Raw genomic sequence first — 72089 nt, forward strand, 5'->3', positions numbered from 1 at the left:
GTCCAGTTTGGACTAGAAAGGAGAGGCTTGGGTGCTGAGTTTCATGTTTATCTGTAAAAGAAGATCAGTGCTGCCCATGGAGACGCCAGTTATGACAGCGGAGGCATATGGAGTTGTGCAGTGGTGTTGAGTGCAGCGAAAAGTGTTTTGTCGGACGCACTGTCCGAGGCGATTCAGAAAGACAAGGGGAGCTGCGTGGACTCAAATGTTCGGAGAACATTCTTCTGGAGGGTGAGCGAGTGTGACATTCCTTGTGTGTGCTACGAGGTACATTCCTTGTGTGTGCTACGAGGTACATTCCTTGTGTGTGCTACGAGGTTCCGCGTTCGACGGCGCGGCGTAGACGGAGACACAGATGACAGCGGCATCATCAATTACCCAGCCATGCTCTTTGAGTGACGACCAGAACGAAGGGACCCGCCGCCGTCGCCGTGGGGAAACGGGCTTATCCTCCCCAATTGGCGTGGCGGTTCCAGGGGCGGCCCTCCCGAGCACATTCCAGGACAAGGGAACTGTCAGCGGGCCAGAGCGCGCCTTACCTTGAGGAGCGAGTGTCAGTTGATGGATGGAGAATGGAGGCCGGTGACCCGCGGGAACTGTCAGCGGGCCAGAGCGCGCCTTACCACAGCCGACGCTATGCGCTACCTCGAAGACAACCTTCTTTCCCTCGGACTCAACACGTGAGGGGGGCGAGACAATAAGTGCGGTGGTATGTTTGTGCGCCCAAGGGAAAGCCCTAGCCCTCCCCCTCCTTCCCTTCCGGCGTGGGCGTCCTCACCCTAGGGAGTGTGGAGAAGAGGATATAAAAATCGAGAAGCAGTACGGAAGAAGGACGCTCAGGACGACATCGTTCGCCAAGAGGGCCTTCAGCGCCGAAGCCCGACGGCGTGCAGCTTCTGCCAGCAACCGCTCGAGCCCAACTCAGGAGCCACTCCATCGCCCCCATGAAGTCGTCGGCACGTAAGCTCGGATGCCCCAGCCTCTGATGTATAATCTTAATCATGTGTAATTATTGAATATACCTGTTTGTTTAAACTGAGCCATACGGTGTCTCTTTGCCTCTCCGTCCCGTGTGGACCTGCGCATTATGGGGGTCGTCACAATATAAAACTGTGCTTTGTCCCGAGTCATATGGGAACAAAAAGCGATGAAAGAGCAGATTTGTGCACTGCTCAAGCTCATGGCAAGAAGACAATGAAAGTTAATGTACCCTTCATGGATTCCATAATTTCAGTACAACAGACGTTAAGAAAAAAATGGCAGACGACTTGGAGCAGTGAATTAAACAAGAAACTGCACCTGGTAAAGCCAGTCCTAGGTGAATGGAAGTCATGTTTGCACCAAAAGCATTTCATTGAAGTTATTTTATATTTCGTTTGAAACAGGTCAGCGCTAAAAAAGATAAACACGGCGAGAGATCGACGACACAAGGGATGAGCTCATCCCTTGTGTCGTCGTTCTCTCGCCGTGTTTGTCTTTTTTAGCGCTGACCTGTTTCAAACGAAATGCTTAACCAACTAGCCCAGCACCAAGTTTTGCTAAATTTTTTTATAAGGTCTCAGTATAGGCCGGACGCACATCAAACACAATTTTCTATTGACAAAAGAAAAGAAAACAAACCGGTTTGTGTAAAATCCGGAGCGGACCTAACGATTAATATTTTATTATCATGCACAAAACTTGATAAACTTAGGAAAAAACATTTTACTCCGTTTTATAATAAACAAATTCTTTTACGCCCAGTATTGCATTTGAGTTAAGAGGCAACTGTTGAAACAACTTGTGTTTCTAGCATTTTAAGAAAAGCAGGCTTTCTCAGCAAACTCTAAACCTTTACCCACTGATTCGCTTCATTTTTTGACACACCTCAGCCATCTTCGCATTCTTTAGAGGAGGGCTGAGGTATTCTTTTGCTGGTTGAGAGGCTCAACTTGCCTGCCCATCCAAGGATCCCTGCTGTGACTACCCGACCGTCTTTAGAGGTCTTATATTAACCATTCATAAAATTTATTTATTCATAAATTTATTTAACAATAGGTAATGCGAAAAATAAATTACGCCGTCTTCATCATCGATAATTTCCCTTGCCTTGAGTTTGGCGCACGATGGCCCGAGCTGCCTATGTGGCATAAAACACAACACAACCACTACGAATCATAAGTGGCTGTAGATTTGCAGGCCGCTTTCCTGGGATTCCCCACCAATCCTGGGTAGAAAAAAATGAATTCTGTCAATATAGAGAGGCTAATAGAGTAGAGTTCAACGTAAACAAGCACACTACCCTATTGAAAAGTCTGTACAGGTTTCAAGAGAAGAGAAATAGCATTATGGCACATTTCGTTTAACATTATAGGACGAAGCTTCCAAAGCGATTCAGCCTTTGAGTGACTCCTTAGTGGAGGGCTCCGTATAACTTCCATTACACGTAGTTAATTACCGTGCACTTACATCACACAGTGAATGCAAGTCGTGGGTTCGAACCCGCCCACTACGGTAGCACTTCGATGGAGCAAAAATGAGAAAATTCCGTGTACTGTGCATTGTTAGTGCCCGTTAAGAACCCCAGGTGGTCGAAATTATCTGGAGCCCTCCACTACGGCGTCCCTCATAGATTGAGCCGCTTTGGGACGTCCATCCTATAAAGCCAAACCAAATGTGCCATAATCCTATTTGCTGACTCGTTCAAACCTATATACATTTTTCAGCAGGGTAAATTTTACTCAAAGCGTTTCACTTGAAGTGGCTTCTGTACAAACTACGCGCCGCACTGTACTTGAATGAAAGCAACAATACTTCATGAGAGGATTCTTCACAGGATAAGGCAATGATGGACGGCAGTGAATAATGAATGAGAAGCTGCCGAAAAACAACCTCGACTTGCTCAGATGCCGCTTCAAAGAGAAAAAGAAGCCTGGAAGAAGATGAAATAAAAGAGTGAAAAAATATTCTTTCATACCAGGAGAGAGCCAGAAGCTTGAATGCAAGCTTAGAGATGACGACGTGCGGTCCAATAGCGGTCTGTCATGACATGCAATATCTGAAACCACAAGCTTTCCTTAATCCTGCGGAGCAGGGAAAGAATAAAATCTGAGCCTCCTTGTCACAGGCACATCTGTCGCAGGCAGGCAGGCATAGAAGCATCGCAGTGGAAAATGGTATTTTCATCTTGTAAGGATGCGGCTTGGAGTTTTCGAGAAACACCTTTCAGACAGGCCCTTGTATCAGCCGCTACAGTGTCCAGAATATGCATTACCTGGGAAACTCATAATTTTGCTCGGCTCATACAGGCATCGAAAGAGCGAGTTAACGAGACGAAATGCCACTTGCGTTCCAGAGAAAGTGGTCTGCAACACGAGTTATCCTGGACGCAACGCAAAGGAGATGCCAGGCAGCAAGCTCGCTAGCACTACAATCTGCAGCCTTTTCGCAATACAAGTGAGCACCTTCAAGAGACTGATTGGAATATCACCCGACGCTACAAGCACTTTTGTGTCTAATTTGTTTCACAGTTTTATTTCCTACTGGCAATGTCTTAAGCAGAATGGTTTTCCCGACGCTTTCTTTCAATGATGGAGGTGTCGTGGTTGACCAAGGTTTCAATATGGAAATAAAGGTACGTTGCACAACTAAGTTTTCTTGCAAGGGGTCACCGCTGCAAAGATGATATCAAAGAAACAGAAGAGATAGGATCGCTGCGGATACATGTTCAGTGGCGCATACAGCGCATAACTTCAAAAATGTTGTTATAATTGATAGGCTCATACTGCTTTTCTGGGGCTGATCATAAATGAGATGTGGACTGTATGTGCTACAATAACAAACTTCCAGTCCCCACTGGTGCGTCAACCTGATGACTATCTGGATGTTGTGACAAGACCATGCATGTTGATGCAAGAAAACGCAAATAATTACCATTCAACTTTACATTTGCGTTGACAAAATGTTGTATATTACTTTCATAGGCTTCTATTCCTGCAGGCTAGCACTGGTGTTTGTAAACAACCTATTACCTACAGGCTTGCAATTTGTGCTCGTCACAAACATGGCATCTGAAGCACCGGGCCTAGCCTTTCATCACGTTTACCTCATCATTTCTATTAGCTATTTGCTGATGGTCTCAGAGGTTTTAAATATTTTGAGCTGCTTGCTATCTCTTTGTTAATCGGCTAGGTGAAACAAAAACTTGCATCCACTGCCATGTCGCATGTGCCTTAAAGACTACAGCAAAACAAACTATTCTTGCAGTCACTCACACGGTAACAAGCCGCAGATGTGTTTATTAGAACTTTCACAGTGAAATTAGCCGGCATGTTAATCTACGCATCTTCACGGCAGCTTTTATGTCATGCATATACAGAAAAAGAAACAAAGTTTCTGTTCGGCAGCCCCACAATCTGAAGCAGAAAACTTGGTGAGGTCAATCACAAATGACTCTAAACAAACAACATAATCTCTCCAAGACAGGCCAGGCAACTCATTAGTTCAAGGGCCTGGAATTAGTAATCATGCGTGTAGCCCAGTAAAAATTCCGGCCAGTCACAGTACTAAATATACATGTATGTTCGGTAATATCTTTAGACACAATTTAGTACAGATATTAGGTATCGCTTGCAAAATATGAAAGTATCGGAGTATTGGTATCGAAATCACATATATTGTTTATCATGTACTTATTTGACCGTCAATGCTAAAAAAAAATCAACAGCAGCTGTTGAGGCTGCTCGGAGCCAGATGGCACCGTATGCTCAGGCGGAGCTCATTGAGAAAAGGGATGGAGTGGAGTTAGGAATAGACGATATCATAGCCGATGGCCTGGCCTGTCTTCTCTCTTTCTACGTTCATGTCCTGGAAGATAGACAATGTATATGCAGATCTTTTTGCTTTCGAGTTAAGCGCTATATTACCCGAGCACGTTTCTTAAAAATCAGGGTTAAACCCCATTTCTTTCAAAAAATGTCCCTTTTAGAGAAGAGACGAGGACAAGGAAATGAAGGGCTCATTAAGATATACTTATAAATGAAAGGGCACAGAGAACGTAACGTTATCCTGAACAAAGCTGGAGTGACTAGAAGAAGCTTAGCGGATGTTTCAGAGGAGCGCTTATTTGAGAGGATATTTGAGAAGCTTGCTTCAAGGCAGAGGAGTGCTTTGCTTTTTTTAGAGGAGTGTTTGTTCAATAAGTTATCTTAAACATATTTTATCACTTGTTGTTCTATGACGTTGCTTAATTGTAGGGTTTTTGCTATAGTCGCTGTCCACGCTAATGACATCCTGCTCCAGGGCTCATGCTCGTTTAAAATGGTTTGATTTGTGGTTTATGGGGGTTTAACGTCCCAAAACGACGTAGGCTATGAGGGACGCCGTAGTGAAGGGCTCCGGCAATATCGACCACCTGGGGTTCTTTAACGTGCACTGACATCGCACAGTACACGAGCCTCTAGAATTTCGCCTGCATCGAAATTCCACCGCCACGGCCGGGAGCAAACCCGCGTATTTCGGGTCAGCAGCCGAGAGCCATGCCCACTGAGCCACCGCGCCGGCAAAAAACCAGCATTATGAACATTTCTGCTGGATAACCCGATCTGTTCAACAAAGGCACAAACAGCGCTAAATTTGACACAAACCACACAGACCACACAAACCACCCAGCAAGATGTACTGCTAACCCGATTTGTACCCAAATTTTAACAATATATATCACCCGGTGTTTATCCCGCAAATTCTAGAAAAAATAAAACCCGAAAACGAAGGACCCTACGTGAGTCATTAGGCGAGAAAATGAACTAAGAGAAAGGCTCACCACTGTGGTAGTACAGTGACAAACTCGTTTATACACCTGACGGTGATACAAAGGCAGCACAATTCGTGCAATCATGCATACTACATAATACGCTCAGCTACAAAAGCTTTTTTTACCAAGACGGTGTTCACGCAGACACCTGTGCGGGGCTAGCCATTGCTGGGAGTGAACCGACTTGTAAAACTGTTGGAGTTAGTTGCAGAGGAATTTACCTCTAGGTTCGACCATTTTTTAGACAGAACCTTGTGCAAAGGAAGCAACGGTTTCTGCTATTGATAACCTTTATTTCAAAGTGTGGGGGTTACTTTTGGAAATGGAAGGATACCACCATCATGCTGAGAAGTTTACAGAACAAGCTATTGTTGACTTTAGCAGCACGGCAAAGGTTATGCATTCTTCTGCAAAAGGGTCAATGGGGTCATCGGTGCCAGCAGCGCCAAATGCATCAGCTGACGCATTCTTTTTGTTTGGAGAGGGAATAAACGCCTGAAGAAGGCGCAGTTCTCAAGACGCGCTAAAGAAATTTCATTTTAATAACTGCCCCCAGGAAATGTAAGTCGACGTGGCTATGCTTCACATGTACTCGTTGATAAAAGAGGCGCGTGACTGCTGTATAGAAAAGGTTATATTACTTACTCCTGTTGCACCACGGCCGCATCGCGGTGCTCTTTCCGATTGGCGGTTCAAACAAATTCTTTTATTTAAGATATTTTTGTAAAAACAACGTATAAATAACAGAGACTACAATGTTATGTTTTGCCTAATAAAACTTTCAGGCGCTTTCTTTTCGTTGTTTTTCTTCTAGTTTTCAACGCAGAATGTTCAACGTCGAGCGTCTTTCCGACACAACCTGTTCGGATTTCCAAAGCGCAAGGAGCATACACCACTTAGCATAAGGTAAAGGCAGAGGCAACTCGGTAAACACTGTAGTAGCAAAATAAAAGGATCTAACAAGCTTCAAGTTGATTCGTATGTAGTCAAGTGCCCACAGAGTGTTTCGCATGAAGAACATTAGATTAAGAAAAAGATTTTGCGATGCTGGTTCTGGAAGTGGTTGCTTAAACGTCACCACGGCTTTAGCTGCACCTACAGTGGAGCTTAAAGAAATCTGGGCGGCTGGATTCGTTTACGCCCTTTCAGAATCTTTGCACTATATCGAATGCACTAAAAAAACAGAAGTCATGGACAAAATCCTTAACATAGCTGATCATAGTACCACCTCATTAATACTGGTGAGTTCATTGGTGTATCGAAGTATCTACGATACTGATTCGAGTATCTGTATCGGAGATCAATTTCCGTCCTTTGTCATGTGTCGGTATCGGATATTTTTTAATTGAGGGTTTCAGGTACGGGTATCGAACATACATTTATGAAGTATCGTGCCCTGTTCTGCTAAGTACCCCTGGGTGTCCCTCTTCGAGCAGTGGCCCACTCCTATTTTGTTCATTTTGGCCTTTAAGCTGTATAGGCAATTCATGTCCAGAAGGCTATGCAAATAGCATTCACATGGGACCCAAATATTAGCCGATCCGGTGACTCACCCAACCATAGACGCGACAATGAATAAACAGTCCACTTAGAAATATCTCGAAATCACGGCCGGTGACTTTCATAACAGTCATCTACCTTTGGATGGCTGGCTGTTTATTTATTATGACATGCCTGCAATAAGAAACACTGAAAAAGGAGCAGCAGAGAAGACAAGCTAGCCAACACTTCTTACACGTGAATAGAAACTTATACGAGTGCTGAACTCGGCATACTTTTTCTGTTTTGAGCGCAGTCGAGAGCAAAAATGAAATGACTTGCATGGGTGTACTGTATTTTGGGACACTGGGCTAATGAAGAAGACAGTGCAGTGAGCGTACTGTGGGTTTGTAACATACGTATTCCCTAATTTTGTATAGCCAACTGTCCACACTGGTTGAACGGCCCTAAAACCTGACAGATCCTTGTCCGAAGTAAGACTTTGGGGGCCTGTTTCCGTCCAGGTAGACCGCTTCAGCACTACAGATGACGAGGCATTCAAACGAAGGAGCCGAGCCTTATACCACGCCTCGTCAGCCGCTGTTGTCTTCTTTTCTTTTTTTGTAATTCCGTGGTTTCTTCTCGCATATTTCAAAACCTGGATTTAATAAAACATATTCTTTAGATAATCATTGATCGGTTCACCTACCTATCACTTAAGGCTTATTGCACTATACAATGCAGTGTGCTGTGCCTCTATATATTAGCAAAGCCCTAAAAATAGGTTCTGAAAGAAAGAAACCACCAAGAAACTTTAAGGCACCTAATGCACACCGAAATACATTCCAGAAAACACTCTTTGAATGTTCCTTCTTAATCACCACATTGATAATTGGCTTTGTAAGCAGCTAGAAATGCGATTCGTCGCGTGGGTGACATAATGATGGATGCTGTTAAGGCTAGTGTTCTGCACTGAAGATAATGAAATGATTTTGTTTTCCCGGGCACTTGCTAAACACCATTTGCTAGTTTCACTGGTTATTTACGGTTTCTCGGCCTTCCTCTGTCAGTTCGGCGTTCTCAAGCTGCCTTGAAAATCGTTGGTTTGGTTTGGTTCATGGGGGCTTAGCGACTCAGGATACCATAGACGCCGTAGTGAAGGGCTCCGAGAATTTCGACCACCTGGGGTTCTTTAACGTGCACTGAAATCGCACAGTACTTGAAAAAAAGGTCGTCTTCACTCATATGACAGCTCGCCACATGATATTTCTGGTGTGGGTTTCTTGTAGCCACCTTTCTTCAGTAGCACCATCCACTTTGTGCGACTGTGGTGCGGCTGCAGACAGCAGTTGCATCAGTTCGACAACGATATATAGCAGATACCACTGACCGATAGCTTTTGAAACTAAACTTTATGAAGCTTGCGCGTGTGTTTTTGACTTTGAAAGCATATGAACATCACCTTAGCACGCACGTCACCAAGCCTGCAACAAAGGCAACAATACAACAAGTCAGCCATTTAGAGCACTGTTCAGCGACTACAAACTCATAATACAGGGATTTGTTAGCCTTTTCTTATCAAAATGAGAAAATTATGACAGTGCTGCGGACAACCCACCCGATCAAATCTGCAAAGGCGAGTTGGAAAAGAAAAGGAACAATAACGTCTAGCTTGAAATTGTATTATCGATGATCTGTGGAGCTCCAAAAATGCTATTGTAAGCCTTTCAATGCCAACCGTTCTATGATGCAGCCCAATTATATGCTTGTTTCCGGAACAGAAGCGCCATCTTCCACCATGCAAGGAAAAAACTTAAGAGGACAAAATTTGACCGCGTTTCCTGAGGTTATCTCAATGTACTAATGTTAAATTAGAACCGGGCGTAATATGCGGCCTGCATTGAGACGGTACTGCATGTACGCAATATTTGTGTTCTGCAATATTTCCTTCGCAGCCACTTTTGTTGCTCGTGCAGAACGATGCACTACACGCGATTTCAAAGTATTAGGCACGAGCGCATGTGATGCTTGATATTTGCAGAAAACATCTACCGTGGTGCGTGTTTGCCGTACGCGCGCAAACACGTTTCAACCGCGTTCTCACCGGAGCCACCGAGGAACACGAGATTTCATAGTGCTCAAGAGAAGCAAAATTGTACTCAGGAGTACCCTGCTAGTAGGATGACTGTGCAACGGGCACTGCCAACGGGTCGCAATAAGATTCCGAAAGAAGCTGGTAACTGCGTCGAGAACTGGATGCACACAGTGGGCGTCATAGTAAACATGCAGGCGTCTTTGCGAAAACCCGCATGTGAGGATTGCCAAACCCCTGGGCTAATGTAATGCACATTACAATTTGCCACAGCTTTCATCAAGCAGAAAACATATTACCGAGACAGCGGTAGATATGGCGCTTAAGCGTCGTCGCTGCGGGACCACTGTGCACCGCCAACGCTGCTTCAACGAGAGTCTTGTCCATAGCATGGCACACGAGACAGTCGAGAGTCGCTGATGATCCTTTCCAGATCACCAGAGTTAATATTCTAGAGGGTGTATTAATCGCGCCTTATGCTCTTCATTTATTTCTAAGCATTGAATGGAAGGTATAGAATGATTGTAAGGCCGCTATGGTATAATTCTTTTCTTCCGATATATTTAGATCCTTCCGATATGTTTGACGGGTTTGACGGAGGAGAAATAAAATTGCCCAAACATTTGAAATTTTCAATATTCGTGATTATTTTGCATAATTTGCACATATTATTCAGTAGGCCAGCAGTGAATTGGTTTTGTCCAAATGCTAATATTTCACGACAAAAAAATTGTTGATGTCATCGTGGCAGAGGCAGCGCTTTCACGAACAGCTCAATTTCGCACATGTGCAATGACGTAAGGATCCAGATATGCAAGCCATGAAAGATATAATTTGTGTACGAAAAAGTACAGATGAGAAAGAATATATCAGGCTTATTTCCGCCATTGTAAGCAAGCTGTCGCTTACTAGAAAAAAATTCGAATACGACACAAGTCTAAAATGAGGCTGTTTTCAAGAATATTTTCCTTCTAAGCAAGACATAAAACTCGTCTTCTTCAAATCTGCAAAACAGATGACTATCTACGTGCTAAAGAAGCGAAACCCACTTTCATTGTCATATTTGTCATTTACGCAAGCGCAAGTAACATTGCTCTCAAACCGGCATTTTTCAATATAGTAGTGTTAATCAAAAATGTTCTTAAAATTTCGTAAAGGAATATCTAGATGGGGGCGAAAAACAGTACGAAAGAGCATGTTGCATTATTTTGTTTCTAACAATGTTATCGAAGCTGAAACCTGTATGTTCTTAAGCATCAGCAGGAGCGCCTAAATGAGGGCCAGAAGCAGCAAACAAACCCTCCGATATTCTAAATTCTCCTCAAATGCCAAGACTGAGACCTTTTCCGTCAGAACCGTACATACGTAATTACACGTTTTTTGGACAAACACCCATCTGAGACGTAAGCAGGATCCAGTGGTATCTCTATCGGCAGATGCGGTTAACAGCTGGGGAAGCGGCCCTTACGAATGCATGTAAAGTTTTTAATTAATTTTCTTGCTGTACATTGCATTTACGAAGCCGTGCGTATACTTAGGCCATCGCTTTTTCGTCCCGCTGCAGGCATACTTCGCTTTTTGAATACATGTGGCGTGCACGATAGGCTGTGAGTTTACTGAACGCTGACTTTACATAGTTACTTTAATTTCCTGCAACTGTCTTTTCTCCATCATCTTTTTCTCCCCTCACTCCTTTCCCCCGTGTAGGGTAGCAAACCGGCTATTCGTCTGGTTAACCTCTCTGCCTTTCCTCCTCCTCCTCCTCCAGGCATACTATGGCTAAATTTTTTTTCTAATTCGCGTTTGACCTTAAATTACATTTTGGTTTCTTTTCTAGCCGCTGATTTATTTTCACTGGTTATGCTGGCTCTATGCTGGATTGGTTTGGTTCGGATTATGGGGGTTTAACGTCCCAAAGCGACTCAGGCTATGAGAGACGCCGTAGTGAAGGGCTCTGAAAATTTCGACCACCTGGGGTTCTTACCGTGCACTGACATCGCACAGCACACGGGCCTCTAGAATTTCGCCTCCATCGAAATTCGACCACCGCGGCTGGTATCGAACCCGCGTCTTCCGGGCCAGCAGCCGAGCGCCATAACCACTCAGCCACCCCGGCGGCCTATGCTGGATTGGTTATAGCAATGTTAGAGTAGGCATTCCTCCAACTTATGTAGAACTGTTTTAAGCTTTTCACTATCACAGAGACTCCAAAATGACCAAATCAGGTCTTCCTTCATTTAAGAAAGACGACAAAAGCCTAGAGTACAGATTGTGGATTTTTGAAACGCCCCTGGCATGCTCATATTGTGATGTTTTGTAAATACATTGCCTTTGAAATCACTTTGGATGCTTCCACGTTCCTTTCTAGGATGTATTCGGCTTTTTTTTAATGAAAGACAACCTCATAGGAGCACTGTCAAAAATTTATATTTAGCGCTTTTGTTTACATTAATTCCTACGGGCCGCACGCACAGCAGTTACACGCACTTGGCGATAGCGGCGCCGTCGAATCCTGCTGACGTCCCTGATCAATATTTGTCATTAAAAAGTGATTAGGAATGTTCTCTCTTAACGGAAAAGGTATGAATCTTTAACATTGTGGAAAATTCACAGCAACGGAGGGCGTGTTCGTTACTTCTGCCTTTTCATTTAGGCGCTCCTGCAGGTGCTCAAGAAGCTAGAAGTTTGAGCTCGGATAACATTGTTGGAAACAATACAATGAAACATGTTCTTTCGTATCCCTTTTGGGCTAATTCTAGACAATTGTATAAAAAATTTTAATAACAATTGGAGATGTTTTTTTCTTTTCAATTTTTGATAACATTCCTATATTCAAAAACTCCAGATTGATGGAAATGTTTCTTGCGAATTTCTAAGTTATATAACAATGAAAGTCTGTAGGCCTTTTAAACAGCTAAATGCTTACCTGTTCTGCAAATTTGAAGACGTGCTCTACATTTGAGGAAGAAAAAGTCTTGAAAACAGTCTCATTAGACTTGTGCCTCTCTCAAAATTTTTCTCTAGTCACAACTTCCTCGCAACGGCAGCAATAAGCCTGCCATATTCTTTTTGACCTATACTTCGACCACGCATCATGCCCTAAATATTTCATATTGCCCTAAATATCTCGATTTTAATGTTACTCCAAAGTAGGGAAACTGAGCTGTGCGAGAACACGCTGCCTCTGCAACGACGTCGATTATAGTTTTCTCCTCAAATCTTGCCATTTTCAAAACAAGAAATAAACTATTGGGCTACTGAATAACGTCTGCATAATATATAGTATAGTGGATAAAATTTAAATTTCAAATATTTATGCAGTTTGATGTCTCGTGGAGTCACCCTCTCCGAATCCAGCGAGAGCGAGGGCATGAGACAATCGGAGCTCAAAAATAATCGAAAGCAAAAGGAAATTAAGGGGCTCTGAGACACCTTCCGAGGAGCGCACATCAAATCGCTCAATCACAGCATTGTACTGTCATGAACACTTGAGCGAAATAATTCACTTCTGCAAGCAGCATAGAACCCAGAATGACGAGCGAAAGTTGGCAAGCCATTTCCGGCGACTGTTTCATGCTAACACCTTCCTCCGTCACTCGCACCTGCGTATACAAGTTCAGAGGTGGCGATTAGATTCTTTGAGACAACAGGCGGCCACCATGGTCGTGGCCAATAAGCCGCCGACCTTCCAGACTGCTGAAAGGGACAAGAGAGAGAAAAGCGCGAAGACGCTGAAATTCAACTTTTGACTACAGGGAACTCAACTTCTACAAAGCGCATCGAAGAAATTACTGCTGGAATATGCTGGTGAAGTGGCGTCCTTTAACATCACAGGCATACCGAAAACTTTATTAGAGCCCCTTTAAAAGCCTCCTTAAATTAAATCATTTTATGCCCCGTCTCTCTTCCCCATAGATATACGCTTCTAAAGGACGGGCACATACTGTGCTATCGCGGATAAGCGGATATACGGGAACTCGGTGTGCAATTCCTCATTAATCAGGATACAGCTGGCCACATATAGGATTTCTATAGTATTAGCGAAAGAGTGGCAGCTATCGTAATTAGGCTTAGTAAGAGGTCAAAGCTGATGGTGCTGCAGGCCCACGCGCCTACATCCAGTCATGATGACAAGACTGTCGAAAGCTTCTATGAAGACGTGGAATCAGCAATCAACCAAGTAAAATCACCGTACAATTTACTGATGGGCGACTTCAATGAGAAGGTGGGCAAAAAGCAGGCTGGCGACCAGGCGGTAGGCGACTATGGGATAGGTTATAGGACTAGCAGGAGAGAGCTATTAGTAGACTTCGCAGATAGAAATAACTTACGTATCTTGAATACCTTCTTCCGCATACGAGAGAACAGGAAGTGACCTAGAAAAGCGCCAATGGTGAGACTAAAAATGAAATCGATTTCATACTATTCACTCAAACTGGCATCGTTCAGGATGTGAACGTCCTCGGAAAGGTGCATTTTAGCGAGCACAGAATGGTAAGGTCTCGAATTAGCTTAGACTTGAAGAGGTAACGGAAGAAGCTAGTCAAAAGGAAGTCTATTAACGATCTAGCGGTAAGAGGCAAAATAGAGGAATTCAGGATATCGCTGCAGAACAAATATACAGCTTTAATTGTGAAACACGATCTTAATGTTCGTACAATGAACGATAAATAACAGCTAATATTACGGAGTGCGCAATGGAAGGAGGCGACAGGACGGTTCGACAGAATACCGGCAATTTATCTCATGAGACGAAAGATCTGATTAAGAAACATCAAAGCATAAGGGCATCTAACCTTACAGACAGAATATAACCAGCCGAACTATCAAAGTTAATAAATAAGCGCAAGGTAGCCGACATGAAAAGGCTTAATAAGCAAATAATCGAGCATGCTTTAAAGAACAGAGGTAGCCAAAAAACGGTGAAGAGGAAACTAGGCATAGGGAAAAACCAGATGTATGCGTTAAGAGACAAGGAGGATAATTTCATTAGCAATATAGAAAAGGTAGAGCAGCAGAGGAGTTCTAAAGAAATCGATACTGTAGCCCATGTAATAAAAAGTTAGTGATATATGTAGTAGCGCACAGAAATGCGTCATCCTGCCAGTAACGAAAGAGGAAGTGAAGAAAGCCTTAGGAGCAATGCAAAGATGAAAAGCAGCTGGTGATTATCAGGTAACAGCAGATCTGTTGAAGGACGGAGGGGAGATCGTGCTAGAAAAACTACCCGCCCTCTACACGCCATCTCTTATGACCTGGACCGTACCAGAAGCTTAAGAACGCAAGCATTATCTTACTTCATAAGAAAGGTGACGCCAAGGACTTGAAAAATTACAGACCGATCAGCTTACTGTCCGTTGCCTTCAAGGTATTTACTAACGTAATCTCTAACGGAATAACGACAACCTTAGACTTCAATCAACCAAAAGATCAGGCAGGCTTTCGTAAAGAATATTCACACGATCAGTCACGTGATAGAGAAATGCGCATAATTTAAACAACCCCTGCATATCGCCTTCATTGATTACGAGAAAGCATTTGACTCAGTGTCAAATGCCTGAGCAGTCATAAAGACATTGCGGAATCGGGGTGTGCATGAGCATTATGTCAAAATAACGAAAGATATATACATACAACCTTTTTCCGTAAAATTCTGAGACTGAGTCTATTAAAAAAAATTCGGTTAACATTGAATTTATTTGTTCAGTACCCATTCGAAATAGTCTCCTTTCCAGTTTATACACAGCTTCCAACGCTTCTTGAGGTCTTGCAAAAAGTTGGAAAGCGCATCTTTTAGCAGGGCTGTCAGCTCCTTTGTGGTACGTCTTTAGGGCTCTCTTTTAGGGCTCTCTTCACATGAAGAAGGAAAAAATTGCATGGGTAGAGGACAGGCGGGTATGGTGAATGGGCGAGTACTGTAATGCTGTGCTTGGCGAGAAATTCTGTCACGTTGAGACCCGTGTGCGGCCTTGCGTTATCGTGGGTAAGGCTCGATTGCCCGGATGCCCATAAGTAAGGACGACGGCCTCGCAGTGCATCACGCATGTGTTGGAGCATGCGGATATAAATCTCTTGATTCACCGTCTGCCCTTGTGGGACGAACTCGTGGTGTATGACACCTCTGGCATCGAAAAAAAACTATCAGCATCGTCTTTGTTTTGGTGCTCTGTCGCGGCACCTTTCTCGACGCCGGAGAGCTTGTGGACCGCCATTCGGCACTCTGCCTCTCTGTTTGAGCATTGTATTGAAAACACCATGTTTCGTCTTCAGCAATAATTATGCTGTCGAGGAATGAAGCATCCTTCCCTGCCTCGCAGAGCAAATCAGCGCTCATTGATGCCCGCGTGTCCTTCTCGTCTCTTGTGAGAGAGCGCGGCACAAGTCTGGCATTCAGCATTCGTTTCTCCAAGTTCTCGCGCAAAATTTGGTGGCATGTTGTCTTACTAATGTCGAAAGCATCTGATAGCATCCGCATTGTAATGATGCGGTCCCGCTGTACAATTTCCTTTATCCGAGCTACGTTGTTTTCATTCCGTCAGGTTGAAGGGCACCCCTGCCTTGTGTCGTCTTCCACCGACGTTCTGTCCGAAACGCACCTCTTGTGCCTCTCGAAAACTCACACCCGCGATAATGTCTCGTAGCCGTGAGCTTCACGAAGGGGCTCAGACACCTGTGTGGCTGTCTTGTCAAACTTCAAGCAGAATTTTACGTTTACATGCTGTTCATGGTGGACATCCATCTCTCCCCATTCACTCACAGTAGAATTCGCAGACGACTAGTGAGATTGTATTATTCTACACGTAGTGCCCATCTTGCGGCTGCCAAAGCAATCAACATAAATAGCTCAGGTTGGCCCGAAAAGTTGGCGCTACACATACACGCCAACATTTGGTTTGGGGAATCATTTCTAGAGAAAAAAAATCAGTCTCGAAACTTTACAGACAATGCTTGTAGGATCTGCACAGCTACCATAAGCCTCCATACAGTCAGAAATAAAATTGCAATAAGCAAGGGTGTCAGGCAAGGAGACACGATCTCGCCAATGCTATTCACCGCCTGTTTACAGGAGGTATTTCGAGGCCTGATTTGGGAACAGTTAGGGATAAGAGTTAATGGGGAATACCTATATAATCTGCGATTCGCTGATGATGGCTTGCTGAATCACTCAGGTGATGACATGCAAATCATGATAAATGAGTTAGATAGGGCAGAATGGTGAGTCTAAAAATAACATGCAGAAAACCAAAGTAATGTTCAAGAGTCTAGCAAATGAACAGCAGTTCGCCATCGGCAGCGAGGTGCTGGTAGTGGTAAAGGAATACGTCTGCTTTGCTTAGAGCAGGTAGTGACAACTGATCCGGATCATGAAAGGAAATAACTAGGAGGATGAAAATGAGGTAGAGCGGATATGGCACGTTCTCTCAGATCATGGCAGGTTACCAATATCCCTCAAGAGAAATGTGTGGATTCCAAGAGAAGGCAAGCATAGCAGGAGGCGGCACAAGGTTAGGTGGTCGGATGAGATTAGGAAGTTTGCAGGCATAGGGTTGGCGCAGCTGGCAAAGAACAGGGTTAATTGGAGTGAATTGGGCGAGGCCTTTGCCCTGCAGTTGGTATAGGCAGGCTGATAATGATGATGTCATTATACACACATTCCATAATAAGGTCTGCAAGTAGAGACACAATGAAGACGAAACTTGTCGCGCTTGAAATGTTCAGTTGGTCATGTGTGCTCAGCGGTGTTTCATGGTACTTACGCAGCCCTTCCTAGTCCAGGCACATCATCTCTTTAGGAATACTGGAGGAGTGCATAATAATAACGGCGCTGTCATGGTCCTGCAAACGTTCCACTACAGAAAAGAAACTTGCTGTTCCAATGCTCTGTTTGTATTGTTGGAACAGAAAAATGCCACATTGACAGCGGCGCTTTCATTTCATTTCATTTTTTTATTTGTTCTGAGTTTTTTTACTACAGAAAGGTAAAAGATCAGGGGCAAAAGGTACTGTGTACCTGACTAGGTCCCTAAGCCCTTACATTGTTCAGAATTAGTGCATTTTTTCAGAACAAAAAACACAAACATTGAACCTAGGGAACTCAAATGCAGCGCATGCAAATACAGCACTAAAACAACATTACATACAGAGTGAATAAACGAGCATTACAGCAAACAATATTTCACCGAAAAGAGTACTAGAACTAATCAACAATGCAGACATAATTAGCCATGTAAAACAACACAACAGGTTTTTCACGAAAATGGTCACGTAATAATGAATTGAAAAGTGTCATCGGAAAGAGGTCACCATTAATAAAACACAAATTCATCAGAACATATCAAAACAACAGAACGTTGCTCAAATAAATATTTAATTAGGTCTCTCTTAAGCACTTTAGTTGAAGAAGTTTCTATTGGAAAGCTAATTTCTCTATTTTGATTTAGAAGAGAGGGTATGAAGTATTTATAACTTTTCTGGCCATAGTTGGTCCTAAGTCATGGCATTCTGTATTTAATTACGCTGTAAAGAAAGGTTCATTTTTTTCAGATAGAATTGTTCAAAAAAGCGCGATTATTCCCCCCTCTCTAGATAAATGTACATAGCAAGTTTATATGTACATAACTGATGGATATACAACACAGTGCACCTTTCGGAAAAATCTCTGGTTGTCCTAGCATTTAACCTTCTATTGCTCTAATGGCTTTGTTTTGAAGAGTTGTTAAAGCTTTATTGTTATAAGAAGTTGTTGCCCAGATTAAAAGGCGGTAACTTAAATGAGACTGTGTCAAGCTACAATAAAGGGTTGATCTAAAATTCTCAGTAATTTGATTTCGAAGCTTCCACAATGCGCTAATTCTCTTTGTTAGCTTTAATTTAGGTTGTCTACATACTCATTCCAAGATCAAATTCATTAAAGTATACATCAAAAATTCAATGCAAGATGTTAATTGTATGGATTTGATGCAATAATATAAGGTGAAGTTACCATCTAGCACGACATTTCTTGACCCAAAAACAACATATTTGGTTTTGGGTATATTTAATTCTTACTTATTGCAGAATAACCATCAAAAAGTTCTCGCAATCAATAATTCACCGTTTCATTTGTGTCCATCAAGTAAGATCCACTAAAAAAGACATTAGTATCATCAGCATATAGTATTACCTCATCTGTATTATGTATACTGCATATATCAATAATGTAAAGTAAAAAAAATCGGGCCTAAAATTGAACCTGGCGGGACTCATATGGGTACATTGCCATCGCAAGACGAGCAATCTTCTATCATCACATATTGTTTTCGATTTGAAAGGGAATCTTTAATAAGGGTTAATTCAATGGCTCTTATGCCATAACAACCTATTTTGTTTAACAATATATCATGATTTAGAGAATGAAAGGCCTTTCTAATATCAAGAAAAATTCCTTCTCTATACTGTTTCTTCCCAATATTTTCGACTATTCTTTCTTTTATGGCAATTAGTGTTAATTCAGTAGTTTAGTTCTTTTGAAAGCCGAACTGATTCGGAGAGATAATCTTGGGGTGTCTAGAAATGTCGAAAACGTCCTGCAGATCAAATGTTGGACAACATTCGAAAAAACACCTATTGTAGATATTGGCCTATAGTTGTTTAGGTCGTCCTTTTCTCCTCCTTTATGCATCACCGTCCCTCGTGCAACGTTTAGTTCTTCAGAGAAACAGCCGTCACTACGAATACAATTACAAATATGCGACAACGGTGCTGCAAGAACGTCAGCTTCTACTTTTATTGGCAAGGCATTAATAACATCAAAGCCAGCGGCACCTGAGCTTTTTAATGGTTTAATAATCTACTTATTTCAGCCTCATGAGATGGTGCTAAAAATATTCAATGTGCGACATGTCTGTTTATGTATTTTGTTTATTCAGGTAACGATCCAGCATTTGTTTGCCCATATTCACCTTGCGAGAAAATGTGCATTAAACTTTTCACAGAGCTCGAGCCTCGATGTTATTTCGTCACTTAAGTTTATGTCAGAGGGAGCAGTATCCATTCTTCGAGCATTTTGAAGTTCGTTAAAAACCTTCCAGAACCTATGTGGCTGGTGAATATTTTCAAATTTACTGCTCTGATAGGCATGCTTAGCTTTGATCTGAGCATTAGATTTATTGAAGAAATATTAAATTCTAAAAAAGTCTTAATAGAAATAGTCTTAAGATAGTCTTAAGGTAACCCTCAAACAGCTTGTTTCTTTTATTTTATGACGTATCCGCATTCATCCCCGTCTTTCGTGCTTTTAATATTTCCTCCAAAAGCATTTTGAAAAGCTTTATCACATAGGTCCCTAATTTTACCATAAAAGGTCGAAAAGCTTCTCCGTGCGTCACTTTCACAAAACACGCCAGACGAATCTGTCTCGTGTAAGGGTTCTAAAAGTGGATAATTGCTTTGAATAATTTTCCTGGCTGTATACTCTTGTGCAGTCAGCTGTCTTCTTGCACGACCTTCTAATACACAGAACAAAGGCAGATGGTCACCGATTCCAAACACAACGCACTGGAGGTGCTGTTACCTCTCTCGTAATTTGCAAAGCAAATATCAATCATATTTTCAGAAGTGTCTGTTATCCGCGTGGAACAAGCAATGATATTTATGAAGCCATGACAAATGATCTTCAATAAAAGGTCACTCTGAACATTGCTAGACGCTTGTAAATCAATATTAATGTCTCGAACAACAATATCCATTTCATCAGTTTGAAACAAGTCCATTAGAATTGTGTCAAATATTCAATGAAACAGGGTCTTTCCCTGTTGTATGTCTATAGACAAGTACCACAACTGCATAATTACAACGTAAAATGAATATTTCATAATAACTATTAAGTGTAGAATATTCCTGTAGCACAGTACATTTCAGCCCGTTCCTAGCATACATAGAAACACCACCACCTTTCTTATCATATCTAAACAAACCAAAATGGATATAACAGTAAAAGGTATGTACATCAAATTCATTAGCAAGCCATGTCTCCGTAAAACAAAAAAATATCAAATTTGAAGGCAATATAATCGAAAAAAGCTTCGAGCTGTTCGCCCTTATTCTTTACGGTGCGACAATTCAGTGCAAATATCGAAAACGATTTACGCGTCCATTTGTTGTCTCAGATATACTGATTAAAGTATTCATAGTCACACTTAGTCCTATTCATAGTCCGTAGCATAAGGAGCTCTTTAGAAGCACAAAAAATAACTAGGTGATAAGGCCACACGTGAAGCTATTTCTTTCTAGCTTTCTGGCCCGTCTCTGTTTCCGCTGGACAACCGAGGCTTTGGCGTCATGCGATCGATATCGCTTAGATTTGCGATACGCAAGATAGGCGTTGGCTCGCCTGGGCAAGATAGGCGTTGGCTCGCCTGGACGTGCAAGAATCTTTCCATTGCTGGTCCAAATATCTAGCCTACTTCTTTTCTTTTGCAAGATAGCGGCGCCTAACAGTTGCTTATTCTTCCGAGTCAGGTGCTCGTTCACGAACATCGTCTGGGTGTTGCCTAGCTGGTGGGCAAAGGCCTTAGGCAATTTTTCCTTGTCTTAGCCAAAACAGGATAGCGTTTGAAGCGGCGTGTGAAACGAACAATTACATTCTTGTTGCTGCATTTTGGCACATCAACTTTGTGACATACATCGATGTCAGCATTTTCAATCTCCTTTCCGAGTGTTTAGCCTATTTCTTTCACAGCTGCCACTTCATCGCAGTCATTTGGTAGTCCACTTAATTCCAAATTATTGAGTATCTCATACTGTTAAAGTTCATCTACTCTCTCTTGCTGCCTTTCATTTATTATTCCAAGTTCCTGGTTTTTTTTGTAGCAGTTTCTTCATATCAATCTTTAATTCTTTCATGACCTGTTGGATTTCAGTGACACTGTCGCAGGTATCCGAGCAGTATTTGGCGCTATCTTTAAGAGAACAAATTTCAAGGCGTAGTTCTCTTCAAAACTCCTCCAGCTGCTCTGCTGAGTTATTTTCCATCGTTTGCAGGCGGAAAAAAAAGACGTGAAGCTTGACACTAGACAAGAGCACCACTCGTGTGCTGTGTTCGGAAGTTGTGCACAAGAAACAGCAATTTAGGTGCCAAATTGCTCACCTGCAAAAAGTAAGCGCGAAGTTTAGCGTCCTTCGTCCGAAGCACCGCTGCCGAACTGAGCCCAACGCTGCGAAGCAGTCTTCTTTTACATCTGTCACCGGCCACAATCTTCGCAGACGCCGAGACGATAGCCGGGCACACTATCCGTGAGCTGGCAACGTCCCTCCCGATGTGAAGCTTCCGTCGACGACAATAAGTCCACTGTTGAGCAATCTGCAAAAGTTAAGCACGGAGATTAGCGTCCTTCCTTCCTTCCGAAGCACCGCTACCGAACTGAGCCCAACACTGCGAAGCAGTCCTCTTTTTCATCCGTCACCGGCCACAATCTGCGCAGGCGCCGAGCCGATAGCCGGGCACACTATCCGTGAGCTGACAACGTCCCTCCCGATGTGAAGCTTCCGTCGACGACAATCAGTCCACTGTTGAGCAATCTGCAAAAGTTAATCACGCAGTTTAGCGTCTTTCCTTCCTTCCGTAGCACGACTGCCGAACTGAGCTAGCTTGAAGACATCCATGTAACAGCGTTGGTAGGATATAATTCTACAGCAGAAGTCGCCAGTAGCAAAAACGCCAGAATGTGCCAGCAAAACCCTCAGGCAATGAAGCAGAACATATTGTTCAGCGCGCGCCGATCCTTCTTGGACTACTTTGCGTCGACGCCGAATAATGGCGTCGATTTGACAAAAACCGCCGATAGCAGAGACCACCTCGAGGAGACCACATTACCTCGACTCCAAAGCGTTGCACTCGGCTGACTAGGCGACAAGGTGCTCATTTACAAAGAAAGCTTGGCATTGCCATCAAGCATTCCAAACACCGCTCTCCGAGAGCTTCCACAACCTGAAGATTAGAAGCGTTGGTGTATGGCTGCACAAATGCAGCCTTCTGAGCTTTATCAGCGTCCAGCGAGCATAAATACTTCCTTTTTCTGGCTGCATTTGGCCCACGCCTCATAACTCTTGTAATCGTCTTTAAGTAAAGTAATTCCGACCTTGGTGCCCAATCCTAAAGTCCTCGTCGCTATACACCGAAGTTATCTTTTGACGTGCAATAATCGGCTAAAGCATTGGTACCGTCTTTCTTCAGCTGCATTGCTCAAAAAAAAATTCTGTTCCCGTGCTATTAACGTTCATGATGTTTCCAAGAAATAACGCGTTTCTTCATCTCCAACTAGCGTCCCTTCATAACCAAGCAATTGCGGAATCGAAGGCATTTCGGAATGAGTGCTGCTGAAGCATAAAATCTAATTTAGCAAAAATTACGAGTACTCACGAGTACAAATACGTGTCTGCAGCTCAGAGCAACGAAAAAGATGGCTTATATAGGCTATTCAAAATTAACAGCTAATACAGGGCTGCAATAATCGCCAGAAATGATGCTCAAAGCCTGTGCTGACTGCAAAGGCTGATGATGGTTTGGTTTGGTTTATAGGGGTTTAACGTCCCAAAGCGACTATGGCTATGAGAGACGCCGTAGTGAAGGGCTCCGGAAATTTCGACCGCCTGGAGTTCTTTAACGTGCATTGACATCGCACAGTACACGGGCCTCTAGAATTTCGCCTCCATCGAAATTCGACCGCCGCGGCCGGGATCAAAGCAAAGGCTTATGAGACGTAATTTCTGCCCTGATGCAAGGCCATTATACCTAATCGCACAGTTCGCTTTAAAGAAAAGCAGTCCAATAGAGTCAGAAACGACATAGAGTCAGAAACAACTGGCACTGCAGAAAGAAATTAAATCAGGGCATATCCCTCTACGCCCATCAAGGCAAGATATGCGAAAAACTTCTGAAGTAATGAGTGATAGTAAAAGTGAACAAAGAATTATCATAGAATGTAGTAACACAGGCGAAGAGAACACTTGCACTGATTGGGGCGGACGGGCTGTTAACATTGCTTGAAATGTAATGTTCAAGAAGCTCTGAAATACATGGCAGAGTTATTGACACATGCCACAGTAAGTTTCAGTGCGAATACTCTGGCCCCAAACTAAACCGAGACAAAGGAACGTGTAGGTGCATGAGGCTCTATCCACTAAAGAGAACTGGCGCCCCGAAAGTGCGCAATTGCTGGCTAGCCTTCTCTTAACCGTGCATTGACAGCGCAGCCACAAATCTGCAAGCACGTGGGCAATAATAGCCTCCAAAAATGAGTTTAGTTTGTTCATCGGCCCAAATGTATGGCTCAAAGGAAATGATGTCTTCATCTGCTATTTACTAGGAAAGAACCACAGGCCTAGAGAAGCCATCGAACACAGAAAAAAAAGGTCAAGGATGCAGTCCTTTTTTTAACTGTTAGGAATGAGTCAGACACTCGCCAGGTGTCAATCATTGCGGTTTGCTTGAAATGAGAAGCACCGTTCCACGGGATTCAAGGGCGATTCAGGGGGGCAGGCAAAGGCGTTCGCAAAATAGGGACAGCTCTTGAACAGTGCGTTACAGTTGATCATGCCTGCGTTCTGCAAGGTGCGTGCTCGGCACATCATTCGGCAGATAGTCAGGAAAAAGACGTTCTCCTCGCTGTGCTCCCTGCTTATCGGGCGGCGCCGCTCCTGGGCTTCGTTAGCCTCGTCCTCGACGAAAGCTGAGTGGGCGATGTTTAGCGCGGCAAAATAGGTGGCGCGCGTATCGTTCTCCTGTACGGTGAAGCAGCGCGGTTCCTTGATGATCCCGGTGGTCGAGTTGCTGAGCGGAGTGCTCGCGTTTGAAAGGACGGCGAGAGAAGCCCGGTCCAGCGCCTTCAGTGCCTCCGCCACGATCAGGAAGCCCAGTCCGCCGTAGAACATGGCCGGCGTGCCGTGAGGGTAGTATAGGGGATGCGCCAGCGCACTAGCGGCGACTGCAAGTACGTTCGTAATAGGATCGTAGGTGACGGGCGACGACGACAGCAGCCGGTGCATGCCGGTGGACTCGCGGTGAAAAGCAGTGCCCACTCTGCGCTGCAGGCACCGGTGAGACTCGATCCAGTACTGCACGAATGAATCTCGTTTGGTCGGGTAGCAGCTGTAGGCCTTTTCTGTTTCTTCATCGTTGAAGTATTTTCCGGGCGGCCAAATCTGTATATGCATAGACTGGTACCTGGCCATAGCAGCACGCTTTGGCCCGGACTCGAGTTGCGACGAGTTGACCGTCGACACCAGCTTTTCCATGAGCCCTCCAAGGGCGAAGTTGAGCCGTGTGGTGTCGCCGGGTGCGATAGCCATCTTGACGTGCAGAGCCGAAAGTAGTGGCCGGAAGACTTCCTCTACGAACCAAGTGCAGTAGACGGGTACATAGGCAGAAGAGTAAGTCTTTCCCCAGTGGACAATCTGCAGTGGCGTCCTCTCCAAGGTCAAAAAGTACAACTGAATGAACTGCCAGGACAAGTGATATACGAGCTGCTCATCGCTGTACTTGTTGAAGAGCAGACCAATAGCCTCGAGCAGAGTGCTGTCACCGAGTACTTGGTCGCCGGAGGGAGGGAACTGCTCTTGAGGAAGATGCGTCTTTAGTTGCTCTAGCCAGTCGAACAACGTGACCCGTCCGTTGAAGTTCGCGGTGTTCCCAACAGGAACGACAGTGACCAAGCTGCGCTTTTTCTTCCGAACGTCAGTAAGCACCCTAAGTATGTCAGTCTGCTCTCTGGCACTTGTTTTTATCTGTGACGCCGGTGGAACTGACTTATTTCCGTAAAGGGTTGTGTAATGACTCATCCAATATTCCACGTAGCTGCCCCTCTGCATCACATACCGATGGTTCATAGCAAACAGCAGCAGCACGTCGGGGTCACCGGCCACGATAAAAAACTTCATGTGTTTTTGAGAAACCATCCTGAACCGGAAGCTCAACCAGAATGTCATTTGCCATTTGAAAGCCACATTGATCAGCAGTCCTAGCGCATTTGTGCCCGATCTCTCTGGCCACACAAGGTTTACCTCTTTCAGGAAGGCAGCGAAGTGGGCAGCATCGGCAGCCGTGGCGTCTTCGCGTTCTTGCACGCAGGCCTCGTACACCTCTAACGGTTTTTCGGCGATTTTGATCGGATCTGCTGCGCGACGCAGCAGAGGCAAGAAGTTATCCACCCAGTTGACAGCCACCTGGCCGAGCGCTGTAGCGCCCATTTGGGTGTATGTCTGCGATGGCGTCCAGGTGGAGCAGATGTGGCCGTCAAAGTCCGCGCATGGGCTGAAGGTGTTATTAATGTTGTAGTCAAGGAAGAGTGCATGGAGCCGGCAGTCATCCGTGATGCATATCAACTGTCTCGACCTATGGCTGGGCGGCGCACGGAACAGGTAGAAGAAGGCCACAACAGTCACTGCCATGGCTATGGCTACGCACGTAGCCAGGCAGGCCTGCTTCACCCTCCATGTCGTGATGTCCTCTTGGTCCGTGCCCCGAGGCATAGCTTCCTTGTCCTGCATGACCGTCAAACCGAGTTTTGAGCTCAATATCGTAGCGCCTCTGTTCTTCGCGTTTGTGGCCGTGAGATCACGACTTCACGCCTCGTCGAAAGCAGTGTGTACCCGGGAAGGCTTTTTACAGAGAGGATAATCCGCATGCACAGATGATCATAGTCATAAATTTTGAATAGAAGGGACGGGAAGTAGACTAAATAAATCTCCCCATTTATTCCAGCTCTGAACATTTTAGTTTTCGATACTGACACTCTGCAGCTTGGTTTTGTTTTGACCTTGATGCAAATAACTGTTGATTCCGTGCCCTTCCATGCCCTTGTATTTCGCACCGGGTACATCGACGAATGCAGCATTACGCTCGCTGTGTACCCACATATACACATGCTGCGCTCTGGCATCAGCTGTGAAGTTGTGCCGGCGAAGATGTTTAAAATAAATGTTTTTTTTTCGAAATGAAGAAAATCTAGAAACCCAAAGTGAGTAACTTTATGTTGTAACGGAAAGCTATTCCACAGATGTTAAATTTGCAAAAGCTTTGAAAACTAAATGTGCCCAGATACGCACAGAAAACATGTGCATATATTTTATGCCAAAAAAATGATGTAAATAAACTCGTGAGAGCTGCCTTTTTCAACTTGAACCTCAAAGGTGGGACTGTTTCGAGCGTTGTTTCAATTATTCCTTCCGCAACGCCGCTTCATCATCGACTGCTATGGATATCAAGAGATTAGCGGCAGGTCTGAACCCCGAAGACGACGATAATGAGGTCATTAGCCATTTCGCTCATGAAGCAATGACGCGCTACTGCTACAGTGAACGTTAAAGGGTTTGGTTGGGCTATTTAGCTGTGGCTTGCTAAATTCAATACTACAAGCGAAATAGCAGAGGCAAACTGGAAACGCTAATACTAGCTGCTGCCCTGTCGCTTTTGCGACCTGCACTGGTCTACCGGCAGACGTGTACAGGACGCAAAAGGGTATGACCATAATGGTAGTACTCATGAATTTAGAATGCTGAAGTGAAGTAAAGTATATTCTAGATCCATACAGTCTAGATAGTTTACTTTTCCGGCGAAAGCTGGGTACCAAACGAAGAGCCCCCTTGTCACTTGGTAGCTGGTCTACAGCTGAGCTTGCCACGCTGAGTCGAGGTCATCTTTTTTGTGACCGAGACCGCTACCCTCACATGATTTAATGGTGTCTAGGAGCGCACGCAAAAGTGGGCGAATTGGTGACATATCCTGGCGTCCGCGACAAGACGTTTGTTGCTTTGTAAGCGCAGAGGATGGAGAACGTGTCGGAAGGAGTTTACGAAGAGGTCGTAAACGAGTGTTTAGCAGCAGAGCGATATATTGAGGTGCCGCAGTGAAGCGGTCGAAGAGGTTCACCGAGTGTAGGCATTCGTTGCCTTGAATATTGAGCTCGTTCTTCAAACATGAGCTTAAAGGTGCTAGTTGAGATTGGCATCCAGATGGGGATGTCCGGAGCCGAACTGCGAAAATGGGTGAACCAGGAGAGAGAGAAAGCTGAAAAAGAAACACAGAAGGCTCGAGAAGTTGAGAACGAAAGAGAGAGAGAATGGCAGAGGAGACGAGAAGAAGCGGCGAAGCTCGCCTTGGAACGAGAAAGAGAGTTTGAAAAAAGGTATGCAATCCTTGCGAGGAAGCTTGCAGAGGTTCGGCGTTTGAACAACGTCAGGGAGCCAGTGGAGCTTACCCCCGGAGCGGCCGGGTGGAACACAAACGGGTTTGATTTGTCGGCAACCACGAAAGAGGCCGTAACTAGCTCCACTAGTGAGAGTGTTGTTGTGGAACAGCCGGTTCCAACAGCTGAGATTGAAGAGAGTGAGGACCAGACCGGAGTATCGCTTCCTCCGGAAAGTGAAAGGGCAGCTGCCACCGAGGCAGTAGGCACTTAGGACCTGACCAACCTGGCACTTCAGTCAGAGGGCACATTAAGAAAGGCGCCTGAAGTTAAGGAAGAAAGCAGAAGCTTCACCGAAAAGCCAGAGCGCTGCATACCTGATTGTTGCAGTAGCGACCGTGAGAAAGAATGGTCAAATGTGAAAGAGTGCGAAAGCTCCGGCGCACATCCCGCTGAGGAGAGCACCCTTAGTGAAAAACTGGAATCTGTTTCGAATGAACCCTCGAGCAGCGAGGAGGCATTTCACGATGAGGAAGGTCATGAAAATTTTGCCTGTACGAAAGGTGAAAGTGCAGTGCAAGGAGTAAAGCACGAGTGCGCTGAAAGCGACGAGCTCAAGAGAGGAACTCAGGAGGAAAGTTCAGTGCTCAAAGAACTAAAAGGAACTGCACCAGTGGCTTCATCGTGAGAACCCATCTCGGATGATGCAAGTTAATATGAACAGGGCATGCCCCGTAAAAGAATGCGGAAGAAAGTAAAAAGAAAAGGAAGCCAGTCGGACACCACCAAAGCGGATGAACTCGAACAGCAGAAGCCCTGGACAAAATTCAGGAAAAAACTTGGAAGAAAGATAACTAAGCGGAGGACAGCTGAGTAGGGTGCAAGAGAGCTGCACGAACATGGCAGCAAAGTAAAAAAGATGTTCGGACGAACGAGCCATGCGTTTAGCAAGGACTCGCTCTGGAGGCGCAAGCGCAAACACAAGAGCGCACTCCGAGAAGGAAGCAACGAGAAGTCAAGCCGTCATGAGCGAACTGGCTGAAAATCTGTTCGCCACAGACGGGCTAGCCGCAGGAAAAGAGGAAGGACTCGAAGTCCAAACAGAAACACACAGAGGAGTACGAGTAGGAAGCAGAGCAAAAATTGCGTAAGGAAGAGAAGCCTCAGTAAAAGGCGAAAGAAGAGCAGAGCTCGCGATAGTAGAAAAGGCCAGAGGCGTGTGCGAAAGAGAAACAAAAATTCTACATAAAGCTTGAGGGAAACGGTCTTGCTCACAGCCGATGTACGCCGAACGCGGAAGTATCGGCGAAAGAATGCATCATACTTGTGTGCTTCCTGTCTAATGTTGTGTTAGAGTTTTGCCGAGTTGCGGCATGTATTTCATTTTAACATTGTCGAGTGTTATATGTGGGGACATCATTGTAATCATGTGTGTATTTTGGCATTCGTCATTCAGTTTGTGAGGGCAAGCATGTGCGCACAAATTTTGTGTTCTGTGAATATTCTTGCACAATATTCTTAAAGGAAGGGACAGTGTCACAAAATTCGTCGCATGTTAGAAAGAAAGGCCACAGCGTGGAAACAATCGCGCCCGCGCCTGAAAATTAAATAAAAACAGAGAAGAACGAACCCCGAAGAGCGCGCAACTTTGCGTGTGTTGCTGACCTTTCCATTCAGTTCGCCTGCGCAGCTCCGAAGGAAACATGGCCGCGCGCGCCGTCGATTGGTCCAGAAAGTCCGAGTGGTTTCTACTCATTCTCGACGGAGAGGGCGTAGCCTGGACCATGCGAAGTGGTGCCCTCGCCCTTTTTCCTCTCGCGTCGCCGACGGCGCATGACGCAAAGCCCTCGATGCTTCTAGAACCCGGTCTCCAAGCTTGACCAATGGGGTCGCGCGCCCCGTGCGAAGAGGAGAAGGAGCTTGTGCAGTTGATGGTGCGTGTATGTGGACGCCTGCCTTGGGGCAAAGGACGAACAGACGCGGACCGCGCCTATAAACGAGGGCTTTAACCGCTATCTGTCAGCCCGAGCCGCTGTTTAAGCTTCTGAGAAGCGCGTCCGCTCGAATCCCGGAAGAACACCACTCGACCAGCCAAGGACCAGTGAGGCAACGTGCGCCAGCCTGCGGATCGGCCCCGTCGCGCTCCTCAGGTCGTCGGACTGCCGCAGTGCCCGGTGAACAATTTGTAAATCACTCTGTATGTGCTCGTACAAGTGATTGTAAAATCCTCAGTAGCGTCTCTTCGCTGGATAAATTTTGGTTTGTTTTCTGACCCTTTGGCTCCGACCCATTCTCTGGCTTGCGACCGCTGAAAGCTGGGCACCAAACGACCAACCCCTTGTCACTTGATAGCTGGTCTCCGGCTGAGCTTGCCACGCTGAGTCGAGGGCATCTCTTTTATGACCGACACCGCTACCCTCACATGCTCGAAGGGTGTGTGGGAGCGCACGCAAAAGTGCGTGAAGTGGTGAAAGTTGCGTTGGGAAAACGAAACCCCTCAGTTCATTATCGCTCTCCTGTGTGAGAAACATGTGAATGAAGTTCGTCGCTACGATAACTGAGACTGACGCATATTTGCTTGCTTTTTCCTTTCTCTCAGAGTTACGTTAATATTAGGCAGTCAAATGTTTGCTTACAATCTGGTATGCGGAGGGTGCTCTTTTATCTTTTTTGTGCATGCGTTCAGAACGGCCCTCGTAATGTGCATATCCGCAAAAATGACATAATGGAGCAACGAGAACACTGTTCGTTGTTAAGAAATTAATGCTTCCAGTGAAACAGGGCTGATAGTTCCAATGTAGTTTCTGAAGAGCGCGTCTATGTGGTTTTTAAGGACACTTTTACCAACCATGTATCTTGTTAGTTGCATAGTCTTTAGTATATATTTTTTTAACAGGTGTCTTCTTTCTGAATGTTTATGACATGCGGAATTTCTATCAATTATGTTGTGTGTCGGTGTGTTGTGTTTTAAAGAGAAAGAGGAATGTTTTTACTTTCGCACGTGTTTTTCGTATACATTTCTGTTGGCGCTGCAGTTAAGTCTATTAGAAAATGAAAGGGGCGATATGCGCGAACTGGACCGCACGAGACCGGAATGTCGCAAACTACGCCCTCCTGGCGTCGTACACAAGGAGTCTCATGTTTCTTGAGGCAGCCGTCATCTTGTGATATGAACTGTTAACTTGTTTGCATAATCTAGCGAGTTTGTTCTGCATGGTGTTGCTGCAGTGTGTCTGGTTGCGAGATTACGACATTAAATGGGTAGCCATCCTTGTGTGCCTTCACTTCAAAAACTTATAAGGAAAGGTCACGGCTGTTCTTCACGGCTGAAGACGGTTTTGTCAGACCTTTATGATCGCACAACTTGATGGCATCCTTTATGTTCGCTGGTCGCACACTCCTTATGATCCGAAAATTGTCAGAAATTGCTTGTTGCGAATTGAGATTGCTCTTCTGCCGAGATGACTGCAACCTCTGGTCCAACTGCGTTTGGTTCCGATGTCTGATATCACAACCTATGTTTAGGTATGTGCTTTCAATGCTTTCTTTTTATTGCTTCGCTTGCAATAGACCTCTCCTTGTTAGCATAGCTCGTGTTGTCTATTTTCTCGTCCCGTTTTGGGCAGCTACTGCGTTGAAAACAGCTTCAACATCAGCGTGCAGGGAATACAGAACGCTAGAAACCACGAGGGAAATCCGCCTACACGCTGCGCACTTTCTCCACCTTCATCTTTCGTGGCAAAATACCATGCAAAATAAATTTTTAGTTTACTAGTGGCATGTTTCGCTTGTCCGTGCCAGAGCTCATTTACCATCATTTTCACTATCCTCGGCAGCAGAACCGTTGCTCTCCAAGGTCTCCCAACGCACCGCTCGAATAAATGAAGCCGCACCGCCCGAGTGCGTTAGAAAGAACATGGCGGACGACTCGAGCCCCGCAAGAAAGCAGGCTTGAGGAGGAGGAAGTTAGTCCTAGAACTCTGTCTGGAGCGGTACCGAGGGTATTGGACGCAAGGAAATACCGTGACGCCATCTCTCGGCAGCGCCCTCGTGACGCTGTCAATGGCATTACCTGTGTCGCTCTCGTCCCCTGCATTGCTTCTCTGGTCGTGTAGGTTTCGAGTGTTTGGACTTTTGGCCCTTTTAGAGCAACTCAAACCTCAAATCGTTTTTTTCGCAAACAAAGCACTTTACTTTCTGAACTAGCTGCCGCAGAATAATGCAGTTTTATGCGCCGCCAAAACAGTGCAGTGACCGAAATGCTCCAGCCTTCAATCAGCACACGTGTTGTCACTGTTATGGACAACACTGAAGCTGCTACGCCATTACTCGTTGGTATGCGGAAGCCACCTCACTAAAACCTCAGGAAATGATTTCTACGTGGCAGGTGCAGAGCTCTTCTGAACTACATGTCATATAGATGCAATACAAATCGAATGCAGGCCAGTCGTTTTCGGTTTACGATGGTAGATTCGGTGCAGTTCGACTGCTTCTTTCAATTATTTTAGAGTAAGTGAATAGTGTGGTGGCGACGATACAAGGCCTTGGCTGACACAAAGCAATCGTTAACCGTTGAAGTAACACGGTGGTTTGGGCTAGTTGGTTGCAGTTCATAATGGAGACAAGTTTCGCAGCATGAATAAAGCACAGTCCTGTCTTGTTTGTTCCTTGTCTTCTGTGTGCGTTTTATTCATGCTGCGAAACTTGTCTCCATTATGAATCGTTAAACGCTTTAACTCTAAAGGTCTATTTCAACCAGCTCCTTCGGCGTCGGCTGCTACTTATTCAGCAGTTTAGTGACAGCTACATGAACGAGATCTTGCTCTCTGAAATGCCTCCTGCACACACGACAACGCAAACGTGCTTCTATGCCCATTCTCAGCGTAGATAACCACGATTCTCGCAGCCTCCTATCTTTCGGAACGAAATCAGAGCTTGCTACGAGTACCGTCGCGTACGTCTAGCATTGAGACACTAATAAATTACTGTTACAGAAGCATAAGTAACGTGCCGCCGTCACTGCGACGACACAGAATAAAAATATGGAATGCAGGAAGTCGCTAACAGGAAAAAATAAACAGAAAAACGTGAATGTTGTCTTTCATAACGCGTATCTTTTTCAAGCTCCCTCTGCTCCAGCAGCAAGGGGAGACACGTGACCTTCCGGCGGCGCAAGTTCGACGCTGGCGCCGCTCGCTCCAGCGGCGAAGCCCAAGCCCAACATAACTCCGATGTAAACAGAACGGTAGGCGTTGATCGAGATTCTTCGTGGCGCAAACTCTGTCCGATTGCGAAGTAATACACACGGGCATCGCTTAAAACGGTCTCTTACCAGTTTTGCAACTTTCTACAAATATCTGAGCATAACTCATATTGATCCTGAAGGAGAAAAGAGTTGCCGCTGTTACACCAGCTGTTCCTACTCCTTCACGTATTTTTCACCGACAGGTTTATGACATTCCAACTGTACTCCGATCACTTATTTTTACTATGTGTTTAAGCATGTGGTTTGAGTGTGGTGAAATCAGGGCTTGTTATTATCTGTATTTTTAGGGCAGCTCCATGTTGAAGAATGTTCGCGTCTGTGGGTCTACGGTCCCATGAGGAACACCTAGCGCTGAACTAAGAGGAAATATACGTGCAAGAAAAATATTTCAAAAGCCTCTTGAACTTCTCGCTTTCCTCGATGCAAATCGATCGCAACTGCCGGCATTCCCAGCCCGACTGCAACCACACACCCGCATTGATGGGTGCACGTGACCAGGCGGTCCACCCAGACCGCAGGTGACACGTTATCATTGACCAGGATGCTCAGCTGACAGATCGACTGCCTTATTGCATCCACTCAAAAGGGATGGCGCACGACAAAGGAGGGTCCTAGGCTAGCAAATGCGCGATGGTCAAGAGAGAATTGAGCGGTCTCTCATTGCCGAAATCATAAGTTCTGGCGCCAGATGAGCTCTCGGTGGCACTGCAGTAGTATAGTCAGATCAGGAAAGAATAATAACGGACTTACCGCCGGCATATTAGTTCCTAAACTCGCCGCCGAGCCAAGGCGGCGCCGAGGAAGTGCAGCCGACAGCAATGGTGTCTTCGTCCCGTTAGGCAGGAAGAACTTCTTCCTAAAGGCAGATCGGCTGACTCGCTCTCTCTTCTGCGGGTGTTCCAGGACCATGAGCGTGTTGTAGAGGTTTTGAAGCTGGTCCCGCGTGGGTGTCAAAGCTCCCCTACGCTCCCGGGGCCCGCCCAAATCCAGCACGGACTCCGAGCTGTAGCTAGGAGATGCCGCAGGGAGCGCTGGTGCCATCGGTGTCTGGTGCCTCGCGGCATGCCACTTCGCATGCGAAGGTGAGTCGTGTAATACCCGCGTAGAAGTGAAAGTTGCGTGGTGTGAGTGCACTCGGCGCTCGGCAACTTCGAGGCTTGTCTTGTCCAAACTTTGGCGCTGGTACGACGCAGCCAACGCTCCTTTGTAGGCCCTGAACTTGTCTTCTTGCCTGACTGTTTGGCCGTTGTTTCCTGAGGTCGTTGAAAGTCTATACTGCGGGGGCACGTTAGGCTGCGCCGATGTCGCGGCACTGACTGCACGCTTCGAAGCCGAGGCGCGCCTGAGCTTCTTACGAGCTGTGTCCGTTGGGCTGCTTTCCAGGGTGTGCTCCAGCAGTTTGGCATGCATTAAGTAAGGTCCTCGGTGCGACGACGTTGAACCGGAATTCGCAATGGTCGTGCCTCTCTCTATGATGCCGGTGCCGTTGTGCGGAGTGCCACGCTGCGACTCCTCGCGTAGCCACACAGAAGAAAGGCTTGGGAGCGGCAGCTCTGATGGGAAGTCGAAATCAGACGGCGGTGTCTGTTCTCGCGTTCTCTTTGTACTGGCGCTGTGGCGACGTGAGCCGTTCTTGGGCAACCGGCACGAGTCCGGACGCACAGCTGCAGTCACGTCTGGCATCAGGTCTTTGCACGATTCTGTTGCCGGAGATTCCTGTACGTAGGCCGCGATTGGTCTTGAGCGGCGAGGACTGGCACTTGGTAGCCGGGTTCCGGGAAAGGCACTTGTGCTTGGCTGCTGCCCGGCGGTGTCCTCTGGAAGCGATGCCGTCAGTTGTGCCCCAGTGACGGCAACTATGTCCTGGTCTTCCACACGGGCCTTTTCGTCGCCGTGTTCCGGCTGGTCTGAGGGCTTACGGCTTGAAACGCCGTCAGCAGATGGTGCAGCGGATATCTGGTCCATGTCTCGTTCTATATTGCACTGGGCGTCAGCGCGCTGCCGATCGCACGAAGAGAGCACGCTCTTCATCTTCGGCTCTCATTCGTCCTTGCCGCGAGGCGAAGCAAGGGGCTCGTGAGGAGAAAAGCAAGAAATAAACTCGCGCCTAAGAGCGCAAAGCTCGAATAAATCGAACGGTCGTCACATCTGACGAATATTAATGAGACATACGACGCGGGAGTGATGTGAAAGCAAGTTAATCTTTCGACCTTAAGGGCGCAGCTCAAGGGCATGTCCTACCGGCAGGCGTGTGGTTTAGGCACGCGGTAATTCATTTAAAGGAAAATTCTCAAGCGCTTACGGCAATCTAAAAACCGTCAAGTTCATTCTTAACTTTGCGACCTTATATGAGAGTGATTGAAATATCAAGAGTGTAACCATATGTCAAGAAACACGTTATATAAATTTATCTCGTGGCAATGGCATAAATATTAAGGCCTAAGGTATGCAGGGTGCGTACAGAACACACCCATAGGTATTTCTGCCCATCACTTTCGTTTTTTTGCTTACAGCTCTTCAAGTTCAAAGTCACGCCAACAGCTTTTTAACCAGTCTAAATCGTGGTTCTGGCAACGATCAAGGTCTAGCTTACGAAGATTGCGCAGCTGGCAAACTGGGCAAACGACTGAAGAAGCTGCAGGCAGTAGCCGGCGCAAACAAGGCCCCTGAACGTACTACATGCAGACCAAAAAGTGCAACATCGAAACGAGAAACTCTTGTTTCTCGTACACAAAGCGCTCTTGGCTGCCCTACACTTGGTGCAGGGGATATAAAAAGAAGAGGAGAGAAGTTGAGTCGGTCGTGTTACGTGAAATCTTGAAAAGGATTCGGCAAAAAGAATCAGCGAAATCTACCATGTCCAAGGATATATGCGGCTCTGCCTCCCTTTCAGGGTCCCACCAACGTGGCTGACACCACTAGCAGCTAATGCGAATTCCTCCCTCAGCATGTTACCTGTCGCAAACGAACGTGTGCTCCCTGATTTCTGCTTTAAGCGGCACCGGGAGTCGAGATGTCTTCGCTCTGCAACTGAATCTTTTAAGGGCAGCTGCACCACTTTTTGAATATTCCGCACAATTCAAGAATTCAAATTTATATAGGCTGCAGGTAAAGGATGCCAAGTGTTTTTCCGCTAGCATTTAAGATACTAACGTAATCGACAATTAAATTTTGAGGCTTCTCCTCGCATGACCGTAGGAGTGCGGAGAAGATCGGTGTGACGTCACGAAAGGAAAGATTTCAATTTTCCGTTGCCGCCAACCACACTGTACCGTGCCTAGTCGGATGCTACCAAACAACGTCCGAAGGCCTTTAAATTCAGTGGCGTTGGTTTTTATTGCGTGAGCATTTTATGGCTATCTAGGCGGTTTCTGCGTGGACTAGAAAATCTCGGTACTATAACGGACGAACTGAATTGGTATATCGGGAAAGAAATTGTGTCATCGGATAGGGTATCCAAAGAGGATATGCTAGTGACAAAATGGTTAAGCTGGAATAATTAAGTAATTATAAGGAGCCGAAATTGTCCAAGAACTGGGCGGGACCGGAGAAAAGTTGCGCCAAATTCGAAAACACCGGAAGTGGGCGGAGCTAAAGCGTGGCGCCAAATTTGAAAAACCGGAAGTGTGGACGGAGCGAAGCGTGGCGACCAATTTGAAATGGAAGCGTGGCGCCAGGTTTGGACCGGTGAATACGACCCTGCATGTACATTATGTGGTGATTTAGCCACTTATGATCACCTATTGTGGAATTGTAAAGAGGAGCCGCCCCCGAAATCTCTAATACAGGTTCTTACTCTCGAGCAGTGGGAGGCCGTGTTGGTCAGCTCAGACTTGGGAGTTCAAACCCGGGTCATTGAGTGGGCTACCCAGGTCGCTGTCAGCCGTGGACTGATAGCCACCTAGCACGGATCGTCTGCATTCTGCCTTTTCTGACGAATTAAATGTTTTCAAATCCAATTGGAATCTCAAAATCGTCAATGATAGAAGTGATTAATTTAGTCAAAATGAGGCGAGGTGGCGTCACTGCTTACGCATTCCTTCAATGCGGGGGCCGGAGTGATCTCATAATTTTTTCCTTGAAAGTAACGCTTTTGCGTTGGAAATGTACTTGTACCTTCGATGGTGCCATCATGCGCCCCCTATTTGGAGCAGTGCACTGCGGGGAAGCTTCATGGCCATCTCGATTTCAATCAGGGATTACACCAGCATTGTATACTCAAAGACTTCATGTGATTTACCTGAAAGTTTGACACATTAGACCCCTTTAAGCTCGTCGATTTCTAAAACCTATGCAATTGCCAATTGCCCTTTAAGGGCAGTGCTCTGAAAGCCGTCAGCGGCTTGGAAGTGTAGCACGGCATATAGGGGATTTTAGGCTTATTTTCTTCATTCATCTCGAGAAAAATAATGAAGAGGGATCAACTGGATTGATGTGGAGGAAACGCAATATGCTGCTTCTTTCACCTGCCAATCTATTCGATTTCTGATTCCATTTTAATTCAGACTACGCGAATACGGATTATGTGTCACATACATAGATCGCAGTGAGCCCTCATACCCCTATCGGCGCACCGGGCAGCAGCTTAGCGATGAACGGACATATTAGTAGGGCTAAAAAGACACAGGGACAATAGGATAAAAGTGCACAACGCAGGCCACTCCACTGGCAGGTGGCTGTTTCAAACATAGCCACCGGTAGTGCTCGTGAGACACAGATTGCTCATCCCGAGCAATACGAGGACTAGCCCCGCAAGCCTCATTTTAGCATAGATAGTACTTTGCGAGGCTGTATATTTTGCACGTAGGCCTGTCGCCCTCTGAGTCGTTATTCTTCGGGCTTCTCTCTCCTCTCTCCTACAAGTGTAGAAGGGGAGAGGGGTACGGTTGACTGGTGCAGAGGGGCATATCCCACTAAACACGAACTAGGCGATGGAGGCTTCACCAAGACGCAGAGACCGCTGGCTAGTTTTTGCCTTCATGGCTCTCCCAATGCTCTCATTAAAATATATGGGACATTTCGTTGTGAAAGCGACAGCCTTAAAGTCAGACGTCCACTCGGCCTGCTTCTGCTCCTCCGTCACTGTAGTTCGCCACATGCGCTGACCCTGTGCAGTGGCCGATACTGAATCTGTAGTGACATCTACTTCCGTGGTCGCCCTTTCCGCTTGCGGGGATTTTCTACTACGGTAGACACACGCGGCACTGATTCTGACTCTATTTCAACATTTTAATTTTCTATACTTGCCATAAAGACGTAATTTTGGTTCGCTGTACACTAATTAAAGGAGATCATACAAGCTGTTTTTATGCAGGAACCGGAGAACGCTCCTGCTTTTATTGTTGCGAGTCAGCCGCTCGGAGAAGTCCTCCTCCCTAGACGGCGTTAGTCCACACTTCTTGTAAAATCTGTGTCCTTGAAGCCCTTGTCCGTGCATAAGGCCACAGCGCGTGGCGAACAGCCACCTCTGCAGCCGGTGTGGAACACCTAGGACAAGTGGCGACTCCTGAGTCTTCTTCAGAGCCCCCTCGGCTAGTGACCGACGGGGTAAGGCCCGCACCACCCTTCATCCTTCTAATGGATACCTTCTTCAATCACTCGATAGCTTATGAGGGAGGGGAAATATACGGGGGAATGAGTACACGTGTGCTTTTCCTTAAGGAGGATGGTAAGATGGAGAGAGAGGAGCCGGCATCAAAATGAAGCCTGGGGGGATTCATTAGTATTTAGAACTTGGTGTGTAAGACTGTCTACTTTTCTCTGCTCAGCGTCCTCAGCATCGTCCTGTTTCTAGTATATCTGGATGTGTATTTTTGTTTTCTTATTGAGTGCACGGATCTTCAGAGTTGCACACAGTTTCTTTTAGAATCTTTCTTATTTATTTATTGCTGCTAAGCAGTCTATATAGATATTCATTCAAGATTGATGCGCGGAGTTGTCTGGACATGTAAGCTCAAGTTAAGGACAATGCAGTGAGCTGTGCAAAGAAAAATTATAGGTGTAACGTGAAGAGACCGGAAGCGGGCAGAGTGGGTGAGGGAAGAAACGTGGGTTAATTCCGCCCTAGTCAATATAAAGACAAAGCAATGGGCTTTGGCAGGGCATGTAATGCGAAGGCAAGATAACCACTGGTCCTTAAGGGTAACGGAGTGTTTGAGTAGATGAAGCGAACAAAGACACAGTACATGGAGAAAGAAAAAACACGAGAAGGGGCCACTTGCAACTGTTTATTGAATTCAAAAAACGGCTTATTTATAGCCAAGAAGAAGGCGTGGTGGAAAGGGAGCCAAAAAGAACATCACGAACAACAGGTAAATCACAAGTACGAGAAGAATACTACAGAGAAGGAAAAAAAGTGATTCAAATCTTTCTAAAGTTATCTAAAAATATACTTTCATTCTTACGAATGATCAGCGATGGGTTGCTAACACAAGAACTCCCGCTATTTCTAATCCGGTGGGCTTCTAGGAGTTCACGGGGAGTATTAACATTACTTCTACATAATCTCTGAGTGTCTTGGAGCTTTGCTTCATAAATTTTCTGCTCTTCTTTGCCGCAGTCCTTGTAATGATGCGGCAAATGTGATCCGGTATTAGTTCTTAGTGAGCGTTTATGCTCCGTTCGGCGTTCATTAATACATTAGCCTGTCTGGCCGATGTACATCTTTCAAAAAGTCAGCGGGAAGCTATAAACTGCCCCCACAGCACACTTCAGAAAAAGTTTGCATGCTTAGTTTCGCATTCTGTTGACTTGGCATTATCATTTCCATTCTTCCGACACAGCGGTGCAAGTTTTCTGTGTGCAGAGAAGACCACCGGGACTCTGTATTTTAAAGCAACATGCTTAAGATCATGAGCCACTTTGTGGGAGTATGTAATCACCACCGGTTTGATCTTTTTTTCAGATACTTTGCCATCCTCGTTCTTTTTTCTTTCTTTTTTTACCTTTTTCAGCAATGCTTCCGTCACAGAACTAATTACCGGGGAAGGAGAGCGTGCCTGTTTAAGTTTTTGTATCTGTAGGTCAAAGCTTTCCTGTACTTTATGAAAGCATGATTTTTTTATTTCTGAATCAAGGCACATTATGGCAATGCACGTTTCACAGTTTTCAAGTGCGTCGAATCGTACAGCAACAATTCTTTGCCGGTACGCGGACGATACATCCAGCAAACACCTTTGTCAGTAATGGTTATGCCAAGACAATATCTAAAAACTGTAATTAGGTTTCTTTCGCAAGATCATATATAAAATCTAAACCCTTAGCATGTTGTTTAAAAGGCGATAAAATATTCTGCACAGTTTGTGACTAAGTAAAGGGCAACTGTTTGGTCAATATAATTAAAAAATCTTCAAAGCACCTAACGGTCTTGAGAACTTTGCCTGCGTCAAATGTACCCGATAAGGTTCTGTCAATGGCCGCAAGAAAGATGTTGCACAATACAGGAGCGACGCACGAACCAATACATATTCCTCTTTTTTGAATATACATTAGACTTTGAAAGGAAATGCTTGTCGAAGAAAAATAAAACTGTAAGAGTGCTAGAAAGTTATCTACAGATATTACGGCATTATTTCGAAAAAATCACGCAGTTCATTTCGATGCAGGCTACGACTAATGCCATTAACTCTGCATGCAGTATAGAGTAAAAGAGATCCACAACATCTACAGAAAAAATACAACCTAGCGAGTTCTTCTCCCGCAAATATTCAATGACTGCAAAATGGTTCCTCATGCCAAACGGGTCTTCCACAAGCAGGTTATTGAGCTGTTTTAGAAGGTAGCGGCTCACTTGATTTTGCCAGGCACCTCTTTCGCTCACTATACACCTGAAAGGTACTCCTTCCTTGTGTCTCTTCGCAGTGAAGAAGACATCCAAACTAATGCGCTTGCTGTCCTGAATACCTTATGCGAGCTTCTGTAAACCGAGGTGTTCACGTAAGAAATCTGACCGACTTTTTACCTTTCAGGTTTCTCTTTAGTGGTCGTGAAATTCTTGTGGATAGCCTGGGGCCAGATCCCACTGCGGTTCGTCCGGGAACCAGTTCCTTTTGTCTTCTCTCATTGGCCGTCCGTGGTCACGTCCGGCGTGAAGAAAGACTTCCGGAGGCGGCTCCGCGTTTTTCGTCTACGTCACGGGGCGTGGCCACGGCGCCGAAAAGAACCATTTCAGTGGGTCCACTTTGCGAGAACCGCTGGTGCACGCTTGTAAACAAACATGGCGGCGCCCATGACCCCGTATCTTTTCGCTGCTCTTTGCGGCCGCACTAGGCAGAGAAGGCCTATAAACAGGGAAGATGCCTTCGACCTGCCGGAGGAGGATTTCCGCCGCCATTTAAGGATGAGTAAGACGCTGGTCCTTAGGCTGTGTGCTGATCTTGAGGGCGAAATGGGGAAAAAGGGGCCGACTGGACTGCCGACATAAACGAAAGTTCTCTGTGCGCTTCGGTTTTTGCAATCGGGAGCTTTCAGACTTCTGTCAGCAGTGAGGTGACCATCCAACTCTCGCAATCCTCATTGAGCCGCTGCATCAGCGCAGTAGTGCTAGCTAGAACTCGCGTTGGCAAGCGAAAACGGTGGGTAACCTTTCCGTCCACGCCAGCGGAAAAGCAGCAGTGGCAGAATTTTTGCACCGCGCCGAGTTCCTGGTGCTGTTGGCTGCATCGATGGAACTCTCGTCCATCAGTCAGCCCAAAGGCCTCAGCCCTGGTGAAAAGCAGGCATTCATGACCAAAAAGGGCTACTACGCCATAAACACAATTTTTGTAAGTACTACAAGTCTGTCCACTCGTTAAAACAAAATCATAATTCGCGAATTTCAGCCGTCTGCGTGGATTGCGTGCATTTGTATGCTTAAATTTGAATGCACTCAAAATCGGAGTGAGGAAACGTCATTTGCATTGTCGGGTAACATGTTAATGATACTTTTGAGAAACAAATTCTGCCAAGGTTTCCGCATTATTTTCTTAATATATTGCATTCTGCGTCGAAATGCGGTTGTTGTGGCCCTACATGAAAACAGTTAAAATTGGTATATATAACAAAGAGACTCGGCAAGGCAACATATAAAAGGCATCATTTAGTATTAGAATAATGTCACCTTCACTATCTTTGCAAAAACTTAACATAAATAGTTATTAAAATTATGCTCATATCATGTTCCAACAGTGTGCTGCTTTAATGAAAATTTCAGAGTGCATTAGAGCTATGGCTTTATTGTACCCATTAGTTTGTCTCCAGCATGTGGCAATCTTTATACTGCCTTTGTATATTTGCAGGTCTCAGATTCAAAATTGAGAATCCTCGCTATTGATCCACGGCGACCAGGAGCCTCTCACGATGCCTTTTGCTGGAAACACTCATTCCTGAGGAGGAGAATTGCCGAACAAGGGCTACTGCGTCCTGGGGAGTTTCTGCTGGGTGAGCAGTCTTATCCAAAACAGGCAAATGCAGAAACTGAGCACGGTTTTAATTTTGTTATTACACAGGTGACAGTGACTACCCACTTGAGCCCTTGAGGATGACCCCTGTGCCTGGCCATCTAAGCCTCCAGACACCAGAAGAGGCTTACAATCATGCTCACTCTTTAATAAGGACAGCTATGGAGCGCTGCATTGGGGTGCTGAAAAGCAGATTTCGGTGCCTTCAAAGGTATCGAACTGTGCATTACAGCCCCAAGCGTTCAACTACCATTATTGCAGCATGTGCAGTGCTCCATAACCTGTGCCTTGAAGAAGGTGATATATTTGATGGCTCATGCAGCAGTGACGACAACAGCGACAGCGAGGATAGTGAGCAGGAGGATGACACTGCTTCACAAATACCACCATCTTCCACTCGCTCCACACTAACAAAACCTAAGGAAATGCGGCGCCGCATTGTACATTTCTTCGCTCTATCACGCCCTCAGCACACTGCTTATTTTTAGAAGAGTGCGACAGCGTGCGATAAGGCAGCTCGCCAGGCAGAGACAACACATCTCTACAGTGATGCATGCACTACGGTGACCCAGATCTGTATTCACAGGAAAAAGTAGTGATTTTTTAAGGCTTATGCAATGTGTTCGCAGCTGGTTAGGAAACAGTAAAAATGGCAGGTTATTCAATTTTAATATTCTGTGATATGTCATGATAGGCAATGTCAGGTGGCTTTCCAATACACTAAAGCATATACGATTTGGCTCAGATTGGCGGGTTGTACTTCCCCAAACAATTTAGTTTTTGAGAGATGCTATAATGAAGAGCTCCACTAAATATTTTTAACGTGCACTGACATCTCGTGCAGTGAATGGGCCTGAAAGATTCCGCTTCCATTGAAATGCTATCTTTGTGGGCACGTTTGAACCCACGCCTTCCACATTAGCTGCCGAGCACCATAATCACTGAGCCTCCGCAGCGGTGATAATTTATGTCATGCATATAATTAAATCCCATATTTGTGAGGTGCTGTTGTCCTGCCGTTAGCTCTTTTATTTATTTTCATTCCTTCTCTTTCTTTAAGAAGCAGTCAATCTGACATCAGCTTTTTCCAATAATGCCCTGCCTATGCCTATGTTGTCTTTGTGGGAGAGCATCGGGAATGTTCAGTTCAGTAACAATTATATTTGCAATTATATTGCAATTCGTATTGTTGTTGTTTAGTCCAATTTTAATTTTTTTAGCTCTTTGGGTGCTTACTATTGTTGTATTTTTTCATTTTTAATTTGTATCTTTGAGTGTAGAACACAATTTCATCTGTACCGCGCTGTTTCCCCTGTGTACAGGATGTATAGGGACCTGAACTTATTCAGGTGCAAGGGAGAACTTTTTGTTTCGGGTCATTTTAATTCTGCATTAGGAAACTGAGAATAGACATCAACAACTTCAACCTCAACTTTCAGCATTATGACTGTTGTTTCTGACCCTATTTGCCTTTTGCATATGAGTTATACCATTGTAGCAATAGCTGTTTTAGGAGACCTAACACAGCTGCCTAGTTTGGTGTGAATATTTGACACTGAAAATGAAATCTTGCTTGTGGCTATTTATGATGCACTGAGCCTCTTCATCTGTGGTCACCTTCGGCACAATCTTGGTAGAAGTGAATAACATTGCTACAAAATGTGCTCAACTGAATTATTGAGACAGAGCATTCTTGGTAGCTAAATTATATATCACATGGTGCTTCTTGATGACTTCTGTACTTATAAAAAAATCACAGAACTTGTCTCTACGCAATGGCTACTGCAAGAAGCTGCAGCCAAATGTATGCACTACTGCCATAGCCTCATAGAGTATTTGGCTGAGATAGCATACCATTGTGCAAGAAAATGATATAGTGAGCTAAAATAACAAATTGCAGATATTATTGGTTGCACACTGCCCAGAGATTATCACAGCTGACAGGATTAACAATACCATAACATCACAGAGTATTTGGCTGAGATAGGATAATGTTATGAAAGAAAATGATACATTGAGCTAAAATACCAAATTGCCGTTATTATTGGTTGCACACTGCCCAGAGACAATTACAGCTGACAGGATTAACAATGCCAAGACATCACAGAGTATTTAGCTGAGATAGGATAACATTGTGAGTAAAAATGATATAGTAAGCTAAAGTCACAAATTGCCGTTATCATTGGTTGCACACTGCCCAGAAACTATCACAGCTGACAGGATTAACAATGTAAAATAAAGGTAGCAACAAGAAATGTACGCAAAGTAATCGTGGCTGTTTTGGGTAATATACCATAAAGTCATGCAGACAGAATTTAATGAAACGCAAATATTCTTGCCTACACACAAAATGAAACAATTGTCTGGAGTATCTGGTTTGGATAATATAGCAAAATAAATAGTTGTAAACCAAAATGAACAAAATTTAAAGACCCTTGTCTACACACAAAACATCAGTTGTCTGGACTAGCATAATAAGAAGCATGGCAATAGTAACATTTAAAAAGAACCTTTAGAACTCATAATAATCGAAGTGGAATAAAATAAAAAATCTATGGCTCTATTTAGCTGAAGGTTCAGCACTGACAGAGGCGACGGTGGACAGCCACTGCACATGCTGCAGTATGATCTGCCCTGTAATTGCCAGTCGCTCCACTGCAGCAACAATATGAGCCTGGTTTGCAAATTCGTTGGCCAGTGCGTTCTCTTGAATAGCTGTCATCCGCTCCAGCGCTGAGGCCTGGCGTGCGTGCGTGCGAGTCAGCCAGTGCCTCTGTAGCAGCAGCCAGGAGATGCAGGGTAGCTGATTGGCCGAGCATCGTCTCTGCCTCTCGCTGGAAGATTTTCGCAACTGCACCCACCACATCTTTAAGCTGCTGCAGTTCCTGTTTGCAGAATAGCACTGACTGTTATATTACTCTTTCTTGCTAACAACCATGCAGGAAATGGAATATCTACATATAGATTTGATTTCAGCTCCTAAGTCTAACGACTTTTGGTAGCCAGCAGAAATTTCTGGCAGGAAATCTTCACCTGCTGGCCTGAGCGATGGTGTGCAGCGCTCCTGTTGCTGTCTTGTCCCTAAGGGTACAGAAAGAAAAGACATTGTTGCAGCGCTTCACCTAGGCAATCTAGATCTGATCATCAGATAGCAGTTTATACAATGGCATGCAATAGGGAAGCTTGATATCACTGGTGACGAATCGTGTGCATTGTTGAACTTACGTGACAAGCTACTCGTTCCGGGTCGATCTCCAACAGAAAGACGTGATAGAAATCGTCGCAGACGTGGAGTGGCTGGGTCAGATAGAGCTTCGACGGGCTGCACAGCAGTTGGTGGAGTGATCTGGGGGCTTCGAGCATGCCCATCCAGGAACTGTGCAGAATACGGCCGGCTGCTATCCTGAGCGCACAAGGCCACCACAATGAGCAGTGGTACTTTGACTCCACGGTCTGCTTGAATAATCTCAATAATTAACATATATTACTAGAAAAGCGTAAAATTAATGAAAATCAAACAGGCTAAGATTAGGAACAAAATATATTTTCTTAACATGTCACTCAACCCTACATTTTTAATATGCTTGCAGTTCAATGTTTGCAAACACAAACAAACTGGATCAATTAGACATTGCGTAATCACCCTCCAACGTGGGTCTGCATAAATACCTTATTGAAAAATCTCGTATATATGTGTTAACTGTGTCTCATATATACGCAATTATTAGATATGTGTCAACATATATGCCCGTATGTATACGTGCTCGTATGGCATACGCGTTCCTCGCCACGTATGGCGAAACATATATATACGTGTGATACGTGCCTCATATATACGCAATTGAATACGTGTCACACCCGTTCCTCGTATATACGAGGGCCACGTAACCTTCGTACAAATAGGAGGGCCTAGTCACGGGGATGTCTTGCAATATGTACTCTTGTGTACAGTTAATAGCTCTGAATATGTAGGCTGCTTGAATGAACTTGCAACCCTTAAGTGCAGCAAATGCTGCATCCCAGCACTAAATACCCGGCTGCAGGCAATGAAAAATTTTTTTGCTGCCTTTATTTTATCATTCTTATCTGACTACAGTCATTGACTACAGGGGCAGGTGCAGGCGATTATTACTTGATGTCCCTCAGCATGTCCGCCAGGTAGCAATCCAACTGCTCTCCGCATTTTCTCATCCTCGGCAGCTCGTGCAGCTTTGATGCATGCATCAAATGCATCTGAATGAGTATTAATCATGACAAAATTGAAGACATGCACGTGCTGTAAAATAAAGGTATTTATGTCATGCACATTTAAATAAACAAATGCCTTTGTCAGTCAGGAAATGTACCTAAATAAAAGAGGCTTACTGCCCACAGCTGCTAGTTTTTCCGAGCTCATCCGAGCCTTCTGCATGGCACAAGCCTTAAGGAATTGCCGGCATACTGAGCCGGTGATGCTTCTTTCCTGAACGCTCTTTCCCCTAAGGCTCTTCGGGGAAGGAGCATCACCAGGAAGGAGCATCATTTTTGCGGGAAACCCCACACAAGTTTTGTGGCGTCCTTGCAAAACAAGAAGTCTCGACCTCGGGAAAGAAGCCAGCGCCACCGCACTGCACTGACAATTTCCGCTCCCGAGGTGTACCTGCAATAAAACAGCTGCACATAAGCTTTGTAAAAGCCCTATAACAGATCGGGGAGCGAGTTATTATTTGCCACATTATAACTGATAAAGTCCTATTCCTCAGGGCTGCTATAAGTAACCTTACGAAAATGGCAATTTTCTTTGCAAACGCTACTAATGATAAAACATGACACACCGCTGTCTACTTTGGAGTGAGCAGCGCGATGGGCCACCTGGTCACGTTTGTATGCAATCATATCAAGCTGCCTTTGATAATACAGATGAGCCTTTTTATCTCTACTTCAGGCTCCACTGCACCCTGCCAACAGTAATGCTCCCAAATATTCGGAAGCACAGAACTAACAGATGAAAGATTATGAATATTTAAATCAAAGCAAATAAATCTTAGCACAAGAGGCTGTGCCAATTAGAACATGAAAGATGAGAGGTTGTGGGCATGGTCTAGTGATCTATGCCTTCATTAAGCAAAGCTGCCCTGAGCTGTCACAGGTTCAAATTGTGCCTGGGGCTCCTGTGCAGGCATTTTTTTTTCCGCTCCAAGCCATTTGGATAGAAAATTTCACGTTTCCGAGAGGTGTGCACTGATCCTCATCCCTATACTTTTCCACAGTTTCTAGATTGTTTGCCTGCAGTTACCAAGAACGAGTGCTAAAAGCATTTCAAGCTTACAAACTAGCTCTAAATATGAGAAGCCATCGTACCTGGCCATTGACCTCAGCAAGAAAACCTGGATTCCGTGGTGCAGCAGGACCCATGCTAGTGGAAGCCTGGAAAGTGTGCAAAGTGTTCGCATTTGCAACAAGAGTAATGTACGGTGTCGGTGAAGTCTTAAGGCCAAAAGCTTTTCGCTTCAGCCGCATAACATAGCCATTACGGCAATATTAAAGACCGAGTGACCTTGAAATGCTAGCAGAAGGTTTCTTCTTGCGATACGGAAGCTTCCTGCTTGAATACAGGTTTGAATGATCCGCTACATGAATTATTCTGAGAAAATTCATTTCACTGCAGCTGAATGCTACAGCCTTAACACCTTTGACCAAGACTGTACATGGAACATTAAAGGGACAGTGAGGAGAACTCTATCAAATTTCTTTTGTAAGCAAAATATGATAGTTCGGCATTTCATGGCTTTGTTGCCGTTTGTCCGGGAGCGAAAGATGCTTTTATTTCAAAGATATTTGGATTCGAAATTCAGAAAACTTTTCCCGCCACTTCGATTCAAACTCGAGAACTCTTATGACATCACGGCGCACTCTTATGACGTTACAGGACGCAGTGACGTGTAACGTGACGTAAACGCAGACTCCGTGATTTGTCGCGGCTAGCGGTGCGGTCTAGCAGCAGCCGAAATGAAAGCTACCGCGCCACACGCTGAAGGCATCCATCGGGGGTCGTTACCGTTGCTTCGTTTACGTTTCCACCGGCGTCTTGCCAGCGTTACGATGGATCCCGTTCCCGTGCCCGATGACAAAGTTCTCTCAAAAACTCCGGCCTGCATTTCAGCGACCTAAGCCCCACAGAGCCTGAGATGCTTTTGAGGGAGCACGGTTAGGTTAGGCGCCGGCGGGTCGTTTCCGCCTTCCGGCATGAGCAGCCGTTGCAAATTAAATATCATAACCCTAGTGCGGAGAGTCGCGAGGGGCCAGGACAAGGTCGGCGCGTCACGCCCAATGGAGGCTGACCGAGGCTTTGGGGTCAACGGATTGTGATTCCTTGAGCGGCGCGGTTGCACAGTGCAGCAGGCGACGTCGAGGTCTCCCACGGTGCCAAGAGCCAGGTTATTTATTTATTTTTTTTTTGCCACAAAAACGGATGGGTACTCAAGGGCGCGCGCATTTAAAGTTGGCGGCTAGAAAGTACAGCCGACGCTTCAAAGGCTTCTGCACGTTTCCGGTGGTACAGGGTCCACTGGATCGGTCTCTCTCGCCCTCTTGCATGTACCTTCAGATGTGGACTGTGAATGGATTAAATTAGCCGAGAGTTCAAAAAGAATAGCACCGCCCAACTACCAAAGCGATTGAAAGATGTCACAACGCGCACCTCGCCGCAGAACCGAATCGGTCTGGCCGGGCCGACGCACTCGGCGCGAAATAGAGGCTTTGATGTCAAAATCCAGTTTTTGTTTGTGTTCTAGTTGTGGACATTTCATTATTTTGCAGAATTATTTCTTGCAACTGAGACAAGGTTCAAGAAGTGTAATGTGATAGTAAACTCAAAGTGCTTTAAAATTCTCTGGAGATGCCAATTAAAGGAACACTGAGGAGAAATTGCAGTCGGCTTGTATCGATAGAATACCAGCTCCTGATCACAAAAACGGCCCTCTTACTGAAAAACAAAGCTTTTGTAAGGTAGAAAATAGAAAGGACCAAACAGGTATCGCCGCCACAGGACGATCTCAAGCATTATGACGTCGTACAACCGTGATGACATCATAGGACAAAAGACGCCACCTTGGAGAAATGTTCCTTTTTACATAGGAACCGCGAATCTCTGAGGCTGACAAAGGAAGGTTGCGCGGTTCAATATTGAAGTAAGGTTTGTTTTAAAACCGATAGCGCACTTTTATCACACCAGGAAGACAGACAAAAGACAACCTGAATGTTGGAAGCAAAGAAAACCGATGATTGGCGGCGCCGCAGGCAGGCAGGAGAGTTTTGATTTGTTATGGCGCTTCGCGTCTATTAGCTTTGCGTGCCCCATGGTTTTGTTTTCGACGCGCCTCGATTTACAAGTGCCGAACAGCAGAGGAACTCCAAGTGCCGCTTCAAGTGCTAGTTAACCTCTGAAGGAGCCTGTTAAGGCTGGTCAAATGTTCGCCACGGTCGATTAAAAACAATGATGGCACGATGATCGGTGATCGTACAAGGCAGTTCGCCATATAAAGAGCACTTGTGTTTTCGCACGCTCGCCCGGCGAAATATTCCCGGCTGTGCCAGTCAACTTCAAACTGCTTAACGGAAATCGTTTATTAGGGATGGGAGACAAGGTACAAGGCAGTTAAGGTGATGGCTAGGCCATCAGCATATTTTTCTTAACTGCCTTGTACCTTGTCTCCCGTCTCTAACAAAAGATTTTCGTTATGTAGTTTTAAGTTGACTGGCACAGCAAGGAACGTTTCGCTGGGCGAGCGTGCGAAGACACAAGTGCTCTTTGTACTGCGCACTGCCTTGTACGATCACCGACCATTGTGACATCATAGTTTTTCATCGACCGCGGCGATCATCTGACGAGCCTTAACATGCTCCTTCAAAGGTTAACTAGCATTTGAAGCGGCACTGGGAGTTCCTCTGCTGTTAGGCGCTTGTAAATCGAGGCGCGTCAAAAATTAAACCACGAGGAACACAAAGCTCATAAACGCGAAGCGCCATGACAAGTCAAAACTCTCCTGGCCACCTGTGGCGCCGCCAAGCGTTGGCTTTATTTGCTTCCAACATTCAGGTTGTCTTTTGTCTGTCTTCCTTGTGTGATAAAAGTTCACTATCAGTTTTAAAACAAAACTTCAAAATTGAACCGCGCAACCTTCCTTTGTCAACCTCAGAGATTTGCGGTATCATGTAGGAAGGAAAATTCCTCCAAGGTTTCGTCTCTTGTCCAATGACGTCGTCACGATTGTACTCGCGAGATTGGCCTGTGGTGGCGATACCTGTATTTTGATTCTTGCGATCTCCTACCTTACAACAGCTTTGTTTTTCAGTAAGAGTGGCGTTTTTGTGATCAGAAGCTGGTATTATATCGATATAAGCCAACTTCAATTTCTCCTCAGTGTTCCTTTATTTGGCATCTCCAGGGGATTTTAAAGCACTTTGAATTTACTATCCCATTACGCTTCCTGAACCTTGTCTCAGTTGCAAGAAATAAGTCTGCAAAATAATGAAACGTAAACAACTAGAACACAAACAAAAACTGGATTTCGGCCACGAAGCCTTCGCTAAGCAAAGCTGCTCTGAGCTGCCACAGGTTAAAATTGTGCCAAGGGCTGCTCTGCAGGCAATTTTTTTCTGCCTCATAACATTCGGAGAAAAAATTTTCAATTTCCGAGAGGATTGCAGTGATGCTCATCCCCATGTTTCCAGTTTCTAGATTGTTTGCCTCCATTTATCAAGGATGAGAGCTAAAAGCTTTCAATCTTATAAAATCATTCTTGTAAGACCGACAATTGGGCTTTGATGCCCCTGCGCCCAGTGCAGAAGGAGCAAAACACAGGCGAAAGACGAGACTGGCAAAGTTCAGTTTTGCGCACAGGAACGCTTGGCTAACGAGGTGCGCTGCAGTAGAAAAGATTGTGGCCGTCAACGCCTCTTGTTAGCACGGCGCACCCAGCCCCTCCACAAGTGTAAAGACGCAAATTAAACAAGAAGTGTGGACGGCCACAATCTTTGTTAGCACGGCGCTCCCCGGTAGCTAAGCGTTCCTGAGCACCAAACTGAACTTTGTCAGCCTCGTCTTCCGTCTGCACTGCTCCTTCATCAGCACTGGCCGATGGGGCCTCAAAGCCCAATTGGCTGTGTTACACTCTAAATATGCGACACCTTCATACCTGGCTGCTGACCACAGCAAGATATCCGGGTTCTGTGGTGCAGCAGGATCCATGCTAGCGGAAGACTGCAAAGAATGAAAAGTGTTCACATTTGCTACAAAAGACTAATGCACAAAGTAAATTAAAGGACAACTTGAGAGGATTTTCAAACATATTCAGTTTACTATCACAGAACTCTTCTTGAGCCTGGTCAGAGTCCCGAGAAATAATTTTTCCAAATAAGAAGCAAAGAAATAATGAAACACCATTAACTAGAACACAAAAAACTAGATTTCAATGAATAGATCAAAATATGATGTTAAAGGGTTTTATTGGTAACACTGGTGACTAGTGGCTGTCACATTCTGTAATCCACCAACTAGCTTTAAAGGAGTATAAACACCTATATTTCCGGTGTGTGTTTTTGCTTTCTAATGAGGTATCAGGCATTATTATACATGGATTACCTTGTGGTATTCTTCTATTCTCAACAGTCTAGCAAGGGAACAGCAGTTCACAATTGGTAGCGAGGTAAGGGAAGTGGTAAACGAATACGTCTATTTAAGGCAGGTATCAATAGTGACAACTGATCCGGTTCATTAGGGAATAACTAGAAGGATAAGATTGCGATGGAGCGCATATGGCAGGGTCTCTCAGGTCATGAATGGCAATTTACCAATATCCCTCAAGAGAAAAGTGTACAACAGCTGTATCTTACCAGTACCCACCTATGGGACAGTAACGTGGAGGGTAACGAAAAGGGTTCGGCTTAAGTTGAGGACAACACAGTGAGTCATGGAAAGAAAAATGATAGGCGTAACGTTAAAGGAGTATAACACCTACCTTTTGGGTGCGTGTTTTCTTGTTTGTATTGATGCGTAAGGCATTATTATACATGGTGTACCAGCTAGTATTCTCTTATGACCGCTTAATAATTTATAATCGCATTTCTTTTTCATCCAGTTTCGGCTTCAACGCTTGAACAAGGACAGTGACGTCAATGTGTGCTTACACGTTTCATGAGACATGAAAAAACATCAATGTGATGGCTGCTTGCACATTCGTTGTCATTCCGGCAATTGAGGAATTCTGATTTCAGCACTGCAGTAATTTAGAACAATGAAGCAGCGATTCTATCGACATTTTTCCATTGCTCACGTAAAGGAAAAGCCCTCTTTGATGTCACAGCCATCTTTCGGCTGTTGAAACCGAAAGTGAAACAGCAAGACAGAAAAAATAATTATAAATTATTTAGCGATCGTAGGCAAACATCACATGGCGATTCATGCATAGTAGCGTCTTCTGCATCATTGATTAAAAGAAAACATGCCACCAAAATTAGGTGTCGATACTCCTTTAAGAGACCGGAGGCAGGAAGAGTGGTTGAGGGAACACTCGCGAATTAATGGCATCCTAGCCAAAATCAATAGGAACAAATTGGCTTGAGCGGGGCATGTATTGCGAAGGTAAAATAGCTGCTGGTCCTTAAGGGATTCCAAGAAACCATAGCAGGAGGCGGCAGAAGGTTACATGGGCGTATGAAATTAAGAAGTTTGCAGGCATAAGGTGGGCGCAGCTGGCAAGACATGGTTAATTGGAGAGACATAGGAGAGGCCTTCACCCTGCAGTGGACGTAACCAGGCTGATAATGATGATGATTCTCCCATGACTGCTAAATAAAGAAAATCGAATTTCTTTCTCGCGCTGTTTCAGTTTCAAGAGCTGAACGGGAACTATGATGTCAAAGTGAGCTTATAGGTGATGCGAGGCATGAAAAACTGCAATATAATCGGTGCTGCTACATTTTTCATTCCGACTATTGAGGAAGGCTGGCTTCAGCATTGTAGGGAATTCAAACGATCAAGCAGCAATTATATCGCATTTTTTCCAAGCTTCACGTTACATCTAACCTCTCTGATGTCACAGTCTTCACTAGGCTGTTGAAACCGAGACAGCATAGCAGAAAAATTCGATTATAAATTTTTTATAGGCCCCAGTGAAACACCACATGATTATTCATTCATAGTAGTGTCTTCTGCATCATTGTAGAGAAGAACACATGCCACAAAATTTAGGTGTCTATACATCTTTAAATTATCATTGGGCATATTCAAATTGCCGTGCTCGGAGAGCCTGTTCGCTGCCAGAAAATTCACTCCTGACAGCGAGGTGCATCATGCTCACATGAACTCGTCGCAGCCAGAACCAGCCCGCTGGCAATCATGGCGCCAAGGCCGCCCATGGATCACGGAAGCTGAGTGCCCTCTGCTGCTTTGCGTGCTGTTGCGTCTCATTGCTCGCATGCCTACGGTAAAAATCTGATCCTTGGGAGCGAAAAAAGGACATTAGTTATTTAGGGCAGCCGCGGACCCTTGCGCTCAGACGCATACATCGGCGGCGACAACACAAGTATATGTCCTTCAGTGTGTTGTGTGCTGTCATGAAGTCCGCGTGTAAGCTTCGACATATCCTCAAAAGCATATGTGACGGGCAGTCGCAATCTAAAGACTTGCATTTGACACCACATAGGAGGGTTAATTGGACAGGGTTAATGGAAAAGACATGGGAGAGGCTTTTGCTCTGCAGTGGGTGCTGTGAGGTTGATGACGAGGAGGAGGAGTAGGGGAAAACTGCTCATACACTGCTCAAGCAACATGCTTCAGTCTCAGATTATTGCATATTTGTTAACTACACACTAATTGGACGCCACTGATCGACCCTGCCTATACTGACTCTCCCGTGGTAGTTGCAATTTCTATTTGTGAACTAATTCCTGTGGGCTGTAAGCAGAAAACAATCAGGAAATGTTCCGCTCAACTGTAGTCTGCCACCCTCCATCTGTTAATATTGCTGCCAGCAAATAATGCACGCATAATTTTGTCAAGCGTGCATATCAGCTGGTTGAACATTTTTCTGAAGTGCCTGTACTGTACAAATTTATCTGCACGTCGTGTCTGTATGCTTTCGCTTCTACTGAAGAGCTAGCACTCGAATGAAAGACATTACAATCTGTCCTTGCATATCGGCCCTGCACTGTGTGCGCGGGCATGATGATCCACACTGCGAATTTTTTCTTATTAATGAGTCAAATGCAAAGTGAAGTATGCTTACGTTATTTCTCAGGTATTTTAAGCACTTGTGGCAGAAGGCCCGAGCACCAAGCTTTATGGCAACGACCGAGTTGGCACACACAAGGTTAAGCTTCATCTTCAGCTGTCAAATGAAAATTACCTCCGCGGAGAATAAAAAATTTGAACTACAAATTTGGCAGAGCACACATGCACGCCAGCCGGCAACCACTACTTAAAGGGCCCTGACCACCCTCTGGCTGAAAATGTCCTCTACCAAGGTTGTTGTGAGGCACCGTCCCCGGAACACACAACCGCAAACAATTCTTTAATAAAAGACTGATTATATGGAGTTACACATATATGACAAAAAAGCTACTTTGACACTCTCCTCTCCTTCCATTCCCTCTCAGAGGTTTTTCTTCCTTCCGCTTGGTCTACTAGCTTTAGTCCTCCATCCCTGCTTCTTCTGTGTGGCTGACCTTCCGTTTACAAGAGTAGACAGCACCCCTATTGTTTGAACGTCAAGTGGGGCGCTTTCGGTGGCATCCGCGTTGGGCCTGTTATGAACGGAATGCACACCAGCCGAAGAGAATTAAGGTGCAGATCCCATCGACAGGGATGACAACGGTGGCACAGCAACAGGAGTGGCAATTTCGACAGCATCATCAGGTGGCCGACGACTGCACAAAAGGAGCATGACTGGCTGGGAGGGAGCCTGTGAGATTCTTCCCCCGCTCGGCTCGATGCAAATGACCTTCCCCCTTGGAATGGTTCCCTGCAAGAAGCGACCGACGATAGACAGACGACGAGAAGAGGGCAACGGTGCCTTCCATTAATTAATCATCTCTGAAAAGAGCCGCCCCGACCGGAGAGAGCCCACCGCAGTTGTAGCCCACAGCGCGGCACCGGTGTTTTCGATAGACACGTGCCGCTTGCAGTACGGTTGCATCACGGTGCGATAGAGCAGAGGACTTGTGAATCCTCCTCACCCATTCCCACGAGTGCCTCCGCTTACTAATTGCTATGTGCAAATTTTCTCACCGTGAAGAAATGTGCCACATATTGTATTGACCACTGCCTGGTGAAGGGGCGGAACCTTAGGGTATTTAACAAGCGTCCTCTTTAACACAAGGCTCATCCAGTTGGCTCAAAGCTATTAACTTTTCATTTTTGGCTGTTTGCTCTTTTTTAAATTATGTAAATAAGTTTCTTCAAATTGCCAGTAAACCCGCTCTTTTGTGTTTTTCCCAAATGTCAAGCTTCCATCGTTCTTCATCTCCTCTCCGGCCCAACCACGCTATCCTGCATCATAACGAGTGTTGGCAGCGTTGCGATGCTGCTACCCGACCCATAACTGGCCCCATTGCCTATTGTCTGACCTCAATAGATATCCGAGACAGGGAACCAAAAACCCTCCAGCATTTCTTAGAAAGCAAACCTACACACGTGTGCATGTCTTCTGCGTGTTTGTTTTTTCTGTGTTTTTGGGTGCGTGACTGTCAACTGCGCTGAGAGAAACAGTAAAAGGGCAGTCTGTCTGTCTGTTGATGCAAGGAAGAAAGAAAATGAAAGTGCACAGGCCTGCTCACAAGCTCAAGCCGAGCCACAAACGCTACCACGTGCAGATAGTAGGAGAGTTGAAAGATGGGATGGAAAGACAGGATCGTAAAGACGCGCTAAAGACAAGGCCAATCCCGGAGGTAGTGCAATACCGGGAAACCGGTGGCGGAAGTGAAGCAACCTTCAAACTCTCTGCCACATTTCCAAAAATAAGTACAATTGGACCCGTAACAGATATTCTACGGTTTCCGGACATTCGCTACTAAAAAAAGGGCAGCAAGTGCGAGATGAATGAACACAAACCAGTGCATAGGGTCGTTCAGAATATGTGCGAACACGGCTCAGTGTGGCCGCGCTCTGCGGAGCACATCCGGCACGGGCGCGCATCGAAACTAAGCGGCACAGGCGCATAGGGGCCCGCAGGCGGTGATTCGTGTCGTCTGCTACAGTGCAGAAGCGCACAGGCACTGTGCTTGCATTGCAGTGAAGCGCACCAGACTGTGTGCCGAGAGCGTCCGAGCCCACCGATACGGTGTTTCGAGAAAGCGCACTTCTCTCATTGCAGCGTGTTGTCTTTGCTTCGGCTTGCAACTCAGTGGCCTGTTTTCTCAGTGCAACGATGCCGGCTAAATATATGCAGTGTTCGAAAATTATAAGCCCTGCTATTGTTCGGTTGTGCAGCTTACCAAAGCGAGTCGGGCTTCTTGGGACGCCAATACAGCCCCGAACGGTGATGACCATAAGGAGGGTGGTAACTTGCACTGACGTCGTGCATTAAACAGCTGCTTCGCGTTTGACTTCCACTCAAATGGGGTCTCCGCAGCTAAGATCGATATCGGGTGCCCCGACACTGCAGTCGGGCGGTCTGCATTGAACCAGCGCCGCAAAAGCTTCCTCAGAGCTTTACCGCACTATGCAAGTGACGTGCATAGCGGAGAACTTCATTTTATGCGCGTGCTTTGTGAGGCGGATGAGATACTTTGCAGCAGCTGCTAATCTCGGTGCAGATCAATGTCATTCTTCTCGGCCACATTTCTCTCATAATAAGCCTCGCGCGAAAGTGTTCGCAGAATGCACCGCTCTACATCGAATTTTATTAAAGAATGAGTTTGAAAGAAATCAGAAGTTTAACTCACCACAAATTTTTTGTTTTATGGATGTCATTGATTCCAGCATTAAGCAGGCTGTGCAACAATGCATTTAGAAGCTCAAGCGGTCATTCGCAGGACCCTATTCGTAGTGCGTTGTAATAGCCTGCCACTCTGGTCGCTTTTTGTGGATCCGCTCTGATTCCCGATAATATAAAAGAGCGAAGCCAGCAGTCACCGAAACTGAGGTTGCGGATCGGCGCGTGGGTACCACATTTCAATGGATGATGAAATGCAAGTATGCCTAAGGGCTGTGCAATATGCGTGCACGTTAAAGACCCCTCGTAGATAATAATTATCAGAGGCCCTATCCGCGTATCACGCGGCTCGATTCGCTTTGGTAAGCCGCATAATCGAAGAATAGCAGGGCTTATAAATTTCCAGCAATACAGCAACCAGCATCATGGCACTGAGAAAACAGGCCACCGAGTTGCAAGGCGAACCTAAGACAACGTGCTGCAATTAGAGAAGTGATCTGTCCCGCAACGCCGTATCGGTGGGCTCGCTACAAGGTTCTCTATTGCTGAAGGCAGCCTGGCTGCTCCACAAAACCATAAATATTTTAGACAACAACGCGAGGAGGCAACACGAAAAATGAAACTTTGACCTGACATCAAGCACACAATACATGAGAGAACAAAAAACCAGCACAATGCTTCCATTCCACATGCGGTTCTCTAGTGTCATACGCAATCTTTCACAATGGTGGTTTTAAGCATTATTTCTAAACTACAATTAAAAGATCCGCTACAAGGCTGTCTGTTGCTCAAGGGAGACTGGCTGCTTCCCGCAACCATAAATATTTTAGACACACTGAGAGAGACACCTGTCTGGCTCTGAAGTATGCTGCTATGTAATGCCCATATTGCGACTGGTAAGTGTGCGAGTGGCACTAGCAGAGGCATCCGCAGTAAAACTTCGCTTAGTACTTACATGTATCTGTGCAACTGTTGTTGCTGGCTCAGACTTTTCAATGTCCATCGCAGTAATTTTTCTCTTCAACATCCTCTGGATAAGCTCCGCTTTTGTTACTGGAAGACAAGAAATGAGAGATAAAAATAATAAAAGCGACAGCAAACACAGGGCAAGCTACGAAAACGGATCAGTTAGTCTGTCGCGTTCATTGCTTTCCGAAATCCATATGATGCGAAAAATTAGCAGATCTGAACACAGCCGATTTCTCCCTGTCTCATGCAATTACTTGAATTCATGAAAAAAATCGCGAAGTATTATTTCGCTCAGAGTGACGCTTACGTCGAGATCTGCTACAACGCGACCACGCAGTTTTTCTCTTCTTTATGAAGCGTGCGATGGGCTGCTGTGTGCACGGATCGCAAGCACAGAGGACGTGGTATCGTAAGCGTTCTGCAAGTGCTCGCAACAGTCAACAGTCAAAAAAGCATGGTCATCGACTTTATGTAAAACGCCGAAAAGCTTTGTTTAAAGCGTTAGGCTTGACCGCACACTCATCACACGTTTGGCGCTTCTGAAATCTGACCACAAAGCGAAGTAACTGCAAAACTCACCTCCAAGCTCCATTACTTGGGCAGAATAGAATGCCTTCCCATCTTTTCCGCCGCACCAGTAGACGTCCTTTTTTTCGCTAGGTCGCTAACGCCAGTCGGTGAGGCATCATGGAAAGGCGTAGCGCAAGGGAAACAAGGACAACATAGAGACGTGTACGATCGCTTTTGCGCAGTTGGTCGAAGTATTTCACGCACGCATACCTCGCCGCAGCTGACCAACCCATAGTGGAAGTGTCACATGTAGCTCCAAAACACACAATCTAATAACTGTATCGACCACACACACCGACACAGTGCTGAGTGACGACAGCAACGTTGGACGCAAACGACCGCGAACTTGGATTGACTTGGGGACGCGGACCGCAAAGGGCGCTGCATGCGATGATGATGATGACCTCTTCGTTACAAACCAGAATAATCAATACGTTTTATTCGTTCAATTTCGTCTGTTTATTTCCTGCGGCAGAACTTACGTCTCCGACCGTCATCTCTATACCGCTCCACGTCGCAGCCTCCTCGTGCAAACCATCCGGCCATCCAGGTGACTGCTGATTGACCGCATGTGGTAGCAGACGACGCGGGGCTCTACACACCATGAAATACTTATATTTGAAAAGTTACAAATGTTACTTTGAAGGGGATATAGTTATGGGGTCCGTGTCAAGCCGTGCCACAGAGCGTTGGTCCAACATAAGCAGAATCAACTGCAGAACCAACTAGCCCGTCAAATCGCTCTTGCACCTGTGACTGCCCATGTAGTGTCAATAGGGTGGCTTAGTGTAACTCTATGGGCTCTATAATGCATGACGTCTCTGGTACCGCTATAACCTGAATGTTTGAAGTGTTCTGCGATTTTTGACCGCCACTGTATTACGCGAAGTAGTCGCTATGAAGACAAATGACCTTCGGTTTCGGTTTCAAAGCTGGAAGCTATAGTGGCGCGCGGTGCCTGATTGTGCTTTGAGCTTTTTACTTAGGGCTTTAAGCAGACAGTTTTGTGTGGCTTACGACAAACAGGAAGCACCTGTGAAGTCTGAGCCTAGCCGTCAGATGACGCTAGAACATTTTCAGTTTCGGTTTCGAAATATAAAAGCTCCTGTTGCGCGTCTCTTGATCATAAATAACTCTGAGCTCCTCCCTGTTCTCTGCGCTCTAAACAGAAACTTCTGTGTTATCTACGATAAAATAAGCACTTTCTTTAGAACGCCCCTAAATGCTGCAAGTGCTTGAAAAGTCTGTAATTGCTGCAAAAAAAGTATTTTCTGGCACGGTGCGTGGTATATATCATAAGTGCTATATTGCCACTGACCTGAAATCGGCGACTTAGGACCAGCAGAGGGGGATATATAGATTGCTGAATAGGTAAACTGATGCACTGAAAGAATTTATGTTAAAAAATCAGAAGAGTGCAAGGTACGAGGAAGAAGAGGCTCTCAAAAATAAACTGCTAGTGTGCGCTAGAACACGGAACTGGGTAGCACAACCACGCCCTCGATCGAGGTGATCGAGGAGTTCTATAAGTATAGTTTCGCAGTGTTCTCAGGCACACCGCTGTCGCGTCTGGGTCATGATGGCAGCAGGTGAAGGTTTGGGCTATGCTCGAGACAATTATTATAGCCAATGACTCCGGAACTTTTTTTAGTGGGAGGGCAGGACTTCGAGCTTATTTTGTTATTTATTTATTTCATGATCAATTACATAATAAATTTTATATATATATATTTTTCAATGTTCAAAGCTTGATGCAAAGTATCACGTTGCGGTGACGACACTTCAGCTGTCAGGAACAGAACGAAAAGGCTTCCAAAATTAACTGTTCAAGGGGCTGACACACGCCCAATAAGAACTGAATTACTCGGCGGCGGCGATAGGCTGAAATGTCGTGCTCGGTGGTCATTGACCTGAATGTCATGCAGTTCTTGGTCGTGGTGAATTTAAAGCTGGCAAGGAACCTTCGAGATAAAGAACCAAAAGTAGCAAGAATCTGGAAAAATCTGGAATCATTTGCACGTGGCCATGATCAACGGCTATAGGTCTGGTAGTGTCTCGCATTGCAAAACAAAATGATAAAGCCGCGTTCCGGCGGTTGTGAGTGCGAGCGAACAAACGGTACAAAGATTCATGGCAATATAAAATTAATTGAAATGAGGAGCCTAATTTTTAGGTGGGAAGCTGCACGCACGAGGAGTGATCAATTCCATTAAAAAAGCCTGTGCATGGTTTGTTTAAATTGTGCTAATGATGATCGTGTACACGGTCAGGTCAATATATAGTCGACCGAATTCTGTAGGGACTTGACTGGTTTAGGTTCCTCATGTACGAAATGCTTTACAACTGGCTACGAAGCCAAGCAGCTCAGCCCCACTGTGCTTTGAATTAAAAAACTCCTCGAACTAATATGTTTCAATTTTCAGAAATCTGATCCAAGTAGAAGCAAATGGAGATGAAGGCCCCCCCCCCCCCCTTCAACCCCTTTGCCCCCGCCCCTCTGTTCCGTGATTCTTGAGTATAGCTTACCTGAATTCGGCCCTATATATACGTGATCGGCCAGCTGGAGTGGGTATATCTCGCATATTGGATATCTGATATTGGTCGCAAAGCCGATGTCTAAAGGTAAACAAGTTTAAAACATCCGAGGTGTTCTGAGAGATGTTCGATCCGACGAAGCATTCGGTCAGGAAAGATCTTTGAAGGCAGTTCGCAGTGTATCGGATTGTGTTTTTCCGAATACATAACTTTCGTCGAACTATAGGAACTTTTTGGAATTTTTTTATTGACATGTTTCAAATAAACCTTTCCTTTCTGAAAGAAAAAAACACAGTGAACGAGGTTTATGAAAGTCTCCTCTCAGTCTAAACAGACAAATAATTTAAGGTATTTGAGAAATTGCAAAATACGATCGTTGGACGTGCGCAGCAACCATGAGAACGAGAGGTACATGCGACATGCTGATATAATGATTGGACTAGAAGGAACAGACTCGTACGAGTATAAATTCGAGGAAAAACGGTACGCAAATTCGATGCTGCCTGCTGAAATCATCTCTCACTGCAGCTCCACGAATTTTCACGTAAAGCTGCGTTTCTTTTATATATTGAATTCAAGTCTGCATTCATTTCTTTCGGCGTGGCTTGTCTGCAGTGCTTTAAAAAATTAGCACATTTACAGCAGACGTGATTTCTAATCGCCTCTATCCTTGTTTTCACAGGTCTGGACAAGTAAGCGAGAATGGTATTCACGTGCGGCAAGCAATATGCCTCCAGAGGCTTCTGAATGTGCTTCCGCTTTTTGAACATAATGTCACGAACTTCGCAGACGCATGCAAGGCGTTTATAGCAGCTCTGTTGTCCGGCAAACCTTGAATCGTCTTCGCTATAGCTTAAGCCGACAGGGATAACCTGAATGTGATAATGACCGCGGTTTCTTGTCCCTCTGATTTGAAGCAAAGATTTGGAACGTTGCAGCTGTACATTTTTGTATCGTTAGAAGTACGATCCCTGATTCGTCACTGATAACATTCTTTCGTGAAACAAATCAAGGAAATAAACTCAAAAATAACTCTCAGCGAGGGCTACTTTTTGTTACAATGGCAATCGCAAAAACATTGTGTATCGTCTGCTAGCGGTTCATCTGAAAGCGCTCCATAGCGGTGGATGCGGGCTAGGTAGCCTGAGTCACCGTCCAATTTCAAGGCCTTGGCCTTGTTTATCCATCCATCCATTTATCCAGTCATGCATCCAGCCAATCCAGCTGATCCAGCTTTGCAAAGCGTGTATGGCGTGTCTTCTACAGTCAGTGGGTCAGCAGTGGCCAAAAAGTCCTTTACATCACGTCGCCTTGAGCTAGAACAGCCAACCTATGATTCCAAAGCGTCGCAAGGAGTACTTGGCTAACGAAAGCAGCGCAGCGGTCACTCACGTCGAGCGAAGCTGCTGAAACGCCGCCTTCGACGTCTGGTAACCGGAACCCAACTTGTCTCCTGCTCCGCTCGCGTTTAATTTAGCTCTAGTGTCACTGTGTCTAGCAGTGAAACCCACTTCGGGGCTGTGCCGTTGGCGGACGCCACAGGCGAAGCTGGCAGCAGCGGTGAATGTTGTCACTTGTACGACCGCAGAGACGACGACACCAGAGGGGCCCACCATGGTTTCTGTCGCACACGGACTACGTGGAACCGCAGATAGATGCCACAAGCGAGGGTGACTGCAGCAGCAGCAGTGATGAGTGCGGTGACCCGGACGACGGCTAAGATGACGGTGCCAGTCGACCGCACGATGGTGCTGTGCCGCAGTTTAACGGTGCAGTGCTCCTTGCTCAAAGTGTACTGGACTTATGACGCCAGAAACACTGCCTGGCTCGTCGACGACATTGGCTGAGGCAGTTGTTCTGATAATGGCCTTTGTTGTCGCTAACGGGCTGATTTGGGCAGCGCTTGATGCCTTGTTCGGGTACCGGTCGCGCCTGCCGCACTCAGATTACCTCTTCAGAAAGTTGTGAGCACCGAAATGTGCAAACTTCGCTCAAAGCCATTTTTACTGCGAAGTGTGCATGTCTCCCCTACAGGTCAGCAAAGACAGCCAGAAGCTGGCTTGCCAAGTGTGCATGTTTATGAACAGAGGCTGTTTTTGTGATAATGAACCTCAGGGAACAGCTTTGCCTTCTCACGGACAGAGAATGTTCTGCTGAACACCGCTTTGTTGCTCCTTCAAGAAGCACACCTAACATAACACGTTTTCTAAGGAGTACTTGTAGCTAGGCTTATTGGTGCATATTCAGTAAAGGTACAGGAGCGCAAAGTATGGACAAAGGTGAAGTGAGTTTGACATGCCAGCATATTTACCCTTATACAGAGGGAAAGACCGCAAACATTCATGCATTTATGGATAACAGCTATCAGGTACAACATAAGAACACTTGGCTTTTCCCCGCCAAAGGACCCCCTTCCAGCCAGTGGCGTCGGCCGATTCTCATGACCCTGCTGATGTGACCAAGCAGGGAGTGGCGAACGAAAGGGGGTTCTCCCTTCCGACTGTGTCCAGGGATAGAACCCTCTCTTCAAAACGAACTGCCTGCAAGGTTGAGCACTACGATATTCTTAACTTAGCACTGGTGCTTTGTGATGAGCATGTGATGCTTCGTTCTTCTCAGGGCATCCATATTCCAGCACAGTGCATGTCGCAGGTCCAGCTTTTGTGCTTCTCTTCAGCGAATAATTGAGCACACAAATCTAATGCTTCCACTTGTAGAGTAACACTCATGCTGGAAGCATCGTGTGCCTAAGCTAAGTTTTGAGCTCATTTAACTGCATATCACCGCAAGTTACTTAGAACTTGTTGATACCATGGTAGCGGATAAGCCACTTCAATATGAAACAGCCTGGCAGATGCAAACAGCCGCCCTGAAACATTCAATCAGAGATACTACCGGGGTACTGTGCAAACCTGAAGAAATAAATGAGAGGTCGGAGATGGCGGGATTTTGTTTTGGCATCTGCTCGTGGTTCCCTGCCTTCTGGTGGCACTGAGTAGTTGTAGTAGTTACGGCTACCCTTTTGTGGTCATTGGCAATGCCGGCAGTCAGGGTGAGCTTGTCGCTGCCCACTCTGTACCCATTACTATTCCCCATGACAGTTCTCAGCATACTCTCCACAGCATTTTGAACTTGTTGCAGCCCTTATTGCCCCTTGTTTCTGTCTATAAAAAAAATGTAGTCGCTGACATACTCCAAAATCTTGTTATGAAAGCTTTCCAACGCAGTTTACAGGCCCTCTTTTTATAGCTAAGAAAAATCTTGTTCACAATACATGAGACACTGGCAGATACTGGCTTTTTGTATGTACAGTTTCGATACCCATGTAACCACGGTGGCATGCAAAATACAAATGAAAGTGAGAAGTTCCAAAAATGCCCTGATCTGAAATATAGCACCTGGCTTTAAAGGCAAGTTCATCATTGTTTCGTGCTGTTCCTTTTTAGAATGAAACAACAAGCTCATCCAGCTCTCTATGTTATCGTGATTGATGCATCTGGCACTTGCAGGTACTGAAAAAACATGTTGAACAATTATTGTTATGTCAGCATAAAGTTAAAAAACATGCCGATATGTAACATATGTGCACAGGCCCCTTCCTCTCTTCTGCACATTTTGTGCTGCAGAGTTCTGGCTATAATTCTGCCGTACTGATATCATATTCATGGGACTGTAATATAGGACCCTAATTGTACACAGGGCAATGTATTTGTTGTAACCAACAGCTGACTGAAATGCCAGTAAACAACCGTCACAGACCTGGGATAATTTATATATGTGTTGCAATAAAAGGTATCTTAAAGCTGTTCTTTTCCTTAACCAAGGCATTTTTGGTGTAAACTGTCTTTGCAACCTCTGTTTTACATGACCAACCAATTCAGTTCATGACAGCTGATCACTAACTTTTATTTGTCAGTGTGTGAACACCAAAGGTGCAGTGTTAGGTAGCATGTTTAAATGGACACTGAAGACAAATTCCAGTTGCTATGCATCAACAGATTTCTGCATTCCAATTACGAAGAGGTTACCTTCAATAAAAACTTTCTAAGCTGGTAAGGATAATAATTGAATACTTGTATCATCAACAGCAGCCCTTTTCTCAAGGAAATTGTGGTGGTGCCAAGACTGGTTTCCCACCATTCACTTTCTAGCAGAGATGACAGAGAATTTCTCAGTCTAGATATGAATTTGAATGATGTTGCGAGAAAAAAATTTATTTTTAAATCCAGTTTTCCCAACAATAAATATATATTTTGCTGCTGAAGTAACAGAATGGCAAGAAAGGGCCGTAAAACATATGTTTACTAAGAACAGAAATTGCGTGGACACGTACTTAGTGTCCCTTTCAGAAGCAGTGAGTATTTTCTTTTGTGTGTTGCGTAAACTATAGTTGAATACAACTCGAGAATGAAGTGGCAAATGGTTCTCTATAATTCAATTCGCAAGTTGTTTGCATGGAAGAAACGACAACTTGAGCCAATCAGGATGGTGCACACTATATTATTGAGTTGCTGCGTGCCTACCACACCCATTGCCTTGTGACAGGTAGCTCCATTTCTGTGAATTAAGGTGTACTAATGTTTAGGGTGTTTATTTCTTCAGCAGGTGACACTTGATGTCTTTTTATTTTTATTTTTGTTTTGTTTTCAGATGGGTGGACATGTTCATACAGTGAATAGGGCATATATGGCCCACTTTTTTGTCATTACCTGTTCATATTCAGTTCTTTAGTTGTCACGTCACAGTTGTTTGGATGGACATTTATTCACTCCATTGTGATCTATGCCCAAGGAAGCTGCGTCAAATCCAGGCGAGGGCTGCCACATGTTGATATAGGTGGAAAGGAAAACACGCCTCTTTGCTGTGCTTTGTCAGCGCATATGTGGTTGAAATTATTCTGGAGCCCTCCACCATGGCGTATACAGTAGCTCACCAGAGGCATTATCATTCTCATTTTTGCTAATCTCATTCTGGCAGTGCTCGATGTGCTCGGCTTGTATACGCAGACGTTTAATGGATCACATTGGCCTGTTAAATGGCTCACATCTGATCGTCATCAGCACAACTCACATGAACACCGCTGCTTGTGTCCTCCTCCTCCATGCTCATTACAATGCCTGGTCCTTTGAGATGCATCTGCCGACTTCATTTTTAAGTTGTATTTGAGTATAGTAAATATAAAAAAATGCAACTAATATTGTATATCGCTTGCTGCTGTGTTGTTCATGTGGTCTGTGTGCAAACCTTTTAATCTTGTACCATGATATATTATGTAGTGTTTTTGTGCATTATGTAGGGTTGTTTCATTAAACTGATGGCATTGGTGGATTCTGTTTATACGATTGGTGATCAGTATATTTTGTACCTCCTGGTCTGTAACATATTTATTACTTCATGAAAGGGAAAGACGTTAAAGTGAAAAGAAAGTTTGATTTTCCCAGTTTTCAAGATATTTTCACTTTGCACGTGGCACCACCGATATTGAAGTAGTCACAAGGAAAATGTTAGTATACATCAGTGTACAGTTATAACAGTTTTTCGAACCCAAATTTTGGATGGCAGAAGGTGTTCTCCTTATCATTATGCACCGTCGAATGAGTCCAATTTATGGTAGTGTGTATGTTATGTTTCCAGTCAGAAGGTGTGTAAAAACTGTACGTACATGCAAGATCCAGCTGTGTTGAGTGTGAAAGACGAGGAGTGCAGTGGATGCCCGCTGTCTGCATCTCACATCTGAGCTTGTGGCGCATGTGGATGAATTTATTTGTGGTGATTGTCACATTAAGCAGACAGTTATTGCTGGCAGTCTTGAACTTGAGGATGCTGAAGGACCATGCACTTTTTCTTAAAGTTTGTCCTAAAAAATTCATCATTTAACGTGACAATTCTTGGCATGACAAAAAGTGAGGTGGCATATCTCACAGCACAACTTAGCATCATAGAAAAATTGCTAGCGCATTTAACAAATCTTCATACAATTAAAAGCTGCACAAATTTGTCGACTGGCAATGCAAGTAAGGGCAAGAGAAACAACAAAATACTAAAGAACACTCGTGAGTGCGGCGAAGGGAGGTCTGTGGGTAGGATCCCGTGCCTCGGAAGAGTTCCAAGCTCGGAGAATTGCCGGCACCACAGCTGATGGCACGCAACCAAGAATAAATAACAAAGCGTAAATAAGTAACAAAAAACCATCGACAAAAGCGAACAACTTGAATGCGGGCCGCAAAAGCGAGGGATATAGCAAAAGGGTAGAAATCCTACATAATTGTGCAGTTGCATCTCCGACAGCTCGCAGTGCTCAGAAGGAGAGGAAGCATCAACGTTTCCAGCTCAGGAGACGCAAGATTGATCTTTGACATAACACTGCCTCAAATCCTGTTCCACTGGGGAAGCACAGACAAGTTTACAAATGACAAGGCGATGAATATGAACTAGCCTTTCGCATGCGATCACTGTCTCAGAATTTAGTATGACGCATATTAAGGCACAAGCACTAATCCGATGAGTACTAACCCTAGAAATAGTGCGGTGTCTGATCGCAGCTGGCCTAGCGCGAGCGCTCCGCCGCGCGGCACTTCTCGCTCATCGTCTTCTACGCAGTGCAAATCCATGCTTCTGCACCGAGTGTCGAAGCGCTAGCAAGCGAAAGCGTAACTCTGTTGTGATATCTGGTGCCATTTTTATTTACCACGGCACGCGAGTACTAAATGCACATAAAGACAATGAGAACTACACTTGTCATGCATGATATAGGCCCTGCTTTTTTGGCGCCGCATTATAGCTGCGGCAACCGCAGGCGGACTGCCTCCACTCACACCCCTATATAGCCGCATACAAATAGCGCGTGTGAATACAGATCATTAGCAAAGAAACGCAGAGCGGGACTCACCAGCCATGCGATTCATCCAGGCTTAGTAAAATGGCGCAGGAGTCTGCGTTCCCTTTACCGATGACAAGACGTCGCAGCACTGCCTTTCTTCATGGCTTACCCGTTGAAACTCGCCAATGTTGACAGGCCGAAATCCTGGTCGTTGGCTTCCAAAACACACTCCTGCTCACCTTCCTATTAAATAAGTTCTTCACACGTGTCTGCCGTACAAGTACGCAAGCAATGCCTCAAAGAGGCAAATAATACATAATACGACGCGTCGGTTGCGCTGCAATGGCGCCGGCGGCTCCGCTTTCATCTCGGGGAAAAATTGTAAACGACAAACAAAATGTGTTTTTTAAACCATGAATATTTATATTATCTTCACAACAAAGATACTGCATTTATTTTAAATTATTTTTAGATTATTTAAGAATACTAAAGCGCTTTCAGTTACTTTTTCTGGCATGTCGTTTGTAGAAGCTGCGATCCTGTGATCCACTGAAGTGACCCGGATGCCCTAGCAGACGACGGAGCAGACGACGGTGTTGACAGAATGCAATTTCGTTTGATGCCAGAAAAAATCACTAAGTTGCGACAAAAACAGCGAAGAAAAGCGCCGTATCTCAAGCTGGCGAATATCGTGAGTAAGTTGAACGCAATGGGCACGATGGAGAGTAGCTGCGATGCATTAATTTGCGCGACACTGGCACGCTCACCGGAGATCATGAAACTTAACAGCTTAATCGGTGACCAGTACAAGCGGATTGCATTGATATCAACTGCGTTACGAAACTACGTCGATACTTGCGTCTTACTTTAGCTAATATGCAACAGCGGCTAGCACTCGCCGCCTCCTGATCGCGTGTAGTTTAACAAGCAAGAGCCCACTAGCGCATCGAAGCAGCCGTGTTTTCGAGTTCGTATTGTAACGATAAATACGAGCTGTTTCGGCACGTACTGGAATTGAAGTTCTCAGCCTGTGCGTCACGGACGGTGACGATGGCGTCGCGGACGATCTTAACTAAGACTCGCCGCAACGCCGCCGATAACCCAAGCATATGAGCGTTAAAGGTTGTTCACCAGTACTGCAAACGTGGGCATAAAGTATCACTCAGTCGCAGCGCCAGTCGCTCGCTTCTCGATTTCCCAGCCTTCCGAGTGAAGGCCGCAAGCTGTTGAGCCACAGTGAGCCAGCCGGAGTGAGCGAGGCGAGCTTTCCGGAACGACGCCGCCCGCGGGCGCACCGGGCAATGAACTTTGCGCTACCCCCTGGTTGCCCTAGTCGTCGCTACGCCTGGCCGGTTTCACATCGATGCAGCAGCTGAGTGCACTTCGAAACTGGCTAGCGCTGAGGTGCTGCTCTCGTCATCGTTTTACTGTGAACCTCGTCTCATAGTAAAACAAAGATATGCTCGGTTTCCGCAACACCTTCAGGAGCGGAGCCAGCTGAGGCCAGGAGAGCCGAGATTGAGCAGCAGCAATTAAAGGCGCCGTGGGGAGACATTTGTTTGTATTCCTGTTATCGCTTCTACCAACGACTCGATATTGGCCAACGATACTCCATCCGACGGCTTAGTATGGACTTGAACAAACATTACTATCGCATTTTTCTGACGCTGGCGGCCGGTATTCAGGCTGGCATGCCGTGCCCGTACGTTATCATGTCGCTCAACTGTATGGCCGTGGTGCACATCAAAACCCCCAGACATCCTCCTTTTCGCTCAGATTGTCACAGCACACAGTAACACTGGGACCAGAGTAGTTTAGAGTACCGAGCGCGGGTGCACAGGAGCTAGACTGTGTCAACGCAGGCGAAACTCTTTAAAGCACGCGGTTGACGTCAGTCCCAAGACTTTATTCTCATTTCGACCGAGAATCAAATCGGTTAAAACTCGCCGGTCGCCGCATTTCACCTTCGGCTGCATACGCTGCTGTCTATATTTAACGACATTTTCGTGTCACCGTCATGAAATTTTCAGTGAAGGCAATGAACGACGTCGTAAAGTATTTTTTTGCTATTTTATGATAAGCACCACGTCACCGCCGCTAAAAAAAATTCTCCGCCAACACAGCATCAATGTTGGACTTAAGAGCGTTAGCTACGAGAGCTTCAAGTGTTTAGATCGGGGTGCTAGATCGGGGTGCTCAGCGAATGTGTAGAAGACAAAATTACAAACATCTGAGGGCGTTTCGTTTCGGGAACATTCGTTCTAAGATACAAGCAGCGTCATGTACTTCGAAAATTTTGCACTACTATTGCGATTTACAGCCACCTTCGCTATATCCGGTATGTTTCCTCCTTATATATCAGTTAACGAATTTTATAAACGTGTGCATTACAACAAGACGAATTGTTTGACCGCATCCGGAACCCTCTGTGACAAACGATTAGGCCTTATGGCTGTCTGGAAGTCCCCAGAATGCACGGTTTGGGGGCGAAAAGGTCGTCGGTGCGAATCCCACACATATTTTGGGCTTCATCTAAATATTTATTTTATCCTCATAAACATGATAAGTCAAACGACACCACTTCGATCGTTATGCGTCAAACGGGAGGCCGTCACATTGTCATGTGGGAACAGAAGGGAATTAGGTGAGTGCTCGAGCAGTGCCTCTCCTCTAAGCCAATTCTCGTTCGGCGACAGACCCAGGTCGCGGGAAGCGAGTTGAAAACTCGATTCGCCAATGTGAATGAGCACTTCATTTCGCTCGGTGCCCGTCACCAACAGACCAGAGCACCTCGCATCCTCTTCGCGACTTGCCACAGTAAACGCGCTTTGAAGCATCTTTGGTCAATTTGATCCTATCGCTGTCACACGACAGCACGACAGTATTTCTAGAATTCTGCAGTAAAACAATTACCCTCACCAGGAATATGTCGTACGACACATCCCACGATAAGTATCTATCGCGCGGCACAATCCACGACAGGTATCTGTCGCGCGACCAATCCCACGACAGGTATCTGTCGCGCGGCATATCCCACGACAAGCTGTTGTGTCGCGCGACAGGCCGCACGACAGGTACTTTTGTCGCGTGAAAAGAGGCGCGATAGAAGTCTGTCGCGCGACTGAGCCCACGACAGGCAACTTTGCTGAGGCACGCAATCTCTGTCGCGCGGCACGACTCCCTCTGTCGCGCGACAGTACCTGCGACAGAAACCTGTCGCGCGACAAATGCTGCGACAGGGACCTTCTTCGCACGACAAAATACAGGAAAGATGTCTGTTGTGCGGCAGAACCTACTACAAACAACTTTGTCGCGCGAAAGAACCCACGACACGAATCTTGTCGCACGACACAAGGCACGACAAGACAGCTTGTCTTGCGACACAAAATTGTGTCGCGCGACAGATGCGCGACAAAAAAATTCTGTCGTGCGTTTTGATCGGGTACCACGTCTGCACACCACCAGAGTTACTGCAATTCTCCGAGGCAGCTTCATGCACTGTGATGCACTCATGTTCAAGCCCGGCTTTTCCCTCTTCCTCGCTTGAGCACATTGACCAAAGTCTGCTGTGTGAGATATTGTAGTGGAGACGCTTTAAGTGGTTTAACATCCCAAAGCGACACAGGGTGCGATGGATGCAGTAGCGGAGGACTCTGAATAATTTCGAACTGCTGGGACTCTTTACATGCGCAGATATCGTACAGTGCAGTTTTAATGCGGGCAAAAATAAGGTTGCGTCACCTATCCAAAAGGAAATGTTTGTTAAAGTTGCTGAGGGAAGATAATTCCAGGCTGTCAAGAAAGAGAGCCCATACCGCATGCACTAATATGTAATATGTGCTGCTCCCGCTCGGCCTTGTCGTTTTGCGTTGCTGCAGGCATTACAACTCATGCCGTTGACGTATGCACAAAACGAATAACTTTCTAATTTACGCCGGGGCATCGCACTTAGGGAGCTGGTTCATTCCCTCAAATTCACCGATAAGATGGCTTGCAACTTCAATAAAAATCAAAAATTGCTACTCAGTGCATCTTTCGCGTAATATGTGTTGTTGCT

The 72089-nt window shown here is 45.4% G+C and overlaps 1 protein-coding gene across 1 annotated transcript; it reads right to left on the minus strand.

Moving 5' to 3' along the window:
• Positions 1–23810: 23810 nt before the first annotated feature.
• LOC144125853 (uncharacterized) lies at positions 23811–25810 on the minus strand. The gene has a single exon (XM_077659585.1). It carries the CDS (start codon positions 25785–25787, stop codon positions 23811–23813), a length of 1977 nt encoding a protein of 658 aa, XP_077515711.1. The 5' UTR covers positions 25788–25810.
• Positions 25811–72089: the final 46279 nt, after the last annotated feature.

This window comes from Amblyomma americanum, chromosome 1 (genome assembly GCF_052857255.1).
Source record: "Amblyomma americanum isolate KBUSLIRL-KWMA chromosome 1, ASM5285725v1, whole genome shotgun sequence".
NCBI classification, from domain to species: Eukaryota; Metazoa; Arthropoda; class Arachnida; order Ixodida; family Ixodidae; genus Amblyomma; species Amblyomma americanum.

Coding starts and splice junctions, on each gene's coding strand:
- LOC144125853 (XM_077659585.1), bottom strand. CDS start 25,787: ATGGCAGTGACTGTTGTGGCCTTCTTCTACCTGTTCCGTGCGCCGCCC.